The sequence below is a fragment of the Lycium barbarum genome, chromosome 1, assembly GCF_019175385.1.
Source record: "Lycium barbarum isolate Lr01 chromosome 1, ASM1917538v2, whole genome shotgun sequence".
NCBI lineage: Eukaryota > Viridiplantae > Streptophyta > Magnoliopsida > Solanales > Solanaceae > Lycium > Lycium barbarum.
In genome coordinates, this window is record NC_083337.1 from 10234649 (window position 1) to 10306737 (window position 72089).

At 38.6% G+C, this 72089-nt stretch overlaps 1 pseudogene; it reads right to left on the reverse strand.

The window, feature by feature from the left end:
- Nucleotides 1-26013: 26013 nt before the first annotated feature.
- LOC132627444 (equilibrative nucleotide transporter 3-like) lies at nucleotides 26014-32950 on the reverse strand (annotated as a pseudogene).
- Nucleotides 32951-72089: the final 39139 nt, after the last annotated feature.

Sequence of the window (72089 nt, forward strand, 5' to 3'; positions counted from 1 at the left end):
AATTTGAGATTGGAAATAGGGACATCGAGCAGAATACAAACAGATAATGGCACAAGTACACCCTTAAGAGGGGAAGCGGGTGTGAGAAATGCAAGTGTAAGATGGAAACAATTGACACTACAATATATTTGATATGGATGCTTACACTTTAAGTGAGATCCCTTGCTGAAATAAGTTAGCAAGATCTGAAAGCCAGCAATAAATGGATAGAAGTCAGAATGGTACTTGAAACAGTGCCGAGAATTATTTGTAAAGACCTTGAATGATAAGACATTAGGAAGTGGGTCTTATAGAAAGAAAGAGTAGGATAAGAGAATGGTAACGAGTAACTTAAGAGATGTTATAAAGGATAGCAATGCTATACTAGATTAGACGCTAAGATTTGGCAATAGAGCTGTGCGCTAATGATATTGCGACTTATAAGTAGCAAAGGGAAGGGATAGAAAATCCCCTATAGCAGGATACGAGAAAATCAAAGGGTGAAGAAAGGAGGGGAAAGAAGTGTGACAAGATAGGCTACGAGCGCGTTTTAGTACGGATGAATTAAGTATGACAAGATAGGCTACGAGCGCGTTTTAGGGGGGAAGAATGTTATCTCGCGTATTTTTGTATGTTTGATTATTCGTAAGCTAATCGACGTAAGTTCAAGGACAAGATTAATTTTGAGATATGAGGCAAGGACTTTTTAATCCCGATTTTAATAATGCTCGGCTTGCTAGCTAATTACTATTAGTATGGAAACATTAATGAAGATTAGGGATTAATTAACCATGATTAGATTATTAAGTGGGAATTAGTAATTAATTAAGATTAATTAAGCTAAATAGACCACTAAGTGGGCCCCACAGACATGGATGAATCTGATTGGTGTTGAATTAAGTAGGACACATGTCATAAGGGTTGGACACTTGTCAACATGGTAGCTTACATATAAATAGCCATAAAATGATTCATATTTCATATACTTCATTCATAAGTCTTCACCAAAGTAAATTAACAGAGAATGACTCCTAAGCTATAGAGAGAGAGTCACGGCCAGCCATGGCAGCCGCCTAGTGAAGCTCACGGCCAGCTCCTCCCCCCACCTTCTACACAATTGAGTTGATGAATTTCAAGTCCAATCAGAGGAAAAAAATAAAGATTACAACAGCCATGGCAACTCACGGCCATGGCTGATCTTGAGGGAGTCCAAGTTCTTGTTAATAAAAGCTTAATTTCTAAGGTGATTTAAACATTCCAAGGTGATTAGTAACGTGAATTAATCCATTGGGGGCAGCAAGAACGTTTGTTATTTGAAGCTACAAATTTCAGCAGCGTTAAGGAGCCAAGCTTGTTAAGGTAAGATTTAATTCTCTCTTGCATGTTTTAGTGATAATTTGGTCTTTGTATAATTTGGTGAATGTGGAATTGGATGTAAGGAATTATGTGTGTTGATGCTAAGATTCGGTTGGAGGGCTGTTTAAACTAGTAATGATGGATTAATTGTGATTATTGTTGTCGTTATTGTTGTCATGGGTTATATGATGAAAATGAAAGAATTTGATATTTAAAGTTATGGTTGTATTGTGTTGGTAATGATCGGGTTCTGGTTGTGTTGTTGTTCTTGTGAAATTGGAGGACTAAGTGTAGTTAAGGCTTGTATTGTGTTGTTATAATTGATGGGCTGCTTTAGGACTTATTAATGTTAAGATAATTTTCTTGCATATGGAAGTTGAGGCCGTTGTTGTGTTGTTGCTAATGCGAATCACTAATTTGATAAGAGAGAATCGTAGAAAATATCGTATGCGAAGCGTATGTGGCTTGTTGGGTGCATATTTTAGATATTTGAGGTGTATCGGGCATTCTTATGTTATGTGGGCTGTTTTGGAGTATCCTCGGATCTTGTTTCGACTAGTTCTTAATGCGATAACTTAGACGTGCTTTGGTTGTTGCTATGTTGGTTGTTGTATAGTTGGCGTAAATGTGAGAAAATTGAGCGATATAGGGGAAGTGCTGCCCAATTGTCTTGAAATAAGCTACTAACGTTGAAGTACGTTTTATGCCTTTTCGTAGCTTAACCATAGTCTTGACGTCTCAATATAGGTTGATATATTTTGGGCAATGTATACATATCGAGTCACGGATTAAGTGCCAAAGGTATGTAAAGCTAACCCTTGTTTCGTTTTGGCATGATTTACATGAAATGAACAAACGACGAATGTATAAGCTCCTATTCTTAGAGACACTAGGGTGGTTAATGTTCTTGATTTCCATAAGTTATTTCATATTGTCTCGATACGTGTCTATGATTCCTAAAGTTCCTTTCGACATAATTCATAATGACGTTCGAGGGATACTTGATATGACTGTCTCCGTTGATACTCAAGTGTTAGTTCATTCTACCTATTCTATCGAGTCTCAGATGATGATATGATTTGCATATGGTTACTCATTACTCTGCTCGTGCATACTGTTATTATATCTTTCACTGAGTCCCAGGTCGGGTATGTTCTCGTGCATAGTTTCACTGCATTATTCACCGAGCTCCTCACTAGAGGTCCGGGTACGGTATATATATATATATGTATATATGATGATATGATGATATGATGATGTGATTGTGGCGCCAAGGATGATATGTGATGACTTTATTCACCGAGTCCCGTAATGGGCCGGGTATGATATATGATATTGACATGCATGTTTTACGTTTCATAAGGCAAATGTATTGGTATTTTGGATGTCATACTTGTCTCCTATAATCTCTATTTCAGTCATGATCCTTTTTATTATATTTCATGCTTTTTATACTCAGTACATATCTCGTACTGGTCCCCTTTCTTCGGGGGGCTGTATTTCATGCCCGCAGGTACGGATAGTCGATTTGGAGATCCTCCAGCTTAGGACTTCTACTCAGCTGTCTTGGGGAGCTCCATTGTTCCGGAGCCTAGACTTTTGGTACAGATCTTTTTATGTGTATACATATATGTTTATGCAGGGGTATGGCGGGGCCCTGTCCAGTCATATTTCACTATCGATACTCTTAGAGGTCTGTAGACATATGTGTGGGTTGTGTATAAGTTTTGTTCAGCTGTGTCTATATGATGTGCTATGGATATGTTCGTCTGTAGTGGCAGCCTTATGGCCTGCGCATGGTATTGATATGTAGTGGTAGCCTTGTCGGCTTGCGTATCATATTGACATGTAATGGCAGCCTTGTCGGCTTGCGTATCATATTATATTTTGATTAGTTGTGACTCCTTAGGAGACAGGTTATCTGGATACCTATATATGATGACATTATGAACCTTTGAGGTTCTTTTGCAAGTTTCCATATTGCTCTTATGAATCAGTTTGTCTATATTTAATAGGTACGTATACGATTGTCCAGCTCGGGCACTAGTCGTCCACGGGGTTGGGTCGTGACATGTATATATGTCACGACCCGACCGGAGGGCCATGACGGGTGCCCGAAGCTAACCTACCGAGCACCTCTTATCATACTTCTCATAATAATATCTAGGTGGACCATAAACGATAACTCATAAATATCAGAATCTATATAATCGTCAACAACTGTGCCTATATGTATGAGCCGACAAGGCTGCTAAAAAAGATATACAAAAGTATGAACCGATGAGGTTACAGAATGTCTAACTATTTACATCTATCTACGAGCCTCTACAAGGAGTACAAAACATCATAAGGGCGGGACAGGACCCCGCCATGCCCATATATATATATATATATATAAGAATTGTACCGACTGAACTATAGGTCCAAAACAAATGGAGCGCTCCTGTGCAAACGCTGATGAAGCAACCTAGGGGTTTGTTCCGTCTCCCTACCTACCTGCGGGCATGAACGCAACTTCCATAATAAAAAGGACTTCAGTACGAATAATGTACTGAATATATAAGGCATGAATAACAACATAATAAAAGTATGAAAGAAGCATGAGATAGGAGAAACAACCTGTAGATCTGATTTCCCCTTAAGGCGGATATCGCATGCTTAGCCTTTTTAAAAAAACATTTTTCATACATATATAATATAACTGTTAGTGCTGCGGGACATGCAGCTGATCCATATATCATATCATCCCGCGTCCGGGGTAACATCATAACGTACTCACTGCAGTGGGGTGCACATCTACGCGTAGTACCCGACCGACTATAGTCAGAGGCGGATCCAAGATTTGGAGGCTCCGGGTGCTATTTTTGTTTTTGAATCCAAATAGAATAAAATTTTGGTCGATTATGTTGGGCTTCGAGTCGGGTTATTAGTCCTTTCCATTTATATTAGACAAAAAGATAGAACGAAAATACATAATAATTACAACAACTTGCCGCACAGATTAGGTCTTTCCAATTTGTTTAAATATAAAAGCAACTGATTTAGCAATATGTATTATTACCTTAAAATCAAGTCAAGAGGAATTAAGGAAATGTAAAAAGAAAATTCAAGAGGAATTAAGGAAATGAAAAAAGAAAAAAAAAGGAAAGAGGCAACTGATATAAAAGGGCTCCTAAATTTGTGGAGTCAATTTGTAGATTTACTATGCACGTGTGCTATGCTGTCTATTTACTGCAACATGCCAAAAAAAAAAAAAATTAAATGCTATTAGTGAGGCTCGATCCCTGGTCACCAAGGGGGCAACAATTGCCTTTTGCCACGGGCACTACTAAGCCATTTGTTACATAGGGTGGCAGTATATCAATTTATACAATCTGATACGTATGTATAGATCTATACATAGCGTTTTCACCGAAGCTTGCGTGTGGCGTGGCATCCCCACGAACATTAGTAGATCCTCCCCTAACTATAGTGTGGGTCGGTGTGAGAAAATACATACATATATACAGAGCATGTATGAGAGCCCAAATAAAAGCTATAAATCTATCGGAGTGACGTAAGATCGGTAAACTTACGATTATCATTATGAAACTATCATCATGAACATATATGATCTTGAAAGAACAAAAATCATAAGATGAGATCAACATCAATAAATAAAATCAATATCATATGAGAAAGATCAATAATCATAAGACAATTATCAACAATCTCGTAAGAACTTCGAAAAGTATATTCTTCTAGCATTTTTAGGAGTAAGGATATTATGGATATTGTGTGTAGGTTCATAACAAAGGAACCATGCCTTAAGAAAGAAATGGTTAGCCTTAACATAACTTTTCATCTCCTTAACTACTTAACGTTTCTCCTTCCAAGCTCACAAATCTATATTCAAGAAAATTCATACTAGAGTTAAGTCTTGAAAACACTCATAAGCTCAAACTAGAGTAATTAGTGAGCTAGCGGAATTTGGGCAGCAATTATATTATTTTATCTACTTCCACCAAATTCCAAATCAACTCCCAAACAACAATAACAACATCAACAATACCATAATCAAAAGATTTCACTCAAACTAAGCTCAATTTAATCCCAAAACTTCTTCTCATAATCAATTTTTAACAACAACTTCAACATAACCTCTTATACACGTATATACTACACCTCTTTAGCATCATTATTATCCCTCATAACAAGATTATGCTCAAAACATGCTAATAATTATAGCTCAAGTTGATTTACAACTCAAAATATCATTTAATTCATATTTGAACTTTTCCTCCAATTTCTCCTCCACAAATCTTAGCATAGTCACAAAATAAACTCATAAGCATGAAACTAAGATGAAATCTTATCTCAAAATTCAAGAACACTTCAACTTCCAAAGTCACTTCACCTTAAAATTACCTTTAAAGCTTTTACAAGAAGAAGGATCAAGTTTGAATCTAACTTTGTAACCCTAGATGCTTTGATCCTCACTTTGATCCTTTAATTTGGCTTGGAATTATGTTTGGATATGTTTAGAGAAGTTTCTAGAGCTCTCTTGAACATGGAAGTGCGTTTCAAGTGTCTAAAATAAAGAGGGGTCATCATACTTAAATTCTGAAAATTTCCACCGACTGGTATTATACGGTTCGTATAACTTGGCCGTATTATATGGATAATTTATTGGCCGGATAACATTATACGATCCGTATAAGTCGATCATATAACGCCACCATCATTTCTGCTTCTCTGTAAAATTTTGATCTCTCTGTATAATATTATACGGCCAACTTACTAGCCGTATAATATTATACGGTCTGTATAATATGGCCGTGTTATATCACCTGAAACTTCTACTTTTCTGCTAAATTTTTTGTATTCTTAAATATGGTCCATATCTTAATATACGGATCATATCCCAGATATACGACTCATACATCATGTTATCCAAAATAACTTTTGACGAACCTTCCTGCTTCGATCCACTTATAAGCACAAGTTAAGCATGTCCAGCCTAATATGTCCTTGAAACAAATCCCGGTATCCAAATCTAAGACACCAACGTACCACAAATCTCGATGCGCAAAACCACAAGGTGTAACATTCCTCCCCCCTTAAAAGCATTCGCCTTCGAATGTTAGCTTTCAAGAATTCTACCTAAATTTCGGCAGAGTCTCCCCTGTAACTATACCACTACCAACCTGACAAACAGCAACCCAAACTATACAATGCCACACAAGGCCACAACATCAACAACAAAGATGGCCTCACATGACCAATAAGAGTAGCTGATAAATAATACATACCTGAAGACGATCATGATGTAGTCTGGATCTGCTCTGGAGCTGAAAACTGATGAGGATATTTAGACTTCATATCTTTTCAGCTTCCGAATTCATTTTTCCTTATTCCTGTTCCTCCAAAGGACCTTCACTGAAGCTACAACTTTAGTCCTCAATCGTCGAACCTGCCTATCTAGAATAGCAATGGGAACTTCTTCGTAAGATAATTGCTCGGTAACCTGAACATCATCTATGGGTACAACTCTGGAATAATATCCAATGCACTTGCGAAGCATTGATACATGGAAAACTGGGTGGACTAACTCCAAGTCTAAAGGTAGATCCAACTCATAGGCTACTCGGCCTACTTTGCGTACAATCCTATAGGGTATAATGTATCGAGGGCTAAGCTTACCCTTCTTACCAAATCTCATAACGCCTTTCATCGGTGATACCTTCAAGAATACCCAGTCATTGATTTGGAATTCTGAATCTCGTTAGCGATTGTCCGCATAAGACTTTTGTCGACTTTGGGCTGTCAATAGTCAGTCCTGAATAAGCTTAAGTTTCTCCACTACTTGTTGGATCAATTCTGGCTATACTAATCTAGTCTCCTCTACTTCGAACCATACAACTGGTGATCTACACTTCCTCTCATATAGGGCTTCATACGGTACCATCTGGATACCGGAATAATAACTATTGTTGTATGCAAACTCAATATGTGGAAAATGATTGTCCCAGCTGCCGCCAAAGTCTAACACACATGCTCTTAACATATCTTCGAGGGTCTGAATAGTACGCTCAGCTTGTCCATCAGTCTGGGGGTGAATTGTTGTGCTAAGACTCACCTAAGTCCCCAAACCCTCTTGGAAAGACTTCCAAAAATTAGTTGTAAATTGTGTTCTTTTTTCGGGTATAATGGCTATCGAAACACTATGAAGGCTTACTATCTCCTTGATATAAAGCTTTGCACAATCTTCAACTGAGTATGTAGTTCTAACAGGTAGAAAATGAGCTGACTTTATGAGTCTATCTACGATCACCCATATAGAATCATACTTGCCATGAGAATAAGGTAAGACTGTAATAAAATTCATATTAATTACTTCCCATTTCTAAGATGGAATCTCCATAGCTTGCAACAATCCACCAGGCTTCTAGTGCTCGATCTTACCTGCCGACAGTTAGGACATTGAGCTACGAATTCTACTATGTCTCTCTTCATTCCATCCCACCAATAAATTGACTTAATATCATGATACATCTGTGTCACTCCCAGATGAACAGAATAACGGGAATAATGGGCTTCTTTCAATATCTGGCTGTGTAACCCTACAACATCAGGAACACACAGTCTACCTCGATACCTGATGTGTCGTGAAATTACGGCATATTTGATGTCTTTTTACTAGAAGTTTTACTTGTTTTTAAGTGTTTTTATATCGTTTCTTATGTTATTTTGATATTGTGTAGGGTTGGTTGACTAAGGAACGAAAATGTAGAAAATCGTTGAAAAACGAACAACTTTGGAGCTAAAGGACGGTCTGTAACTTGTGTTACAGACCATAACGTGATCTGAAACATGAGATTGAAGTGCTGAAGGATTGTAAACGTTACGGTTCAGAAGGATGATCCGTAACTCGCGTTACGGGTCGTAACGTGGATCGTAACCTGAAGGGATTTCCAGTAACATGCTGAAGGATTGTCAACGTTACGACCCAGAAGGACGGTTCGTAACGCATCGTTACGGGGCGTAGGTGTAATACATGTCAAGATGACATCCACTGAAGACTTGAGGCTGAGATCCACTGGGAGATACGGACCGTAACCTGTGTTACGGTTCGTCGAAGGAAGCCGTAACGGTTGACCTAATATCAAGCTGACAAAAGACGGAACAAAGGACAAACCGTAATACGTATTACGGTCCGAAACGATGCCGTGAAGGGTGTTTTTGTCCAGAAGTTTAGCACGATTTTGGGTCTTATAAATATTCTAGGTTTTTCAGCCATCATTCACTGATTGTAGAGCATTAAGTTTTATCATTAGATAATTGTGAAGTTGTTGGAGCATTTAAGGCCTCAACTTCATCCTTTGTTCATATTTATTACCATTGTAAGTACATTATGTCATCTTTTGAGCTTTCTTTGTTGAACAAAAGTATTATTAGCTAATTTTAATTCTAAGGTTGTGGACCTTATGATGGATATTATGTGAATGGGTTTCTAATATTGATGTATCCATAATGGTTGTTGGTGTTTACTCAATCTTGGTGTTTTAGTGTTGGGTAATGATTGCAAGCATTAGCCTAAGCCATTATTCTAACTTTTCTTGGGAAAGTGAGTTAGCGTTGATAAGATCGAATAACAATGAATCGGGGCGTTAACCCTCGTTTAATAGACGAACTTAGGGATAAGAACAAGTCTAATTGGCATTATTGATAATTCTTCGATATCAACTCTTTTGTATTTGGAAAAATCATAAAGAGGAAATACGGCCTAACTGTTGGGAAACATTAGGAGGTCTTTAAGAGATCAAGTGCAAATCCTTAGAACAACCATTAGAAGTATATCATACTGAAACCTGAAGCATAATATCTAATCAAAACAGGGAACACAACCTTAGTCTCTCTCTCGCATTTACAATTCAAGTCATAGTGCTAGTTTATATTACAAAACAATTACTCCAAACTATGCGGAATAGAATTAAATCCTTTAAAGACCAGTATCACATACAATTAGTATCCTTCTCTATCCATATTCCCTGTGGGATTTGACCCCAACCTTGTTTGGGTTACTATATTTGACAATGTCCGCTTTACGCCACTAATAGGTGTAATTTGACCTATCAGTACTTGAGAACTCCATCTCCTGAAATCTCATATGATGACTTCTTCTTCTGTGGGAATGTATCTCCATAATAAACTAACATGGGATCCTCATACTGGCGCTTTTTCACCTTAACCACCAAAGACGAGACAGCTCAATCCTGAATAGTGACCCCGGTATCGCCCGAATCCCATAATCAGACTCTTAGGCTAGCTATCTGCTGGAGCTTCGAGCTAGCTCCCTTTTCTCTGGTTGTACATCACATAAACTACCTATGGATTTGTGGCTAAGAGCATCAGCTACCACATTCACTTTTCCAGGATAATATAAGATACTAACATTATAATCTTTCAATAGCTCCAACCATCGCCTTTGCCGCAAATTCAACTCCTTCTGCTTGAAAATATACTGGAGGCTCTTATAGTCTGTATAGATGTCAGCATGGACACCATACAAATAGCGCCTCCATATCTTCAATGCATAAATTATCGCAACCAATTCTAGATCATGAGTTAGGTAGTTTTCTTGTGTTTACGCATCTACCTTGAAGCATAAGCAATAACTTTACCGTGTAGCATCAGTACATAACCTAGTCCAACACCCGAAGCATCACAATAGACAACATAGCCCTCCGATCCTTCTGGAAGTGTCAGAACCTAGGCCGAAGTAAATCTATTCTTAAACTCCTCAAAACTGCGCTCGTAAGCGTCCGTCCACTGAAACTTAGCTGCTTTCTGAGTCAGCTTCGTCAGTGGTACAGAAATGGAAGAAAAACCTTCTACGAATCTTCAGTAGTTACCTGCCAAGCCAAGAAAACTATGAACTTCAGTAGGTGTTGTAGGTCTTGTCCAAGTCTTCATTGTTTCAATCTTCTGAGTATCGACCCGAATATCATCAGTGAAATAATGTGCCCCAGAAAAGTCATAGAATTGAACCAAAACTCACATTTTGAGAACTTTGCATATAACTTCCGAGTCTGGAGAACTCTAAGGACGATACGTAAATGATCTGCATGCTCTACCTTAGATCGAGAATATACCAGGATATCATCGATAAACACAATCACAAACGAATCTAGGAAAGGACTGAATACACTGTTCATCAAATCCATAAATACCACAGGATCGTTCGTTAACCCGAACGACATCACACGAAATTCAAAGTGACCATATCTGGGTTCGAAGGTCATCTTCGGAATGTCTTTCTCCCTAACTCTCACCTAGTGATATCCGGATCTCAAATCTATCTTTAAGAACCATTTGGCACCTACAACTGATCAAATAAATCATCAATTGTTGGAAGTGGATATTTTTTCTTGATTGTCACCCTAATCAGTTGTCTGTAATCGATACACATTCGCAAGGAGCCATCTTTCTTTCTTATAAAAAACACCAGTGCTCCACACGGCGATGAACTAGGCCTGATAAAGCCTTTCTCGAGAAAATCCTTCAACTGCTCCTTCAACTCCCTCAATTTTTCAACAACCATTCTATAAGGATAGATAGATATTGGCTTAGTATCCGATAGCACATCAATGGCAAATCAATCTCCTGTTCTGGTAGAAGGCCTGGAAGCTCATCCGAAAACACATCTGGAAACTTATTAACTACTCGAGTAGATCAAGAGTTGACAGCTTTGTTTTTGTATCTTGAACCCAGACTAAATGATAAATACACCTCTTAGCAATCATCTTTCTTGCCTTGAGATAGGAAATAAACCAACCTCTCGGAGACGCTGTATTACCCTTCCATTCTAAAACTGGTTCTCCTGGAAATTGAAAAAAACAAAACATTTTCGTTCTATAATAAACATTGGCATTACAAGAGGCCAACCAATCCATACCCATAATAACATCAAAATATATTAGCTTAATCAAATCTGCCATGGTATGACGGTCACAAACTATAATCACACAATTTCTATATACTCATCTAGCTATCACTGGATCACTAATGGGTATAGACATTTTGAAAGGTTTAATCGACTCAGGTTTCACCCTAAACCGACCGGCAATATAAGGAGTAACATACGACAATGTAGAACCTGGATCAATCAATGCATATACATCATGATAAGATACTGATAATATACCTGTGACAACATCGGGTGAAGACTCAAGATCCTGTCATCCAGCCAGTGCATAAATGCAGTTCTGAGGACCGCTCGAACTAGATGCTCCCCCTCTGCCTCTACCACGGCCTGTCGGTTCTGTAAGCTCTGCCCCGAGGGAGCACCGATGATAAAAAACCAGCTGCTGATCCCGTGGGCTGAACCATACCTCTACCACCTTTCGATGGATAGTCGCGCATCATATAGCCTGGATGACCGCAGGTATAACAAGCATCCGTACCTAAAAAACACTATCCAGTATGCAACTTACCATACTGAGTACATCATGGTAAAGGTGGTCTCATCTGACTGAAATCACCCCTATACCGAGAACTCAGAGCTCTGGAACTCTGACCTGGTTCGGAATAAATAGGGCGATCAAATCTTTTGCCTACAAACTGTGGAGGTGCACTACCTGCTAAATGACCTGAGTGCCTCTGACCCTCTCTGAAGTTACTAACAGCACCTGAGGATCTGGCTCTCTTACCATAGCCCCTATCATACTCACGTTCACTTCTCCGGTATTGCTGTTGTTTTTATAAATTCTGGGCATGGTCCTGAATGCGAGAAATATTCATAACCTTCCTGAAGCGAGGCCGTCAAATAACCATCAATCAAATATGGCCCCAAACCATTCACAAACCTGTGGACACGATCTCCTATATCAGCTACCATAGACGGAGCATACCTGGCTAAAGAATTAAAACGAAGGTTATACTTCCGAGCACTCATGTTTCCCTGTCTGAGGTTTAGGAACTTGTCAGCTCTATCCTGTTGAACCTCTGCAGCAAATAATGTCAGAGAAAAGCATCTACAAATACTTGCCATACCCGTAGAGGTGACTCTAGAAGACACCCAGGTGTTATACCAATGTTCAACCACATCTCGCAATCTATAAGAGGATAACTCTACCGACTCAACATCAAAAGCATGCATTACCCGCAATGTTCTCAACTTTTAATCTATGAAATTCTGTGGGTCCTCGTCTGGTTTCGACCCAAAAAATTCTGGAGGGTCCAAACTAATGAAGTCACGAACTCTGGCACTAACAACTCTATCACTATGACCCGTACCTTGCCGCTGAGCCTGAGCGGCTACTAACTGGGTTAGCAACTGAATAGCCTCCCACATCTCCTAGCCTGAGGCATTTAGTGGAGGAATTGGGGGTGCTGGAGCTGGAACTGGAACTCCTCTTTGCTCCTCTGGAGCGGGCGGAGTGTAAGAGGTCTGAGATGAAACCTTATTCTAGGCCTCTACCTCTTCTATATCTATAAGCGGTACCCGCTCAGTATTCCTACCTATTGTTGACTTTCCCTTCGGGTCCACTGTAACTTTTCTCTTCACAGGCATTGCTGAAATCATAACTCATGGTTAGGAAAAAAGGAATCCTGATAACATGGCTCTATCGCACAATCTAAGATGAGAAAGAAAGGTCAATTATTCCTGAATGTCCTGCACCCTCCTGTTTATAAGGTGGCGCGCTTCACACTCATAAACAAGACTCTACTGGACACGACTCGTAGACACACCTTAGGACGAACTACTCTGATACCACTTTTGTCATGATCTAACCGAAGGGTCATGACGGGTACCCGGAGCTACCCTACCGAGCACATCTTAGCATACTTCTCATAATAGTATCTAGGTGGACCATAAATGATAACTTATAAATATCACAATCTATATAATCGTCAACAACTGTGCCATATGTACGAGCCGACAAGGCTGCCAAAAATGATATATAAAAGTATGAACCGATGAGGTTACAGAACGTCCGATGAGGTTACAGAAAGTCTAACAATATACACCTGTCTACGAGCCTCTATAAGGAGTACAAAACATCATAAGGACGGGACAGGACCCCGCCATACCCACATATATATATATATATATATATATATATATATATATATATATATATATACACACACACACACACACACAAAAGAATTGTACCTGCTGAACTGTAGCTCCAGAACAAATGGAGTGCTCCTGGGTAAACGCGGATGAAGCGACCTAGGGGTTTGGTCCGCCTCCCTGCCTACCTACGGGCATAAACGCAATGTCCATAACAAAAAGGACGTCAGTACGAATAATGTACTGAATATGTAACGCATGAATAACAACATAATAAAAGTATGAAAGAAGCATGAGATAGGACAAACAACTTGTACATGTGATTGCCCCTTAAGGAGGATATCATGTATGCTTAGCCTTTTAAAAAAACATTTTTATACATATATAATATAATTGTTAGTGATGTGAAACGTGCAGCCTGATCTATCTATCATATCATCCCACGTCCGGGGCATCCCGCATCTGGAGTAACAACAGAACGTACCCACTGCAGTGGTGTGCACATCTACGTGCCATGCCCAACCAACTATAGCGCAGCTCGGTTTGAGAAAATATATACATATATATAAAGCATGCATGAGAGCCCAAATAAAGGCTATAAATCTATCGGAGTGACGTAAGGTTGGTAAACTTTCGATTATCATTATGGAACTATCATGATAAACATATCTAACCTTGAAAGAATAAAAATCATAAGATGAGATCAACATCAATGAATAAAATCAATAACCATATGAGAAAGATCAATAATCAAAAGACAATTATCAACAATCTCGTAAGAACGTTGAAAATCATAAGCTTCTAGCATATTTAGGAATAAGGATATTATGGATATTGTTGACACCTAATTTTTGACCTCCCATAATTTGATTTAATTATCTAGAGTCCTTGAAATATTAAACAGGGGGAAATATGTTTTTAGAAGTCAAAATAATTTTCTAGAACGTATGAAGGCTATATTTTTGCCAATTTTGTTTGATAAGATAATTTTGGTAATATTATAAATTAATTTAAGTATTTTTTACTATTATTATACTTTTTTCTAAATTAGCCATGAAGAGAGGATAATTTTCCATCATTATTCACTTAATTGTCTAAATTGATTAAATAGCAATTCGCAAAGTATTTTACTCCATTTAATTCAAGGAATCTATTTAATTAAGTGAATTAGTCACTTTTATCCTTAAATTCTTATTTGATCAACTTATAGGATTTTTATCATAATTAATTGACTTATAATGGTAATTAATTTTGAAATTGCCATTAAGCGGCTAAAATTAAAATAATTAATTATTAGCCAATTATGACAATAATTTAAACTAGTCAAATTGAATTAAGGTCTTTTGACAAAGTTTATTTATTTCTCCTTATTCTATTGCTGCTATTACTTTCCTTTTTGAATTAGACCAATTAGCTTAATAGGGTCTTATTTTTAAATGTCCAATTAGTGGACATCGTTTTAAAATTGGGCTATTTATTGAATTTTGCATACTCACCCGCTATATATATATATATATATATATATATATATATATATATATATATATATATATATATATATAAGTATACATGTATATTCATATATATCATGTATATATATAAGTAGGCAGGCCCCTTTTTTATTTTCCTCTTAAATTGGCCGAGCCCGGCCAAATATAGGGCCAGACCCGGCCCAAACAACAAATACATGTACTTCTCTTCTCAGCCAAACGAACCCCTGAGGGGTCATTTGTGTTTTTGCTAAGTTTTCTTTGTGAAACCCTAGCTGCCATGGGGCGACACCCTTATCTCCTACGTTATCGTCGCCATTTATGGCAAGTTTTTAAGCAGGCCATGTTTTTTCCAGGCTTGGTGTGGCTAGAACGAGTAAAGCATTAGTTGCTTCAACTCGATTTCACCTAACAGCACCCAAACACGGTATTACCTCTCTATTTTCTTCACCTTTTACACTTTCAAGGATTATATCCTACAAATCCTTAATTGTTTTTAGTGGTTTGCGATTCAGATCTGACCCTTCATTTGTTTTTTTTTGGCTAATCTCGACCCTACAATGGGGGATATGAGGAGGAAATCCCATCTATGGGAAGTCATCTCGCATCGTGAAATCAAGGGTTTTGAAGTTTTGGGGATTCCTATTTAAAGAACCCTATTTTTCATTATTGAACAAGTGGGAGCATATTAAAATTCAAATATACTCACAAGACTCGAAATACTTAAAGTTTTCAAAGAAAATATTTGAGATTTTTAGATTTCTAAGTCAAGTAAAAAAACATTAAAAAAAGAAATTATTCTCACTTGTTTTGCTGGGTTTTGTGGCTGAGCCTTTGGGGCTTGAAGGAGCAAAAATCTCCAAAGTTCAATCTCGATATAAGGCTGCACTTGCAAACGGTAAACTTTTTTTTCATTTTTTAGTAATTTGCCTGTTTGTTATATGTGTGTTGAAACTATAGTTATGTTGTTATTTTTGGTCTGAATTAGGCTTGTATAGACTAAGTTAAGTCATATCCAGTTATGTTTTCCATTTGCTGGTTCAGTTATATATTTAATGTCTAATTAGCTTCAGTTTAATGTACATTTAGTCTAAATTTCACTTAGGCTGCACCTTCCATTATGCTTAATGATTTGATTCCTGTGGTATTGAGAGCATAGTAATGATGTCTCTCCTGTTAAACTTTGTTTAGTATTTTTGACTCATTAGTAAAGACTGATGCTTGTTCAATGGATAATAGTGGTAGTATACATGGTTAATAACTTATATAGGGTGGACTAAGGGATTATGATTCATTATGTGACTAGTTAAGGTTTTGTTTACTAATAGACGATTGGTTAATGAAATATATCATGTCTTTATCTAATTGGAGTTTCTTTTTAAATTGAAAATTTATCAACTGGTAGGATATATACCAGGGTAAACGCTAATAGGATCTTGTGTTCAATAGTTGAGTTTAGGAAAGATTTGAAACATCCAAATTGCGTTTAATAGCTCACTAAGTATTTTTTTTTTCCATAAAGTATTTAAGTGTAGAAGGCTTAGGTTTGATTATATGATAGAATGATAGGTGTGTTCTTTAAGCTTTAATTTGCCAGCTTGGGGGAGTTAAATGTATGTGTGTGAATTGTGCTAAAAGTGGTATAAGAAAATAAGCTCTTACATTTGAACATTATAACCCATTTTTGTACTTGTCAAATGTGCCTATTTACTAAGACAAACATCTCTGTTCGATGCTACTTGCTTTGGTTGAGCCTATATTGAATCTAGGAATAGTGATAATCCTAATGGGTCTAAATTAGTTGCTTACTTGGTTTGATATAATAGTTTGTGATAAGTCAAGCTTAATGTGATTGGTTCTACCTGGTTAACTTAAAATAATCGCTAGCTTATTTGGTTCAGTTTCTCTGGTAAAATTTAATAAGATAGTGTCATTATAAATTTGTGTTTACTCTGCACAGATTGATTTCGGATAGAGTTTGTGTGAGTTTATTCGGTGAGTCATGTCTATAAGATTAAGGGATGCGCTAGACAACTGTGATGAATTGCTAAGACTGCTAGGTATGGCTCTGTTAACAAGTTAATTAGCTATTTTGTGCAGCACGAATAGGTTCCACATTAAGTTGTTTGTTTCATATTAAAAAGGGAAAATTTGTGTCATATGGGGATATGTTTTGAACTTGATTAATGTGCCTAGAGTTCACTTAAGTCATGCCTGTTTTAAAGAAATATGTTATTGACAGTTGCTAAAACCTTAGGCGACAGTGCTTCTTAATTAAACATGTTCACATAAGATAACTTAGTTTTAGTTTGTTAAGCTTGGTTTAATCTATCTTGATTGAACTTGCTTATGTGTTAGTTCAACCTGTTTGATGTTGTTTTATACAATTAGTCTAGCTTAATTTTCCTAGTCAGAGGAAGGCAGTTCAACCTGTTTGATGTTGTTTTATACAATTAGTCTAGCTTAATTTGCCTAGTCAGATGTGCCTTCTGTGAGGTGTAGTTAAGTTGATCACTTTGTGATAACCTGCTCTAGGCATGATTAAGTTAAGAAGTTTGTTTATCGACATAGGCAGCCTAATTGTCTTTGCATATTTCCCTCTCAAACGTGCTTGGTATTTGTGTTCTTTTTGGTTCCCCCCCCCCCCCCCCCCCCCCCCCCCCCCCCCCCCCCCCCCCCCCCCCCACACACACCTCTTTTAGTTTTGGTAAGGAGTATGTTATAACTGCTTGCTTTATTCCTATGTGCTATCTAGTTTTCATGTTCTTGCTAAACTTGAGTCCCTGTGGAGCACTGTTAGAAAGGTGCATTTATCCCAATTTTTTATCCCCTTGGTTGTTTATACGTTTGTGTGATTTTAAAGACAAGAAAATAGGGTTCTTTGAAAGCTCTAAATTTGTCCTCATGAACTGCCTAATTATTTGAGCCCATAAAATAAGTTGGTTTCATTTTTTTTGTACAAGTCTAAGTGTTGGAACTGCTCATGAGTCTCATGTGACATTATTTGGTCACTAGTCTATCTGTTTAGAAGCTATTAAGGTAAACAAGTTCTATACATGAATCTCAGGCCATCATTTAATCATATTTTTCTTTGTGGTTTGTTGTTATGTTTAAAGTAAGTGTAAGTGAAGCCTGTTTTGAAGATTAATATTTGATTTATGGTAAAGGATAAAGTATGTCCCTTGATGACTTTTTTTTTTTTTTAGCAAATTGCACTAGGCTTGTGAGCCTAGGGCTGATTTTATAAAATTTTCAAAACAACAAATAAAAAGTCTTTACAAAGAGTGCCAAAATGACTAATAAAAATGCAAGAATTAAGCTAAAGACCAACCCAAGTCTTATATGATGACTTAAGTTGGCACTACAAATTGCTAAATTAAGAATATGATAAAAACTAGAACTTGAATAAATGAGCTGTTAATCCCATTTATTATGCATATGTGAAATGTTCTTCCTCCTCTTGTCAACCAACATATGTCCCAGGTTTGATCCCTTGATGCACAAGTTGGCCAATCCTCTATGTATATCAGTTGTATACGTAAAACTTGAGCAAGTGTGTCCCAAGTTTGATCCGATGCTGCACAAGTTGGCCAATACTCCATGTATATCAGATGTATATCCACGTATATCAGCAATGTACTTGTGTATATCAGTGTCTGCAATCCTGTAAAAACTCATGAATGCACATGTATATCCCAGGTAGTATACTGCAATATACATATGATTTTTTTTCCACATGCTCTATATTTGGCCCTCAATATGTACCAAGGCAGTACATTCTCTAACTAATGACCAGTTCTAGTAGGATGAGCATCCCGGGGTGCTAATACCACCAACTAAGAAATAACCACTAAATAGAAATTGTATGCCCATGTGTACACAAGAGGTCTGTAGTGTTTCCGTGTGCTAAATCATTAAATGCAGTTAGTTTCTGCACTAATTTCCTACTGCATCTTGTGCTAATCAGTAGCAGTTGATGCCTCTCAATTCAGCTTGCCAAGGCAATGCATGGGCCCACTGAACTGGGAGTTACTGAAAATCCTCCAAGAATCCTTGTATGAAATTTGATCTTGTGTATATCAGCCCTGACTGCAGATATATTGTAGAAACCAGTTCTGCATGTCATTTGCTGCAGTTGATCATGTGGATCTGCAATGCTTGTGTGTTCTCTGTGTAACCAATCTTCTAACTTTGTGTCCTCCTTTTGTTGTTGTGAGTACATGCTAAGCTTGCACTCTCCTTGCCAGTGTACCTGCAAAACAGAAACCAGTGTGAGAAAATAAAGTACCATCATGTTCTCTCCTTGAACATGATGGCAGTGATCCCCTTCTCTGCACCTCTCCTCCCTTGTGTCTCTATGTTCTATTACACCAGTAGCCTGTTGCACCGTACTCCTTATTTCCATTCTACTTTTAGTTAACACCTCTCCTCCCTTGATGACTTTATGTTATCTTCTAGGGAGGTAAAAAAACTGCGCCTTATTAAGGAAGTCTTGTTTGCCTAAATAGTAACTATAAGTTGGAAATGTGGGCTTTCTTCTTTTTCTGTGGGATGTTGGGTGTATGCTGGTTTGGTTTGTCGTATGAGAATTAAGTGACAACCCCTGAAAATCTCACCCCTACCTGCTATGTGCCATTTATACTTGTGCTTTGAGCTAGGGATATGCCCAGTATACCAGGTATACACAACTTAGTATGCCTCTAGTATACCAGGATATATATATATATATATATATATATATATATATATATATATATAAGGTGAGCCACATACTCAAAACACTAAACAATATTTAAAAAAAATGGACAAAAAGTGGACCTCACCATCTCCAAACTCATGAAAAAAAAGTGGACCCCAAGCAATATCAAAAAAAAAAAAGTGGACCCCATATTAAAAAAACAAGCAATGTCAAAATAAAAATAAAAATGTGCACCCCATATTAAAAAATCAAACAATATTCATGTAATTCCCAAAGTATCCCCACTAAGTCAATAATGGTGGATTCATTGCCACATATCAATCCATTAGTGGGAGCAAATGAAATTATTGTACAGCAAAAAATATGGACCCCATATTATTACTTTTCTTCAAAAAGTTAAGAAGCAAAACCATACAATTTTTTTTATTTTCTTATATTAGCCTGCGATCTAATCTAGATATTTAACTGTTGTATTTGTTATTCCGCCGTGTCCTTTATTTGTTATGTTTACTAAAATAAATATACTTAACATATTTATATTTTAAAATAAGATAGAATTTAATTAGTTTTTCATTTTTTCCTTACTCTAATAAATGTGAAAAGAGACTACTGTCGTAAAAGAAAAAATAATATTAAATGGAGATCAAATAATTAATAAGGTAAATTAGTCAAATTATAATTCTAATTGACGTTTCCTTAAAAATCCGTGCAAAAGACAACATGACAAGTAAAATGAGCTAAACCAAGAATATTTATCAAAAATTAAAAAATAGTAGTTCTTTGTTTAAATAGAAAATCAAATTTCTACTTTGTTTCGTTTTAAACATGTAAAATTAATTTAATAATTTGAATTATAATTATCCAAATCAAAATTTGATAAAAAAAAACAATAAGTATTGTTTAGGTCCAATGAACATACATTAACAATAGAATATTTTACACCTTTAAATTAATCGAATTAAAATTCAAAGTATCAACTGATGCTTAAATATTGCTATTGTTTTATCTCAAAGAGAGGAAAATAGTTTCCTTTTAAAAAGTATTAATAAATTTTTGCCAACTTTGTATTCGTAGCAATCACTAATATAATAAAGTTTTGAATATAGAGCACAAACTACAATGTGCATAAAATAGTGCAAACTTGTGCATGTTTATTATCAATATAATATATATATATATATATATATATATATATATATATATATATATATATATATATATATATATATATATATATATATTATCACTACCCAAACACAACTACATACACATAGATACACTGTAATCTAAAGTGTTGGGCTAGCAAAAATTAAATACCAGCCCATTTGAAGGGCAATTTGGTCAAGCGCTTGCCATTGAATAATTCCATTAGTTAAAAGTAAAATCTTACTGTAGCTTAGTATTAAATATATTCGTACTTTCCCTATTTTTCCCCTGCTCATAAAAATTTCATCAGAACAGATGATGTCATTTCAAGTAGCAGGTATTAATTATGTTTTCAGCCACGTATCACTTTTACACTCCTTTTACATTTCACTGTTTTATCATGGTCACATAATTCCACTTAATAAACAAATAACAGCAGTATAATATATATATATATATATATATATATATATATATATATATATATATATATATATATATATATATATATATATATATGTATATATGTATATACTATCGCTACCCAATACATAAATCTTTATAATTGTACACAACTACATACACATAGATACACTGTATAATTCAAAGAGTTGGGCCCGTGCACAGCACGGGCATACGCCGTTTAGTTTGGTATAAGGGAGGAATATCACCTATATGAATTAGGAATTTCTCTTTTGCTTTAATCAATGCTCGGTTGGGCTTGGTCTTTTACTGGTCTTAATATATTGGGCTTCCATTTTCTTACCTCTGCTACTCCATTTATGACTGCAATTTGGGCCTTCACTTTCTTCATCTCTTTTAAAGTCTAGTTGCGTTGGGCCACCTATGTTTGGGCCAGACCTTTATGCCATGTTAGCCTAATTAATTATATGATTGTGCACTATGTGTGTGGATAAGTATAACTAGTTTTTACTTGTAAGCCTTGTATACAAAAAATATTGAACATTTCCTTTCTTATATACCATGAGTTTAACACATAAATGGAGAGGCAAATTAGCACTTGGGGATTAAGCTTAAGCCTTCCCTGATGTCTACCATGCATGGGGATCCTGGTTCCTAGAAACCCCTTGGATCTTGTGTGGCATCAGGAACAAGAAGGTGAAAGATTTCCCTTTTGGGATATTTTAGTATCACCATGGGTGTGTATACCCATGGTATATTGGTTGGAAGTTGTGTATATTTATTTGTATGGCATTGCCTATTTTTGTTCAAGGAAAATGATCTTGTTGGATTTTCTATTTATTTTTAATGTTGGGTCAGTTTCTGTACTGTTTTAATGGGCTGTAGAATTGTAAGGCTATTAGTTATAGGCAAATTTGGGCTTATCTATTTGCTGTTTTCAGTCTACAGGGGTATATATGCCTAGTCGAATTTCTATCCATTGAATGATATATATTAGAGTTCCATGCCTTATATCTTTATTATATTAGTTTCCTTTATTTAAGCCACAATATAACTTCCTAATCTGTATTTCCCCTTTCTTTGCTTGCATGGAATACTATTCGTTGGGCGATTTCTACTTGCATAAACCCATTGGGCTAAGGGCCCAATAATCCTTTCTTGACCAAGTTCATGGGAAAAGTGGAAAGGGAAGCAAATATGATGAAGGCCCATCCATGGGTAAAAATATAGGCTAGCATGTTTGGTAGCCCCACATATTCTCTTGAGATTTAAATGGGGCTGTAATAAATCCTTTTGCAAAACTCAAAAGAGTCGTTTTGATCTAGACCTTATTTGCTGAGAAATAAGAGACTCGCATATTCTTAAGGCTGGAAATGGGTTCTGAACTAAGCAAAAACCTGATAAAAAATAGTGATTGATTTAGGCTCGGAAGCCCAAAACCAAATGGACAGAAAATTAGGGAAAAACACTTGGACCAAAATTGAGGTATGATGGACTTTGGGGTTGGGAATACGATTGGACCTTATGGGCTTCAAAAGTGATAAAATTTGGATTAATTAAAACTTTACTTTTTCTTATATATGTATAAAATATAGAGATAATACTCATATTTTCTTATAAAAATAAAAATCCGTAAGAACTAAACTCATCTTATTAGGACTAGAATAGTAGCAACTCTACTCGGGAGAAATTCCAAGTGTGTCCTAGTCCGGCAATAAAGTGAGTTGAACACTTACTTGGATTTTTAAAAAAACCCAAAAACCCCTTTTATAAAGAGGACTTTTTGCCAAAAGTTTTCCTTGAAGATTATGAATATGAATGGCATTTTTTGTGGAAAATTAAACACCAATAAACAAATAAATATATTAATCACACATTGGAGATCCTAGGTCAGCCGTATTCACCGGATCTTTAATACTAGGGTGCGTAAAACCTTCCCTACGGGATCACCAGAACCCTTACCTCGAACTTCGATACCAAAAGATTTCTCTCTTGCTTGAAAAAATCTTTTACTCGGTTTTTTTAATTTTCCTTTAATAGATTAGGTGGCGACTCTGAAGACACTAAAATCCAATTAGAACACCAATAATCTCGTAGTAACTTTTATGCCTTAACCCGCGTAAAAACGAACCGTAACAGATATTGTGTGTAGGTTCACAACAAAAGAATCATGCCTTAAGAAAGAAAGGGTTAGCCTTAGCATACCTTTTCGTCTCGTTAACTACTTAACGTTTCTCCTCCCAAGCTCACAAATCTACATTCAAGAAAATTCATAGTATAGTTAAGTCTTGAAAGCACTCATAAGCTCAAACTAGAGTAATTAGTGAGCTAGCGGTATTTGGGCAGCACTTCCCCTATTTTATCTACTTCCACCAAATTTCAAATCAACTCCCAAACAGCAATAAAAATATCAACAATACCATAATCAAAAGATTTCATGCAAACTAAGCTCAATCTAATCCCAAAACTTCTTCTCATAATCAATTTTTAACAACTTCAACACAACCTCTTATACACTTATATACTACACCTCTTTAGCATCATTATTATCCCTCATAACAATATTATGCTCAAAACATGCTAATAATTATAGCTCAAGTTGATTTACAACTCAAACTATCATTAAATTCATATTTGAACTTTTCCTCCAATTTCTCCTCCACAAATCTTAGCATAGTCACAAAATAAGCTCATAAGCATGAAACTAAGATGGAATCTTACCTCAAAATTCAAGAACACTTCAACTTCCAAAGTCACTTCACCTTAAAATTACCCTTTATAGCTTTTACAAGAAGAAGGATCAAGTTTGAATCTCACTTTGTAACCCTAGATGTTTTGATCCTCACTTTGATCCTTTAATTTGGCTTGGAATTATGTTTGGAGAAGTTTCTAGAGCTCTCTTGAACTTGGAAGTGTGTTTAAAGTGTCTAAAATGAAGAGGGGTCGTCATGCCTAAATTCTGGAAATTTCCACCGACTTGTATTATGCAGTTCGTATAACTTGGCCGTATAATATTATACGGCTAATTTACTGGCCGTATAACATTATACGGCCCGTATAAGTCGGTCGTATAATGCCACCATCATTTCTGCTTCTCTGTAAAATTTTGATCTCTCTGTATAATATTATACGGCCAACTTACTAGCCGTTTAATATTATACGGTCTGTATAATATGGCCGTGTAATATGACCTGAAACTTCTACTTTTCTGCTAAATTTTTGTATTCTTAAATACAGTCCATATCTTAAAATACGGATCATATCCCACTTATACGACTCATACACCATATTATCCAAAACAACTTTTGACGAACCTTCCCGCTTCGATTCACTTATAAGCACAAGTTAAGCATGTCCAACCTAATATGACCTTGAAACAAATACCGATCCAAATATAAGACACCAACGTACCACAAATCTCGATGCGCAAAACTACAAGGTGTAACAATATACCTTGAAGAACTACCACATATTTTAAGAGGACCCCTAAAACATATCTGTTGAAGTGGATCGGTTGGTTAGCATTCCCCTTAGCTCCTTGAGCGTAAGCGCATGACCCAAGTTCGAGTCTAGACTATAACATTTTTTTAGGAAACTTTACATGGCATAGCTAACCCTAAGAGGTATTTATGATTAATAACTACTATTTAAGTTAATTATATTTCGTAGCTACAATGTTTCATTTTGTAGTCTATATGCAGTTGTATATATGTATTTGAATGTATTTGGGTTACGTACTGCAAAAGCTGAATACAATAGTATGTGTATTCAAATACACTCAAATACACGTGGGCATAGCTAAAACCTAGTTACGAATACAACTAGAAAGTGTATTCAAATACATCTAAAAAGCATCTACGAAATGTAAATACACAAAATCTAGCTACCGATTGTTAACAAGTCTAATAATATAGTCATTTCTGTAAGTTACCCTTTTTTAAAGCTCGACAGTTAGAAAAGAATGAACAAAACGTATTGCTGGCAGGTTTCGAACAGGGAACCTAACGTGTATAACTTGACACCAAACCACCAGGCAAGCGAGTGAGCTCTAAACAATTGTGCCATTTCATATATATTTATTTACATCGATTTTATGGGTGTTTAACAAAATCTTTAAATGATGCGGTGTTACAGGACATTGTGATTAGATACGGACCCAGGATTTGAAGTCGATGCTTCGACTAACATGCATCTTCCTTTGATGGTGGCCCGTCCTCTTAAAATCCTGGGTCCGCCTTTGGTAAGACCTCTCTATAATAGTCATTCTCTCAACATTTCTCTATAATGATAGAGTTTTCTTTGGAATCGCGATTTTACATTTTATGTTATATTGTATGTTCTCTATAACAACATTTCGCTATAGTAGCCAAAAGATATCCAAAAGAATAACGTCGTTATAGAGAGATTTGTTGTACGACAAAGGCACAAACTAATATAGTTTCATAGCTTTCAATTGAGTGACATACCCAATGCAGTTCACAGATACGCCGGCGTTAGTAACATGTTTGACAATGTGATCATTATCTATATACAAGGGCATAGCTATTAAGCGATCAGTCGGACACCCTCACTGCATGTCCATATTACTTTGTATACATCTTTATTAAATGTTGAACACCGTTGAGAAAATTTCTCGTTTTCACCAGTGTTATGTACCAATATCTTTGTAGAAACTGAGACTTCAAAACCAGGTTATAAAAGAGAGCAACCTGCATATATCAAGCCACAATACTATGATCCCCACTCCATGATACAAATATATAGATGTTATATTCTGTCAATCTTAAAGAATTTGAGACTCAAAGAATTTAAGAACTAATTTGACCATGAAATGTTTTCACTTTTTCCCGGAATTGTTTTCCAACTTTATTTGAAAATCATTGTTTCGCCATGAAAATTGCAAATACAACTTTATTTGGAATTTGGAAAATACCCAAATTCCTGTTTTCACTATCAGTACATTGAAGCAACCAAATATTCTTTGCAAAACTATAACCAAACACAACTTCATCTTACTTCAACTTCAAAATTCCAAATAAAGTAAAAAATATTTGGTTTTCATGGCCAAACGCCTACTTACTCTCCTCAGAACTTCCCTTTACCAATAAGCCACAACCAATCCAGGGCAATGCCAGAACATATTCCAGCTTGTAGGCATAATACTAGCAAATTACCCAATGCATTTTGTTCAGGTTCCTACACAAACACAAGTACTTCATAATTTAATTTAAGCTAAAAACTAATAATGAATTACCCCTTTTGTTCTATTTAATGTGGCATACTTTCCTTTTTTGTCTGTCCCAAACTAATAGCTTTCTATATTTAAAACAATTTAAATTTCTCAGTTTACCTTAATTAATAACAAGATTTTCACAGAATTACCAACCTTGTATCCCTGAGGAGCAACTGTGAGGACACAAACAGTAAGATAACCATAGGTGAGTCCGAGGAAGGACACGAGCATTATCATCCAGCCCTGTTCACCATACTTCGCGGAGAAATAGAAACAAGGAATGAACAAGAAACGAGACAGTGTTGTGATCATTAGGCCCTTTCGCGATTTCAACTTCAATTGCCGAGGAATGCATCTTCCTAGAAAATCGCACATATTGAACATTGCTATCAGGACTAAAGCATACCTGAAACAGGGAAAACTCAGTTACTAACATAATTTACCTCAACGGATCAGTAGCACTGAGGAAGCATCTTCTTGTGGTGTCCTTTTGTTATTCAAATTGTAGTTAAACTAAATTTTATCTTGAAGTAACATGTATTGTCTACTACTATCCCCATTTTATTTTATGCATCTTACTTTGACCAAGAAGTTTTTTGAATCTTATCGTCCATACGAAAATACCTTTTTGAGTCTTGTGGTCTTAAACATGTCAAGTGATTCGAACTAAAAACTTGCTATATAGAAAGTGAGATTGTAATAGACAAAAAAGAAAGTAAGACACGTAAATTAAAACAGGGAAAATATATGACAGAAAAGAATTTTGATTATTGGTTGATAGTGTCTTGACTGCAAGTGCATTCACAATTCAATTCTATCCTAAATCCCGACAAATTTGAATTATGTACTTTTAAAGATAAAATCTGATATGAAAACGACTTTTATATCACCAAAAGATCGGAACCTTATTTTTAGGCCGATAATTTTTCTTGATAGGACAAACTATTGGAAGAAAGTAGTACATACCCAAAAGGCCAAGATCTTGATCATAAAATGCCGTGCCATTTAGAATTTCTAGTTCAAAGCATGAAGTTCAAGTAGACTTGCACTATTTTTTTATTTAAAAAAAAAAAAAACTAGTTCAGACTGTAAAATGTTGATGATTCCATTTTCCCCTTTTGCATACTTTCTATCCATTAGCTTAAAAGCCTATTGTTGATGACATATGGAAGCAGTTTGAGAGAGAAATTGAAGAGCTTCTCAAGATCTCGGCCCCCCTACCAATTTCAATTGGACCGGAAATAACATAATTGTTCATAAAACAAATTATTATTGTGTTTTCGATCGAAATCAAAATCTGGATAGAAAATTCATCGACGCTGACAAAAGGGCTATCAGAAAAAGTCTAATCCCGAGGAGAGGAGAGTTCATATGTGAAATTTCTTGTTGAATGCAAGCATTTGTAGATTAAAGGCATAATACATAGATAGACACCTGCTCACACCTAACTTGACCTCAATTGACAACTAAACACTGTAACTTTGAGAATGCACATCTAGGACATCTCAACTTGTCCCCATTGCGTGTTGTGGGCACCCAACACTGAAGTGACACATAAATTTTGGAGGTGTCTAGATGATCATTTTGTTAGTTGAAGTGTTCAACAGACACAATAGAGACGAGTTGAGGTGTCTAGATGATCATTTTGTAAGTTGGAGGGTTCAATTGAGAGTAATAGACAAATTAAATTGTCTATCTATGTATTGGAATAAAAGTTTCATTCATGACAAAACAAATTAGTCTCTGCAAAAACAAAAAACGTACCAGGATCCTAAGTTGTGGGAACCAGTATTCTCAAAGAGGAATCCAGGGACGATTGAGAAAGTTGTAACAAAAACCAAGAACAAGTCCAACACGTAGTCAATGTTCTGAAAGAACAATTGTTTGTTGCTTAGACGCTCCAATTGTTTAGCACTATTGTCAGCCTGTTCAGTTCATAGGAGCATAACAAAGGTTAACGTCCAAAATATCATTAACACAGTTTTCAGTCAGAGTTTGACCACAAGTTTCAAACTTCATTGCCCAGTCAAATAGGTTCACATAAATAAAAATGAAGGGAGTAGGTAAACCATTCATATTAAGCCTAATATGGTAACTTAAAAAAGAGTTATGATATTTGGCACAAATATCGATATTTAGCGTCACTTTACCTCTCATTCTTAGTACTTTAATCGCTTTTATCTATGGTTGAATTGTTGTATTCAAGCTTATGTTGGTATGTTTTGGGTGTTTAGGTACAACGACGACAAATGATGGAAAACCGAGCAATTTTGGTAGATTTTGGAGGCGATTTTATTTGCACGAGGTGACGAGAGGATCGCGCGACACTTAGAGAATTTTGGGCAACTGAAGGACTTTGTGTGTCAAACCCGCGTCGCGGCAGGTGTACAACTCGCGTTGGTTACGCGTCGCGGATATATTGCGACTAGACACACTCTCTGAACTATTGCACTCAGAAATCACAGACAGTGCCCGCGTTGACCCGCGACGCGGGTGTCATCCAGTTTTTCTCGTTTTGAACGGGATTAGGTCTACTTATTTTAGTTTTAACCCTAGACTATAAATAGACGTTTTTAATGTTAGGAACGACGTGCTGGGATATTTTTCAAGACTTGTATGTCGTCGTCTCTCGTCTCTTGTCGTTTTTACTTTATTTTCTCCATAGAACCATAGTTTACTAATCAATTCTTTTGTCTCGTCTCGAATCATGAGTAGCTAAACTTCTTTATTCTAGGGTTGTGGCAAATACATGATAGTTGGTTTGACGACAATTTTTATCTATTAAATTTTCATATTTTGGGTTGCTTATTTATTCTTGTGCTTAATTGTTTAATTACTTTGAACACTAATTCGACACTATCCGTGGTGTGTGAATTGAGCTAGGGATAGGGAATTTGCATGCGTAATAAGAATAAATAGGGCTTGTTCGTTATAATCGTTTTGCTAATGAGGATAGGAATATACCCTTTAGCCTTGCTTAGTTGAATACGGAGAAGTAAATGTATTCTTGTTATTTTCTGGCGACCATAGAAATATAGGCGTTAGAGTAGCATCTATAGGCTTGTGAGCAATTTGGACGATACTCATAAAGTTATAATTAACCCGTCAACTAGTAACCCAGGAAATAAGATAGGTAGAATTGTCAGAAGACTTAATTGGATTGTCGAAAGCCATGACCCTGGAACTCTTTCTCATCTGATAAACCTTATAGTCTTATTCCTAGTCATCTAAATTCTAAATCACAAAGTGTTCGTTTAATAATTTTGTCTTCAACCAATAGTTTAGTTACAACAAAAACACCTTGATTTTTACTCTCTTGAATAATTACAATAGAATTTGAATTAGTTGAACACTATAGCATCTAAGTCTCTGTGGGTACGATATCTGGACTTTGAATCCTATATTACTTGTACGACCATGTATACTTGCGTGTGTGTTTGGGAACAACAAGTTACTCCCCTGTTTCAATCCGTTTGTCCTAGTTTGGCTCGGTAGGGAGTTTAAAGAACACATTTTGAATCTTGTGGACGTAAACTAAAGATGTGTTTGATGTACTAAGATATCCTATTGAATCTTGTGGTTTTAAATATATAATGTAGAATATTGGATGTAAAAAGTGACGTTAAAAAGAAAAGTAGGACAAACAAATAGAAACGAAGGAAGTATAACATAAATAGCGAGTTGGTTTCCTCGTTATAACTAGTTACTTATATTATATTGCACTGATGGTATAAAAAATCTTTACCGTATCAGCTGCTTCCTTCTGGATGCCAGCTGCTGCTAAGTCTGCTGCAACTGTTTTTGATCCTTCTGCTGCTGCTTTTGTGCGGTAGTACTTAACGATTGGTAGCTTAGGGAAGATGAATGCATAAAGAACAACGCATAAAAATTCCAACCATGTTGAAATAGCCAGGAATAACACTGCAAAATCAACAATATTATGACTTTGAGTTTTTGAGTAAGGAGTTGATCAATTTTATCAATGAAAACTAGGAGTACAATTTTTGGGTACGTTTGGTAGCTGGTTAGGAGGCAAATTATTCATGTCTTAAATTATGCATAAGCAATATCACATTTGATAGCTGGTTAGGAGGTAAGTTATTCATGCATAAAATTAATAACGTGGGTGGTTTGCAATTTAGAGCATAACTTATAGATGTATAACTTATGAGGGATTCCATGTATTATTTTATGCAGGGTAGAAGATGGAATAACTAAATCCCACGTGACTAATGCCTGCATAAAATAATATACATAAATTCCCTCATAACTAATTTATGTACCACTAATACTTGCATAACTCTAACCAGCTACCTAACTACTAATGTGTCCCTTTTTCTTTATCTAATAACAATAGGATTACAAAGAACGTACTCACTCCTTTGCGAAGGCCGTTATTAGTCCTTTCAAAGGCCGCTTTTGTAATTAGCCTTAAAGCTGAAGTAAGAGCTCCAGAAGCAGCCAGCCCAGATAAAAATGACTGAAAATTTGTAACATTTTCACAAAATTTATTCAAAAACCATAGTAAAAGCAAATTAGTGAAATTATGAATAACTTTCTGCGTGTATTTGGTATACAGGAAAAAAAAATTCTGAAATTAGTGGTTCTCTTACTTATGTTCTGGTGTTTGATAAGTAAACAAAATATACTGCCCCCAATATCATTTAAATATAATTTAGACAAATATTATGAAGTCGAAGGTAGAGGTGGGGGAAGACAATCAAAATGAAATGCCCGTTTATAGAATTTGTTTCCCCTATTCTATTAAAAAAAATTATTGTCCTGATAGAATTTGGGGGTTGGGAAGACAATCAGAAATTCAAAAATAATTTTGAAAAAAATATTTTTGCCGGACCAAACACAACCTCAATCTTACTTGGACGAATTCTGGACACATGAAAGATAAATCTCCCACCATGCCACCTTTAACTAAGCCATCTGCAACTCCACAAGCACCAATTATAGCACAAATACCAACGTAATTTCCAAGACCACCCTTTCCTGATGTGGCCAAATCCAACTGGCAAGTAAGAGAAAAATCAAGTGAAAATGAAAAAGAAATAGGCAATTAAAGAAAGTGAGGAATGCACAATTCCTCTTTTCTCTGTTTCAATTAATGTGATACAATTCTTTTTAGTCCGCCAAAAAAAATGACTTCTTTTTATATTTAATGATATTTGAATTTTAAAGCTCTCATTTTACTTTTAGGTGTGTTTGGTACGAAGGTAAATGTTTTACTGAAAAATAAGTGGTGTTTGGTAGCTACGCAGAAAATATTATTCTAAAAGCATTTATATACAGAGCCTGTTTGGATGAGCTTATTTTAAGCAGCTTATAAGCTGCTTTAGACAAGCTAAGTTAAACGGACCCAATTATTATTTTTTTGAGCTTATTTTAAGCACAAAATGACTTTAAGCTGGTCAGTCAAACACTCAAAAAAACTGAAAACAACTTATAAGCAACTTATAAGCCAATCCAAACGGGCTCATAATCTAGGGGTGTGGGCCAGCTATGGGGGGTTGCGTAGAATGTGGTGTGTTGTAGGATGGGAAGGAGTAAGCTAGTTATGAAACTTATTTTTCCTACTTCTACGTTATTTTTCTCATTTAAAAGAGCCTATTTTTCTAAAGACCGAATTTTAAAAATTTTGACCAATCAAACATGAAAAATTGAATAACATTTTCTGAAAAATATTTTCCTCAAGACCAAACACACCCTTAATGAGATAATTTATAGCAATACGAATGTTATGACATATTTTAGATCATATAAATTTAAAAACTTTTCTTTCTTTTTCAAATTTTGTATCAATTCAGACTATATCACATAAAATGGATGGAGTATAACATACCACTAGGAGCGCAAATGCGCCTGAGAAGAAAATAGTATATCCGGTTAAGTTGCGCCTTCTTGTATCAATCTTTGCTTCATTATATGCAAGAATTGCAATTGTTGCAAGTGCAAATGGTTGATAAATGAGTGTAAGCACCCTTGAAGGATGGTATTTCTTCATTACAATTTACATGACAAAAGTTAATTGACCATGCTTGAAATTAACCCGTATAATAGAATATAGATATAAGAAAAAGATGATTAAAAGGAAACTCACCGGAAACAACTCATAATAGTAATCTCCAATAGTGAGCATATTATTCCAAGAAACAAGCGATCCAAGTCCAAGAATCCAACATACCACATTCCACTATATTTCCCCTGGATTTCAGCATGAATAAACTTGTATGGTAAGAGTTTCTGGATGCATTTCTATCTGAGTAATAATAGTAAACATATTAGGGTAAAAATTTAAGGATCTATGTACTAATCGTGTAAATAATATTTGCACGATCAGATTACTTGTAGGGTAGTTATAGGTAAACTTAAAAATTGGCAACCTGATAAATATAACAACAAACTCACTAGCACGTGTTAAAAATCACTGATAATGTAAAAAAAAAAAAACTACGTTATGAGTGTATATAACTTAAATTCTAACCGTAATAAGATCTAAAACAAACCTTAAGCCTTGTTGGACTTGAACTTCTGGTTGAATCCGCAACACTCATGACTCGGCTTCACCGATTAATACTTAAGATGATTGCAACCTAAATAAGAGATTAGGACTAACAAGCCAACTTTGCGGTGAAGAATAAATCATAGCATAGATGAACAAAAATGTGAAGAGAAATTAATGGTCACCTTTGCAAATTGTCAAGAGAAGGGAAACTTGCTTTTGTTAGGAGGGTGTGGAGACTCATATGAACTGCATAAAATAGTATTAAAGCAAGTGAAGTCAACATATTTGGTCTTTAGATAATCTTCTGTGTATTTTGTCATCTCTTCGATCTATCTTTGTTAATTAAAAGCAATTAAATATGAGGAGAAAATAAAACAACCCTTATAAAGCGGTCAACAAGGTTTGTTAATATGAGCCTTCCAAAAATATGACTTTACAGAGACCATAATTTTATATTATAGGCAAATTGTTTAGAGTTGATGTTGTATAAAGTTGATCTAGTGAGAAAGATAATCTGGTCCATTGGATATAATAAATGTCATGTGTCAATAATCAGATGGAAGAAGATGTAATGGAGATGCGTTAGATCCAAATATTTGTGTTCCATAAGACACATGACGGAAAAAAGAAAAAAAAAAAAAAGGCCACAAGGGATGTAAATTGTAATACACTTCTTCCATCTTTTTTACTTGTCAAATATGTTTAAAATATATATTTTTTACTTATCCACTTTAGTAAGTTAAAAGATAACTAATTATATTTTTTAAACTTTATCTTTGTTATTAAGTAATAATTTTTCAGGTTTATTGAGAAATTACTATTTATAGGGATAATTTAGTAATGAACACTTAATTAATATTTTTTTAAGAAGAGTGCAAAATGTATGTATTAGTAAAGAAATCAAAGGAGTATATACCAAGATTATTAATAGAAACTTTACTGGAATGCAACACCATCAATAGTATGGCGGAACGGACGAATTTTTTTTACTTTTTAAGTAGAATGTGTCGAGTTCGATTGGAAATGAGGAAATTTGACAAAGCTATTTTTCCTTTTACGAGACAAGGTGATGTGAACCAGAATAAAATACTACTAAACTATATGAGTTGGATTAAAGATCATACTCATTGGCTTAAAGCTTTTGGAAGAGGCCGAGAGAGAAGATACAAATGAGACAACTTTGGTTAACTTCAAAGTGTTATTTAATTAGATACATATGGACCAATTTATGTTTGGTCCCTCAGTAATGCATATTAGGAGTATTAAATTAAATATGAATAGGCAAAGAGTTGATTTATTATTTGTTGGACAAGTACTTTGATTTGAGAGTCTTTTGAATTATACTACTATTTTCACATTTTAATTTCTATGTTGAAGAGTACAGACAAATCTTTTCTTTTTCTCGGATCCCTAGCTTGTTTAATTGCTCTCGGTCTCTTTCTTTTTCTCTCTTGGTTGTTAATTATCTATGAATTTACTACTTCACTAACTTCAATACTAGGAGCCAAAAAAAAAAAAATGCACCAAACATTGCGAAAGTACCGGTAGAAATGATATAAAAAGCATCTAAAAAGATTCCTTTGTACTTTCTTTCCATTCAAAACTATGAATACTAAGTGTCAGACAAGCTGTCTTAGCCTCTTAGGTCTCTAGTATTAATTTTAATTATTTAGATCTCTGTCATTATATTTGTTTGTTTTTCATGTTTGAATTTTAATCTTTCATATCGTAATTATTATGTGTGTTTTTTAATTTTATTTTACAATCATTTAATTGGTTTGAATAGATCTGAATGATTAAGATCTATAACAAAATTTCAATATCATTAAGATTTCTATTCAATAATTTCTACAAAGATGACATCACTCATCTATCCACTTTCACTGCTTACTGTTGTCGCCCCACCATTATCACTTATCGTCTCCGCCGCCCACCATTATCAACTACTATCACCCACAACCATTATCGTCGACAATCACTACAGTCATTAGTCACACCACTAGCTATCATTAACAATCATCACCACCAACCACCATTACCATAACAATCACTATTGGCGTTATCTAGACTGATGAATGACAAAGGCCCATGATAAACAAAAGGCAAACAATGATTGATACCATGAAGAAGACAAACCAGGTCTAGATACATGTGAGAGTGCACAAGAATGAATTGAATAAAGCTAGACATTTGGTTGAATATAGTAGAAGTTCCAAACAAAGAATGAGCAAGAATGCAATGCACATGGAACTAGTCCAACGAACTGATCTATTGCAAAGAGACCGTTGCAAGCAATGCCCATGAATCTGGTCTACAAACATGTTCCATCAGATACAGACAAGCAGACAAGCACAGTACAAAAAGAGAGAAGAGATGACCTAGCCACAGAGCAGTTCAGTGTTCAAATGGAGAGAAGAGATAAGAGAACAAGTATGAGAACATGTTCTATATCAAAGAATGGGGAATGATTAAAGGGGAAGACATCGAGCAAAAGAGGTGGAGGGATCAGTGGTAAGAAGACCAGTTGACGGTTGCAGACACAGAGCTATACATATATATATGAAACAGGTCTGACAACATGTTCCAACCAATATCTCAGAACCATTTCAAAGGCAGATGCAGAATGAAAGAGATTGGTGGAACAGGTAAATGAACATGTTCCATCTCAACAATGCATATATTCAGAGATGGACGAACCATGTGGATGAAATAGGTTCGTGAACATGTTCCAGACAAATCCTGCAGCAACAAGGATTTGTAGAAGAATTATGGTAAAGACTTGGCGGTCAAGTATGAAAGATTCCTTGCTATATTTGTCGAGATTAGTAAGCCTTCTACAAGGAAAAGAAGCCGACTCAGCAAGGAAAGAATCCAAGTACAACACAAAACCTTATTGCGTGTTAAGATCCAACAAGGAGACGGCTTTGTCACTTACCTGTGGAGCCACACTGTTATAAATACCCAAGTCTTACCAAGAAGAAGTTTGCGCACCCACTGTTATATCCCGTATTTTTGAACCTCGGAGCATCTGCTGGGGTGGGGCCCACATACCGAGATTTTTTTTGGAACATCTGAAAAGTCATATGAATCACATATGTAAAGTTAAACACAACTCATGAAGTACCTTTGGACCAAATCAAAGTGGAAACCCTCCAAACGAATATTTTTAAGAAAACGTTTTCGGGTGACCTGACTTTGGGGGGCAAAAACTGTATTGTAAGTTTGGAATTTCGAAAATACCTTGAAATAGAAGTTGTAGATAATTGAATTAGCTTTCAATCCATAGGTCGTGGGTTCCCAGGTGACGTCGGTACAAGGAGTTATGAACATTTTAAGGTCGAAAGGTCAGTGGGCTAGGCCCAACTCGGGACCAACCGAGTTGGCCCAAACAAAATAAAATAAAAATTTAGGCCCAATGTTTAAGGGGTGGCCGGCCAAGTGAGGCCCAACCCATGGCTTTAATGAATATTTCCATGTGCTAATTAATTATAAAGGGATCACTATCCCTTAGAAGGTTCAAGAGACTTAGAAGAGAAAGAAGAGCAAAACAAGAGCAAAAGAAAGAAGGCATTTCGGGTTTGGTGTGGAAAATTCACCACCAAAAATCTTGTGTTAAAAATTTGTATTTTGTGGTTTCCTTACTAAGTTGAGTCCCCTCTTCAACTTGGTGTAGTTGGTTTGGAGAAAGGAGGCCTTGGTTCACCAAAGTGATCACAAATTCAAGTAAAGAAGACTAGAGGAAAAGGTAAGAATTTATCCTTTATTCTTGTGTTATGGAGTTTTGTTTGGGTTGTAGTATATAGAAATGTGTTGATTGTATGGAGAAATGGAAGTTTGCAAAGTGGATGTGTGGTATATATGTGTAGCCATGTGTATTTGTATATTGTATAGCCAAAAATGTATAGAATTCATGTTGTATTCTAGTTGTGAATGTGATGAAATTTATGTTGAGAATGAAAGTGGAATAAATTTGATTGAATGGAGAAAAATAGCATATGGCCGTGTGGTATATTTGACTTGGGAATGAAATGGATTAAGTTTGTTTAGAGTATTGGAGTGTTGTTGTAATGCTTGATATGTAAATGAAGTTAGAATGATATAAGTTTGTATTGAATTGGAATGTAGAAACTTATGTCGTTTTAGTATGGTTTTTCCGACATTAAGGAAATGAAGTTGTTTGGTTGTTAGTTGTGATGACCATTGATGAATTTGGAAGTTGAAAACTTGTTATGAAGTTGTATGCCAAAGATTTGATGTTTTGCATAAGTTATGATTTTGGCGGAAGATTGTATATCATGTATATCAAGTGTATATCTTAAGGAAAACGATATGAAATGTTTCTAGAACTATATGGTGATGATCATGATGGTTGTTGAATATGAAATTATTGATCTTAGTTGAAAGTTGGGTTGAATTGAAGATTATGTCAACTTGTGAGAAAAATGACTAGTTGAAGGATATTTGTGTTTTTAATGTTCATTGTTGATATTGTTGTTGTCGTTTGGGTTGTTGTTGATGATTTATAGCCGAGTTGAATTCTCGGGGTGTCATATGTATAGGGGAAGTGCTGCCGAAATTTCGGTAGCCAAATATGCTTAAAGTTGAAATAATGGCATTAATAATTCACAATTGGTAAACTTGACCAATTGCAGTTTTTCGACGAAACGGGAAGTGAGTTTGGAAAGGCTTAAGGAGCGCGAAAGGTATGTAAAGCAACCCCAATTCTTCCCTTGGCATGCCCCTAGTGTGTTAGGGTCGGATCCGGGCCTCGAAGGACCTCTTGGCCCTCAGAATCCGCAAGACAAAATTTCAGTTTTTCCTTCAGTAGAATAGAACCATTTTGATACGCTTTTTTTTCTGAAATTATGAAATTTTGCTCTAAATTATTCAGAAAGTCATAGAATGTTTGTATAACCTTTTTAGGTGATACTATATGCTTAGAGGGCACAATTTGAGCCCGCCGCCTTGTTTGTCCCAAGGCGGGCCCGCTATTTACGGTTTTGCCCCTAATGTGTTAAAGCTTCCTTTTTAAGCGATTTTTGAAAGAAATGTTTTAATTACCCTACTAATCGCTTAACGAATATTATTTTAAATATTCTGTTAAATATTATAAATTATTTTGACACTCGGAATGACTTCGGGAAAGTTATACTTCTGTAATTTATTATGATATCCGAAATACATTTATTATGATTTCGTCCGACCTCATTGGATTTGTTGGTCTTTGATACGCTTCATCGAGTCTTTGAAAACATTTATTATATTTTTAAATTGCATTAGTCTCTCACTACTCCATTCGTGGATGTCCCAATGTTTCCCACACTGAGCCCGGGCCAGGATATGTTGTCAAGCGTAATTCTCTGCATTGTTCGCCGCGTCCCGATGTGAGGGTCAGGTATACGCGTACATGGGTCTGTGGAGTATGATGTGCCATGTCCGCCTATTCTGATCTGATCTGTATGGACATTTTGATATGACATTATATGATACGGGGCCACGCCCCTTTTTCTGATTCCTCTGTATAGTGGCACCAGCGTCGGGAGGGTGGCCACATTCTGTCTGCCGAGTCCCGTGTCAGGGACCGGATATGATATGATATGACATATGTTTCTGTACGCATTCTGTCTGTTTTGGAAATATGCATTTGACACTCTGGATTCTGTACTCATTTTCTGTAACCATTATGATTTGACTTCTGTGATTCCGCTTTACATATTCAGTACATATTTCGTACTGACCCCCTTTCTTCGGGGGCTGCGTTTTCATGCCGCGCAGGTACTGACGACAGGTTCGCTGATCCACACGTTTAGGATCCTATTTCTGCTATTTGGGGCGCTCTCTTCTACAGAGCCCATCTTTTGGTACAGTCTGTCACTGCTATCTGGATATGTACTTTGTTCAGGGTATGACGGGGCCCTGTCCCGTCTTATGATTATGATATGTTCTGTAGAGGTCTGTGGATACATCTGTGTGGGTTCTGTACATATGTTTGGGATGTTTTGTTTTATGATAGCCTTATCGGCTTCTGTGTGCCAAGTCTGCTCTTCTGCTAAATTCTGTAGCATCCACTAATGTTATTATTATATTATTATTCTGATAATATGCTAATTTGGGTATCGGGTACGTATAGGTGCCCAGCTAGGGCACTGGCCGCGGCCCACGGGGTTGGGTCGTGACAAAAGTGGTATCAGAGCGGTTCGTCCTCGGAATGTCCACAGACCGTGTCTAGTAGAGTCTTGTTTATTGGTGTGTTGTGCACCACACCTATAAATAGGAGGCTACAGGGCATTTAGGATACTACCCTTCTTTCTGTCTTAGATCGTGCGATAGAGCTGTGTTATCAGGATGACCCCTTCCTAACGAGTGGCTATATTTGCAGATATGCCTCCAAAAAAAGCGACAGCGGCCCAAAAGGCCAAGTCAGTTGCCGTAGGAGAGACTAGCCGGGTCCAGAGGACTACCAGGGCCCAGGTATATATTGCTCCGGAGACTTTGCCCCAGACAGAGGGTTCTTCTACACCGCCACTCGTGGAGGAGATTGGGGCAGCCGTAGCTGCAGATCGGGGGACGGCTCCACTGCCAGCTCCCGCAGTTCCAGTACCTGAGCCTCCAGCTCCACGGCCAGGCACTGAGGATCAGTCTATGAGGGAGGCAGTCCAGTTGCTGACTAGACTTGTGGCAGGGCAGGTTCAGGGGCATGGACTGGGAGGTGACCGGGCAGTCAGGCGTGATAGTTCGAGAGCCCGTGAGTTTTTGACTTGTAACCCTCCAGAGTTCTTCGGGACAAAGCCCGAGGAGGATCCTGAGGAGTTTATTAGGAAGATGCGACGCACTCTAGATTTGATTAATGCTTCCGAGACAGAGTCAGTCGCGTTAGCTTCGTACCGGTTATATGATGTGGCGGCAAACTGGTACGAGTCATGGGGGCTATCCAGGGGGGACGGCGCTCCTCCAGCAGTTTGGGGCGATTTTTCTCAGGCATTTCTTGGACACTTTCTGCCCCCAGAGTTGCGACGAGCCAGATCTGATAGATTCTTATTATTGAGGCAGAAGGGCTGCAGTATTCGGGACTATAGTTTGGAGTTTGATTCCTTGGCCCGATATGCACCTACTGTGGTGGCTACTATGGCGGACTGGATGCATAGATATATTATGGGGCTGGATCGGTATTTTGTTGATAGCTGCTTAGTATTGGCTGCTCAGCCCGGTATGGACATTGCCCGTATCCAGGCCCATGCCCAGGGCATGGAGGATCGGGGCAGAGGAGGACACCAGCCTGACAGGGGCCAGGATCGGAGACAGCCCAAGAGGGCCAGGTCATCTTGAGACTTTCGGGGCAGACAGCCCCAACAGCCGCATCAGCCTAGCAGATTTTCATCTCAGCCGGCGCAGAGCGCGCCTCCCCAGCCTGCAGGTCGCAGATTCGATAGCCCAGGGTATTCAGGAGCAGGCCAGAGCTCCAGGGCTTCAGGTTCGCGGACAGATAGGGGTTCTGGTCAGATGAGGCCACCCAGGGTTCAGTGTTCTTTTTGCGGCAGATACCATACGGGAGAGTGCTACAGAGCCACCGGTGCATGCTTTTCTTGTGGCCGTCAGGGCCATTCTGTGAGAGATTGCCCGTATAAGGGTAGTTCGGGTGGTGCAGCGCAGCCTACCGGATCAGCCGCTGGGTCTTCATCTTCGTCAGTGGCTATGCGCCCAACGGGGCAGGGTTTTCCAGCACCAGCGGGTCGCGGTAGAGGCCGTGGTGGAGCTTCTGGTATTAGCGGTCCTTCGAACCGCATTTATGCTTTGGCCAGCCGCCAGGATCAGGAGGCATCTCCTAATGTCGTCACAGGTACTTTATTGGTCTTCTCTCGATCTGTGTATGCACTAATTGATCCAGGTTCGACTTTATCATATATTTCACCCCTTGTTGCCGGTAAAATTGGTATTATGTCTGAACCTATAGAGCCATTTGAGGTAGCCACACCGATAGGGGATTTTGTTGTAGCGAAACAGGTTTATAAAGACTGTTCTGTGATCGTTTGTGACCGTGACACTAAGGCAGATCTGGTAGAGTTAGATATGACTGAATTTGATGTTATTATGGGTATGGATTGGCTAGCTTCCTGTTACGCTAATGTTGACTGCCAGAATAAGGTAGTTCGCTTCCAGTTTCCCGGGGAGCCAGCTATAGAATGGGCTGGTAATACAGCATCGCCGAAAGGTAAGTTTATTTCATACCTTAAGGCAAAGAAAATGATTAGAAAGGGTTATATCTATCATCTGGTACGGGTACAAGACTTGGACGCAGAGACGCCGACACTTCAGTCAGTCCCCGTGATTAATGAGTTTCCAGATGTTTTCCCCGACGAGCTTCCAGGTCTTCCTCCAGAGCGGGAGATAGACTTCTCTATTGATTTACTCCCAGACACTCAGCCTATCTCTATTCCTCCGTATAGAATGGCGCCTGCAGAATTAAAGGAGTTGAAAGAGCAGCTGAAGGATTTGTTAGATAAGGGCTTCATCAGACCCAGTACTTCGCCTTGGGGAGCCTTGGTATTATTTGTGCGTAAGAAGGACGGGTCGCTGCGTATGTGTATTGATTATCGGCAGCTGAATAAGGTAACTATAAAGAATAAATACCCCCTCCCCAGGATTGATGATGTGTTTGATCAGCTGCAGGGCGCTAAGTGTTTTTCGAAGATAGATCTTCGATCCGGTTACCACCAGGTGCGAGTACGAGAGGCCGATATCCCTAAGACAGCTTTCCGGACCCGATATGGGCATTACGAGTTCAGGGTTATGTCTTTTGGGCTTACTAATGCCCCCGCAGTATTCATGGATTTGATGAACCGGGTATTCAGGCCATTCTTGGATATGTTTGTAATTGTATTCATTGATGATATCTTGGTTTATTCTCGGTCTGAGGCGGAGCACGCAGATCATCTGAGATCGGTATTAGGGGTACTCCGGCATCAGAAATTATATGCGAAATTTTCTAAGTGTGAATTCTGGCTGTCTTCAGTGGCCTTCTTGGGGCATATTATTGCAGCTGATGGTGTCCGGGTGGACACACAGAAGATTGAGGCCGTGAAGAATTGGCCCAGACCTACGACGCCCACAGAGGTACGCAGTTTCCTGGGGTTAGCAGGCTATTACAGGGGATTTGTGGAGAAGTTTGCTTCGATTTCAGCGCCTTTGACAAGGCTGACTCAGAAGGGAGCTAAGTTCCTGTGGTCTGACGCTTGTGAACGGAGCTTCCAGTTGCTGAAGGAGAAGCTGACTACAGCCCCAGTTCTGACTCTTCCAGAGGGACCGGACGGGTATGTTATTTATTGTGACGCTTCTGGCATGGGGTTGGGCTGTGTATTGATGCAGCATGGCAGAGTTATAGCGTATGCTTCCCGGCAGCTCAAGAAGCATGAGAAGAATTATCCTACCCACGATCTGGAGCTCGCAGCGGTAATTCATGCTCTGAAGATATGGAGACACTATTTATATGGCGTTCATGTGGATATCTATACTGATGATAAGAGTCTCCTGTATATTTTCAGGCAGAGAGAGCTTAATTTGCGACAGCGGAGGTGGCTGGAGCTTCTGAAAGATTATGACGTGGATATTCTGTATCATCCGGGTAAGGCTAATGTTGTTGCCGATGCGCTCAGTCGGAAGTCTATGGGCAGTTTGGCCGATTTACAGCCAGACAGGAGAGAGATAGCCCGTGATATTCAGCAGTTGGCTAGTCTCGGGGTTCGTCTGGCCGATTCTGGAGATACACGGATTTCTGTTCGAGAGGTTTCTGAGTCATCCCTCAGGGACGATATTAAGCGGCGTCAATACGAAGATCCTGTCTTAGCTCAGTACAGGGACACAACCTATGATAAGGAGAGGACTCTGTTCGAGTTTTCACCGGACGGTACTTTGTTATACAGAGGCAGGTTGTGTGTACCTGATATTGCAGGCCTTCGGCAGCAGGTTATGAGCGAGGCACATTATGCTCGCTATTCGGTCCATCCTGGGTCTACGAAGATGTACCATGATCTCCGATGCTTATACTGGTGGGACGGCATGAAGCGGGATATTGCAGAGTTCGTCGCCCAGTGCCCTAATTGTCAGCAGGTCAAGATTGAGCATCAGAAGCCGGGTGGACTGTTGCAGGAGATGGAAATCCCGACTTGGAAGTGGGAGGTTATTAATATGGACTTCATTACAGGTTTGCCTCGCACTCCACGGAAGTATGATTCCATCTGGGTCGTTGTTGATAGGCTGACGAAATCAGCCCATTTTCTTCCCTTCAGGACTACTTATTCCGCCGAGGATTATGCCAGGCTCTATATTAGAGAGATTGTGAAGCTTCACGGAGTTCCTATATCTATTATTTCTGACAGAGGCGCCCAGTTTACGGCGCGTTTCTGGAGGTCGTTTCAGGAGGGTCTAGGGACTCAGGTGAGTCTGAGCACAACCTTTCATCCTCAGAGCGACGGACAGGCCGAGCGCACTATACAGACGCTGGGGGATATGTTGCGGGCCTGCGTTATTGATTTCAGAGGCAGCTGGGATGATCACTTGCCATTGATTGAGTTTGCATATAATAACAGTTACCATTCCAGCATCCAGATGGCTCCGTACGAGGCTCTATATGGCAGGAAATGCAGATCGCCGATTGGCTGGTTTGATATTGGCGAGTCAGAGTTGATTGGCCCAGATATGGTCCAGCAGGTCGTGGACAAGGTAAAACTTATTCGGGAGCGACTGTTGGCAACCCAGAGTCGACAGAAGTCATACGCGGATAAACGGCGTCGACCGTTGGAGTTTCAGGTAGGCGATTGGGTATTCCTGAAGGTATCGCCTATGAAAGGCGTGATGCGGTTCGGCAGAAAGGGTAAGCTCAGTCCGCGTTATATTGGGCCTTATCAGATTGTTCGAAAAACTAGAAATGTCGCCTATGAGCTAGATTTGCCATCTGATTTGGAAGCGGTACATCCGGTATTTCATGTCTCTATGCTTCGTAAATGCGTCGGTGACCCTTCTAGAATATTTCCTGCTGATGATATTCAGGTGACGGAGCAACTATCGTACGAGGAGCAGCCCGTATCTATTTTGGATCGTCAGGTAAGGAGGCTTCGGAATAAAGATGTAGCCTCTGTTAAGGTACTGTGGCGGAACGATAATAGGGAGGAAATGACATGGGAGGCCGAAGAGGAAATGAAGAAGAAATATCCTCATTTGTTCTCTATACCCACAGGTAACCTTAAATCCCTGCTTTAATTTATTCCAATATCAATCGTGTGTCATATGTGATGTCTGTAAACATGAACTCCCCCAAAGTATTTTCAAACCCTATGAGATTAATTTAACATTCGAGGACGAATGTTCTAAAGGGGGGGAGGATGTTATATCCCGTATTTTTTAACCTCGGAGCATCTGCTGGGGTGGGGCCCACATACCGAGATTTTTTTTGGAACATCTGAAAAGTCATATGAATCACATATGTAAAGTTAAACACAACTCATGAAGTACCTTTGGACCAAATCAAAGTGGAAACCCTCCAAACGAATATTTTTAAGAAAACGTTTTCGGGTGACCTGACTTTGGGGGGCAAAAACTGTATTGTAAGTTTGGAATTTCGAAAATACCTTGAAATAGAAGTTGTAGATAATTGAATTAGCTTTCAATCCATAGGTCGTGGGTTCCCAGGTGACGTCGGTACAAGGAGTTATGAACATTTTAAGGTCGAAAGGTCAGTGGGCTAGGCCCAACTCGGGACCAACCGAGTTGGCCCAAACAAAATAAAATAAAAATTTAGGCCCAATGTTTAAGGGGTGGCCGGCCAAGTGAGGCCCAACCCATGGCTTTAATGAATATTTCCATGTGCTAATTAATTATAAAGGGATCACTATCCCTTAGAAGGTTCAAGAGACTTAGAAGAGAAAGAAGAGCAAAACAAGAGCAAAAGAAAGAAGGCATTTCGGGTTTGGTGTGGAAAATTCACCACCAAAAATCTTGTGTTAAAAATTTGTATTTTGTGGTTTCCTTACTAAGTTGAGTCCCCTCTTCAACTTGGTGTAGTTGGTTTGGAGAAAGGAGGCCTTGGTTCACCAAAGTGATCACAAATTCAAGTAAAGAAGACTAGAGGAAAAGGTAAGAATTTATCCTTTATTCTTGTGTTATGGAGTTTTGTTTGGGTTGTAGTATATAGAAATGTGTTGATTGTATGGAGAAATGGAAGTTTGCAAAGTGGATGTGTGGTATATATGTGTAGCCATGTGTATTTGTATATTGTATAGCCAAAAATGTATAGAATTCATGTTGTATTCTAGTTGTGAATGTGATGAAATTTATGTTGAGAATGAAAGTGGAATAAATTTGATTGAATGGAGAAAAATAGCATATGGCCGTGTGGTATATTTGACTTGGGAATGAAATGGATTAAGTTTGTTTAGAGTATTGGAGTGTTGTTGTAATGCTTGATATGTAAATGAAGTTAGAATGATATAAGTTTGTATTGAATTGGAATGTAGAAACTTATGTCGTTTTAGTATGGTTTTTCCGACATTAAGGAAATGAAGTTGTTTGGTTGTTAGTTGTGATGACCATTGATGAATTTGGAAGTTGGAAACTTGTTATGAAGTTGTATGCCAAAGATTTGATGTTTTGCATAAGTTATGATTTTGGCGGAAGATTGTATATCATGTATATCAAGTGTATATCTTAAGGAAAACGATATGAAATGTTTCTAGAACTATATGGTGATGATCATGATGGTTGTTGAATATGAAATTATTGATCTTAGTTGAAAGTTGGGTTGAATTGAAGATTATGTCAACTTGTGAGAAAAATGACTAGTTGAAGGATATTTGTGTTTTTAATGTTCATTGTTGATATTGTTGTTGTCGTTTGGGTTGTTGTTGATGATTTATAGCCGAGTTGAATTCTCGGGGTGTCATATGTATAGGGGAAGTGCTGCCGAAATTTCGGTAGCCAAATATGCTTAAAGTTGAAATAATGGCATTAATAATTCACAATTGGTAAACTTGACCAATTGCAGTTTTTCGACGAAACGGGAAGTGAGTTTGGAAAGGCTTAAGGAGCGCGAAAGGTATGTAAAGCAACCCCAATTCTTCCCTTGGCATGCCCCTAGTGTGTTAGGGTCGGATCCGGGCCTCGAAGGACCTCTTGGCCCTCAGAATCCGCAAGACGAAATTTCAGTTTTTCCTTCAGTAGAATAGAACCATTTTGATACGCTTTTTTTTTCTGAAATTATGAAATTTTGCTCTAAATTATTCAGAAAGTCATAGAATGTTTGTATAACCTTTTTAGGGGATACTATATGCTTAGAGGGCACAATTTGAGCCCGCCGCCTTGTTTGTCCCAAGGCGGGCCCGCTATTTACGGTTTTGCCCCTAATGTGTTAAAGCTTCCTTTTTAAGCGATTTTTGAAAGAAATGTTTTAATTACCCTACTAATCGCTTAACGAATATTATTTTAAATATTCTGTTAAATATTATAAATTATTTTGACACTCGGAATGACTTCGGGAAAGTTATACTTCTGTAATTTATTATGATATCCGAAATACATTTATTATGATTCCGTCCGACCTCATTGGATTTGTTGGTCTTTGATACGCTTCATCGAGTCTTTGAAAACATTTATTATATTTTTAAATTGCATTAGTCTCTCATTACTCCATTCGTGGATGTCCCAATGTTTCCCACACTGAGCCCGGGCCAGGATATGTTGTCAAGCGTAATTCTCTGCATTGTTCGCCGCGTCCCGATGTGAGGGTCAGGTATACGCGTACATGGGTCTGTGGAGTATGATGTGCCATGTCCGCCTATTCTGATCTGATCTGTATGGACATTTTGATATGACATTATATGATACGGGGCCACGCCCCTTTTTCTGATTCCTCTGTATAGTGGCACCAGCGTCGGGAGGGTGGCCACATTCTGTCTGCCGAGTCCCGTGTCAGGGACCGGATATGATATGATATGACATATGTTTCTGTACGCATTCTGTCTGTTTTGGAAATATGCATTTGACACTCTGGATTCTGTACTCATTTTCTGTAACCATTATGATTTGACTTCTGTGATTCCGCTTTACATATTCAGTACATATTTCGTACTGACCCCCTTTCTTCGGGGGCTGCGTTTTCATGCCGCGCAGGTACTGACGACAGGTTCGCTGATCCACACGTTTAGGATCCTATTTCTGCTATTTGGGGCGCTCTCTTCTACTGAGCCCATCTTTTGGTACAGTCTGTCACTGCTATCTGGATATGTACTTTGTTCAGGGTATGACGGGGCCCTGTCCCGTCTTATGATTATGATATGTTCTGTAGAGGTCTGTGGATACATCTGTGTGGGTTCTGTACATATGTTTGGGATGTTTTGTTTTATGATAGCCTTATCGGCTTCTGTGTGCCAAGTCTGCTCTTCTGCTAAATTCTGTAGCACCCACTAATGTTATTATTATATTATTATTCTGATAATATGCTAATTTGGGTATCGGGTACGTATAGGTGCCCAGCTAGGGCACTGGCCGCGGCCCACGGGGTTGGGTCGTGACACCCACAAAGAGAGAATTCATAATATTGAGCGATCAAAAGACACATCCAACATATTCAAGAATCCGGGGTTGCGTCCCTAATGCAAGAAGAAGGATTGAAGGAACTATTTTACTGTATAATGTTCTCTAGTTCACAAGTTAAGAAATCTTGTATAAGGTTTGTTCTATTGAGTTGTATCTTTATCAACTTATTAAGAAGTATAAAAGTAGATACAAACCATTGTAACTTCAAGTAGGGGTTTACTGCTTGATGATAGCTTGCTAGTCAGAGTTTGGGTAGCAAGGCTAATGTTAGGAATTAGGTTCTAGAGTTTGTAACTTAATTTGTTGTTGACTCACAGTTGTAGTGGAGTTTGGGGTAAATCCTGCAGGAAGGTCGTGATTTTTATCGCCCTTGTGAGCCTGGTGGTTTCCACATAAATATCGTGTGTCTTTTACCTTCCTGTTTATTTTTATTCCGCAAACACGTTTGTAGAACAGGTTAGGAAACGTGTTCTGTCCATAGGGAGAAGTAGGTATACATTGGACAGACACCTAGGTCGTGCAAAGCTAACAACCGCCAATCACCACCATCAGCTACCAATATATATCGTCAACCACCTTCACCATTTGCTATAGCTATCATCTACCAAAGTTATTAGTCTCATGCACCACTATCATCAACCACTAATGTCAATCACTATTACCATTAGCTATTACCCATAATCATCACCATCAACCCACATCATTCTCAATCACCACTGCTAGTCATCACCACCGATCACTATATAATTTTCTTACAAATATTTTGATATAGTATTAAACTAATTTAGTAAAATGGAGAGTCCGGAACCAAAATGCCCCCAAAAAAACCATTTTGAACCAAAATACCCCAACAAAAAAAATGTTACAAAAGTACCTTTAGCGCAGTAAAATACTGCGCTATACAAATGTTTCTCTCACCTATAACGCAGTAAAATACTGCGCTATAGGACTCCGCCACTTTCCAAAACATTACATTTTCACTCCTTTTTACGTAGTTTATCTTTTTTACGTAGTTTAGCCGTATATTAATCATGCTTTGAGATTCCGGAACTTCAATATTTTATATAGAACTCTAGTTATATTTGTACAATTAATAAAATAGGCTCAAAACATCAAGAATGCGTGTTGCTCCCAAACGCACACGCAAGTATACGTGATCGTACAAGTAATATAGACTGTTAAGTCCAGATATCGATCCCACAGGGACTTAGATTATACTGTTAAACTAATTCAAATTCGAATAAAACTATTCAAGAGAGTAAAAACCAAGTTGTTTGTTGTACTAAACTAAAACTGAAAAGTAAACAATTTATGATGGGTGATTTTGTGACTGGGACTACCTTGACAAAGATTGTAAGAATTATCAGATGAGAGAAAGATCTAGGGTTATGGCTTTCGACAATCCAGTTGATCTTCACACAATTCCACCTATTTTATTTCCAGGGTTACTAGTTGACGGGTTAATTATGCTTTATGATATTCTCTCGAACTACTCACAAGCCTGTAGATGTTACTTTAATGCGTATATCTCTATGGTCATTAGATATAACAAGAACGCCTTTATTTTACCGTATTCAACTAAGTAAGGCTAAAGGGTATATCTCTATCCTCATTAGCGAAACGATTAAATCGAACAAACTCTATTTATTCTTATTACGTACGTGAATTCCCTTTCTCAAGTTCAATCCACGCACCACAGATAGTGTCTAACTATTGGCCAGATAATCAAACAATTCAAACCAAGAATAAATAAGCAACCCACAATATGGAAAATCAATAGATAGAAATTATCATCACATCAACTTTCAAGTCTTTCGCCACAACCCTAGAATTAGGAGATTAGCTACTCATGGTTCGATCATAGCCAAGAGAAGCCATGAATAAACTAGGGTTGAAAAAGATGAAAAATAAACTAAAGAGATAAAGAGGAGAATGGTGGCTTACAAAATCCTTGAATAATCCAAGAATACCGTTCTCAGCTCTAAAAACGTCTATATATAGGCTAGGGTAAAATTAATACATAAAGAATCCAAATCCTAGTCTAATTGGGAAAAAGATCCGCAGACTTCCGCTTTCCTTCCGCATCGCGGAAGGATCGCGCAAGGTTCTGCAGCTTCTCGCTTTTTCCCCGCGATGCGGGTCGATCGCGGAGTCTGATGACTGAGTTTGGTTGTTCCGCTTTCTTCACGCGATGCGGATCGATGGCCTGAAGTTCTGAAGCTTCTCGCGATCCTTCCGCGATGCGGAAGGAAAGCGGAAGTCTGTAAGTGATTACTCTTCCGTTAGTTCATCCTTTGCGGTAATCGACTTGTCGCCTCAGCCAATCGACATCTGCTACGACTTTCAATCAATTTTAAGCACATTTTCCATCGTTTGTTGTCATCGTACCTATAGACATGAAATGCAACGACATAAGTTCAAATACGACGGTTACCTCATGAATTAAGCGATAAAAGTCATAAGAAGAAGTTGTAATACGACACAAAACATGATATTTGTGCCAAATATCACCACCCCCCACTTAGACTTTGCTCGCCCTCGGGCAAACACAAACCAACATCAGACTACACTTCTAGCTTACTCATTCAAACAGGTCTGCAACGGGATTCAGCTAGTATGGCTAACTCTTGAAGTGAGATTTTCAAAACAAACCAGTGACCCAGAATTACGAAAGCCATGCCAAGGGTTCAAAAACAAAACTCATTTTCAGCACCAAGTACTTCTTTTCAACGAAAACATTTCGAATTTCAAAACCAGTTGACTCAACGACACCACTTTAACGCATATAGGTAACCTTATGATCGAGAAACTAACACTTCACCATTCTATTGCTAATTATGAGCCCTCACCTCAACAAAGTAGTCCATATCTCATCAAGAAATATATGTTTAAATCAATGGACATAAAATCATTAAGTACGCTCACTCTCACAAAGAATATCACATGTAAAGTACAACATACCATAGGCTTGCCCGTAGTGTAACCACTCCACTAATACCCGTAAGACGAACCTAGAATCAAGTAGGACTTCGAGGGTTGTAGTGTAGGCTGAGGGACGGGTAGGAATTATTTGGATAATAGTGACTAACCTCCCTAAGCACTTTAATACATATACTTCTATCGCTCTTGCACAACTTCTTCATTAGGCCCTTATTCAATATCAACTAACTTTTAAATTTCTCCCAATTCGCCCTGTTTCTTTGTTTAAGCACCACTCTTTTTCAAGATCACACAAGTTAGAAGGGACACTTTTTCGCTACATTTTTTTTTTGTCTTTTTCAGATTTCTTTCTTTTTCTTTTTTTTTTTTTTCAATTCCCAACTAACACGTGAATTAGTTCTTTTCATTCGGTGCCCCCATTGTCTTCCTAGATTACAGTTAACAACCATTTCTCCTCTTTTTGTTTTCGCCTCCCAACTCCCATTATGCATGTAATGTGCTTAAAGTGCTTCTGGAGTGTTTTGGATCAAAAATCAAGTTTTATAGAACGAAAGGGTAACGGCTAATTAACTGCTATCAAAGAAAAGGATAAAGGCTCAAAAGGGCTAACTAAGGTGCTATTTGCAAGTTGGTGGGATAACTTTTCAGGATTTTTAGTGACTAATCAAAGAAATGCCTCTATCATTTGCTAGGCTCAACCGAACTTCATTTCGCTTTGTGCACACACAGGGCAAGTTCTAGACGTCAATACCAAACATGGATACGAACGAAACCTTACTCACACATGGCACATAATCAACGCAAGAAGGATCCGGTTGTCCCTCGAAACAATCAAACACAATGGAAATCATCAATGCCAAGTGGGTCATACGAGTCAACACAAAAACCATTTTCAAGTGTTTCCAAGAAAAGTAATACACTTTCACGGCATGCTTTCACAAAACATTTCAAGGTCGTTCATATGCCAAAACTTTACCTATCCCGTGCACCTAGCATTTGAATGTTCCTAGCCTACTGACTGATTTTCCCTCAAGCAGGTTGTCATCCACCCGTCATCAGGAACAGCCCTTCCTGTGACTAAAAAAAAAATCTACCTACGCCCGGTTCAAAGGCCCCCCCTCGGGAAAGAACCGAGGCCATAAGAAAACCAAAGGGGGTGGATGATGAATGCCTACTAATGAGGGGCTTAAGAAGTTAACAAAGAAAAATAAAGAAAATAAAATCTTTTTGAAAATTTTCCAACTTTTTTTTTTTTTTTTTTCATTTTTCACACTAAGATACAAAACTAAAAAGAAATCCTATAAAACAAAAACATCCTACGACATTCTAGTCATCATCCGCAACCTCAAAACATGTTGTTACAAACTAGGGACGTATTTCCCCACCCCACACTTAAAGGTATGCACTGCCCTCAATGCATGTAAATTTGAAAACAAATAAAGCACAAGCGAGGCAAGAAATACTCCCTGGGGCCCACTAGGGCCTAGTCGTCCTCATCAAGGAAGTCCTCATCATCGGCCGCGCCCTCATCTGGCTCGGCATCCTCTTCATCCTCTTCGTCGTCGCCTTGCATCAGCGACTCTGCCTCCTCCTCCTCTTCACATGGGACCATCACTCTATCAGCTGAGTTCTCATCCTCATCCGCGGGTAACTGAGATAGCTCACCTACCAACGCCCGAGAGTGTGGAGTGTGTGGGTTATCAATAAAGACCCTGGTGAGATCAATATTAAAGTGGTCACTCGCAACCATCATTCCTGAGTACAGCTGAGCTAGTATGGTTGACTGGGCAGACCTCTCCTCCGCCGGGGTCAAGTGATGTCCGGATATGCTTGCTGGGGCCATGACATTGGAGATATCGAGTGGTTCATTGGGTGCCTCAAGTACTCTATCAGTAGAGTACGCTAACTCACTATCGAGCCGCATTAGGTAGGAAGTGAGAGTATTCCCATAACTTAGCCTTTTCGACTTCCCAGCCCGCACTCGGCGGATTTCCTGTAGCATCCAATACTCTATGTTTACCGGCTGCCCTGTCATTAGGAAGTACACAATGCACACTCTCTCCCGTTGTACCTCCGAGAAGTGATCAAGTGGCATTATTCTCGCATTCAGGAGGCGCAGCCACACTCGGGCCTCTCTACAAAAGTTGCTCATGCTCATACTTCGGTGTTTCCGCATAGGTCCTGAGTATCTGGCCCATTGAGCTTTTGAGCGGGCTCCACACAGTGTCTCTCGGATAGCCCGATAGTCCGGCCTTTTGATGAATTCAAGTAAGGGCTCGACAGGCTCATCCGGGACTCCGATTGCCCCGCACAAGGTTGATGCCGTTAATGGCACCCAATTTCTTCGAAAGTGCACAGATTCTCGAGGCAGACGGGTTGGGACGCTCGCATAGAGTTCCAAAACCAGATCGATGTTCACAGGCCCCGGTTGTTCGAATACCGATGTCCATCCCATGGTAACTATACGGTCATGGATATCCCGAAAGTTCCTCTTCAAAGGGGCTCTACTGATTGCCCGCTCATGGTAGTACCCTTTCGAGGTGTCAAACCCCGCATACCACTCCGCTCATTCCCCCGAGAGGTGGGGGTTTGTTGTCCTTTTAGTTGCTGGGGGAATAACCACCGCGGGATGCTTGCCTTTACCGGACGTTTGCCCCTTTTTCTCTTTGGGCGGGTTCTGTGCTCGCCCTCGTTTTGTACCTTGGGAGGAGGAGGCGACAGCTTTGCCCTTGGATTTGCTGTGAACCATGTTGCCTGCAAAACAATGCATTACCAAACAAGAGGTTTCGGTTAGGCATGACGGGGTCGGGAAACAACCCCACACTTACTTCAAACTATACAGTGGAAAGAAAAATCAAAAGAAGTTACTACTCCTACAAGACCTAGCAAGTAAAAACAAGGTATACGATCGTCATGTTGATTAGGAGGAAACAGGAATTGCTTTTCCTCACAATTCGAATTTGGTGGTGAGGTGCCGTACACAAGGGTTCCTAGGCTCGGTTAATGTTCCATTGTTACTCAAGACTTCACAAATTCACAAAAACCTGGTTTGGGACTTTCATCGAGCACTTTGTGGGCGTAAATTCGTCCCTTTACTTTGAGTAACAATGGGGGTTGAAGAACCCTCCCTTATGCAATGGGACTCACATTCTATCCACATTCACACCTATTACACAAGCAATACCAATCCCCGCCCTCAATTCGCCCATACCCATATCCCTACTCTACACATAACCAACATAATGACAAGGAGAGAGAAAAATAGAGAAGGTGAACACTTACCTTGTGGTGTTGCTGTGGGATGGATTACAATCGGAAGTTGTTTGTGTGAGAGAGGGAATGGGGGGATGGGCAAATTTTTTTTTTTTTCGTATTCAAGGAGAATGGGAATGGTTGAGGAATGCTGTGTAATGAAAAATGAGAGGGGGGTCCGTGTATACCCTATATTAGTGAAAAGAAATATACAACGGGTCGACCCGCGCGATCGGTCCGCATCGCGGGTCAATCGCTCGAAGCTGCAGATCTCCATGCGATCTGACCGCGTCGCGGGTATATCGCGCAAATCACTGGGCATTTCTGAGTTTGTGATGCGCGATTTGACCGCATCGCGGGTATATTGCGCGAATCACTGGGCACTTTGTCTGTTTTCTTCGTTTCCGCTCGATTCCTGCAACATGAACAAACGTGACTTATATCTTACAAATTGTTGGGTTGCCTCCCATCAAGCGCCTTAGTTAGGGTTGTGGCACGACACACTTTTTTTTTTTTTTTTTACACATACGGGTTGCCTCCCGAGCAGCGCCTGATTTAACGTCGCGGCACGACGCAGGCGCCCTTCAAGCCTCTTCCAGATTGATGGTGGTCTTTGCACGGTCAGTGGCCTCCCCGTAGTAATGCTTCACTCTCTGTCCGTTCACCAAGAATGTCTCATCCGAGTGGGGTCTTTTAAGCTCGACAGCACCATGTGCAGTCACTCGAACTACCTCGAATGGTCCGGACCATTTGCTCTTTATCTTTCCACCGAAAATCTTCAGCCTGGAGTTATACAGCAGTACTAACTGCCCAGGCTCAAAGTCACAAGATTGGATGTGCCTGTCATGAATCCTTTTGATGCGCTCCTTATACATTTTCGCGCTTTCATAAGCATGATAGCGAAATTCCTCCAACTCGTGCAGCTGCAACAGTCTCTTCTCTCCAGCTTGAACCATGTCGAGATTCAGCTTCTTGATCGCCCAATATGCTCTATGCTCAAGCTTGACTGGTAGATGACATGTCTTACCAAAAACGAGCTTATAAGGGGACGTACCGATCGGAGTTTTGTAAGCTGTTCTGTATGCCCACAGAGCGTCATCAAGCTTCAATGACCAATCTTTCCTACTTACACTCACAGTCTTTTCCAAAATCCTCTTGATCTCCCTGTTCGATACCTCCACTTGACCACTTGTCTGAGGGTGATAAGCAGTCGCTATCTTATGTTTCACCCCATACTTGAGCAACAGTTTATCAAAGAGCCGATTGCAGAAGTGTGTACCTTGATCACTGATGATGGCCCGCGGGGTCCCAAACCTCGTAAAAATGTTCTTTTTCAGAAATCGCGCCACCACACTAGCATCATTGGTGGGAAGTGCAATGGCCTCCACCCACTTCGAAACATAGTCTACAGCCACCAATATGTATTTATTTCCCTTGGATGGTATAAAGGGACCCATGAAGTCAATACCCCACACATCAAACAACTCGATTTTCAAGATGCCCTTCAAAGGCATTTCATGACGCTTGGAAATATTTCCGGTTCTCTGGCAGCTATCACAGGCACGCACAAATTCATGAGCGTCTTTGAACAGAGTTGGCCAGTAGAACCCGGACTGAAGTACCTTGGCTGATGTTCTGTCCCCAGCATGATGTCCTCCATAGGGTGATGAATGACACTTCTCAAGAATTGCTGGGACCTCGTCCTCTGGAACACATCTTCTGATTAACTGATCTGTGCCAACCCGGTAAAGATATGGCTCATCCCACACATAGAAACGACTGTCATGCAGAATCCGCTTCTTCTTCTCGTGATTAGCACCAGGAGGGTAAATCTCACTCACTATAAAGTTCACCATGTCTGCATACCATGGCACCTCAGCTGATTTAAGAGCAAAAAGTTGTTCGTCCGGAAACGTCTCGTTAATCCCCACTGCTTCATCAACATGTTCTCGATCCTTTAACCTCGATAAGTGATCTGCCACCTGATTTTCTGTACCCTTTCGATCTAAAATCTCGATGTCGAACTCTTGAAGAAGCAGCACCCAACGGATAAGCCTTGGCTTTGCATCCTTCTTTGCAAACAAGTAACGGACTGCCGTGTGATCAGTGTAGACAATCGCCTTCGTGCCCACTAGGTATGATCAGAATTTGTCAAAGGCGTAGACAACCGCCAATAACTCCTTTTCTGTGACAGTATAGTTCATCTGGGCTGCATCAAGTGTTTTGCTGGCATAATAAATGGGGTGAAAGATTCTCTCCCTTTTCTGACCAAGGACAGCGCCCACAGCAAAATCACTTGCATCACACATTAGGATAAATGGTAAAGACCAATCGGGTGCTACGATAATAGGAGCAGATACCAGCCTTCGTTTCAGCTCCTCAAAAGCCGTCAGACAAGCTTCATTGAACACAAACTTCACATCCTTCTCTAAAAGCCTGCACAGTGGATTGGCAACCTTAGAGAAGTCTTTGATGAACCGTCGGTAGAAGCCAGCATGCCCAAGAAAGCTGCGCACTCCCCGAACTGAAACGGGTGGTGGCAATCTTTCAATTGCTTCAATCTTTGCCTTGTCGACTTCTATTCCCTTGCCTGATATCTTGTGCCCAAGAACAATTCCTTCTCGGACCATGAAATGGCATTTTTCCCAGTTGAGTACCAAGTTTGTTTCTTCACAGCGTGCTAACACGGCATCCAGATGGTTCAAACAGTCATCAAAGGAATCTCCAAAGATAGAAAAGTCATCCATAAATACCTCTACATAATTTTCCACCATGTCGGTGAAGATAACCATCATGCATCGCTGAAAGGTAGCTGGTGCATTGCACAAACCGAAAGACATCCTCCGGAATGCGAACGTGCCATATGGACAAGTGAATGTGGTCTTTTCCTGATCCTCGGGCGCGATCATGATCTGGTTGTAACCCAAATAACCATCCAGAAAGCAATAATAATCATGCCCTGCCAATCTGTCGAGCATCTGATCCATGAAGGGTAAAGGGAAATGATCTTTTCTGGTGGCGTTGTTCAACTTTCGATAGTCGATGCATATCCTCCAGCCCGTGACAGTTCGTTGAGGCACCAATTCGTTCTTCTCGGTTTCCACCACAGTTATGCCCCCTTTCTTCGGGACACATTGTATAGGACTCACCCAATTGCTGTCCGATATGGGGTAAATAATGTAGCTGTCAAGCCACTTGATTACCTCTTTCTTCACCACCTCCTTCATGATCGGGTTCAGTCGCCGCTGACACTCAATACTGGATTTGCTGTCTTCCTCCAATAAAATTTTGTGCATGAAAAACGAGCTACTAATACCCCGAATATCAGCTATCGACCACCCAAGGGCTCGGATCCGATCTCTTAGCACGCGCAATACTCGTTCCACCTGTACCTCATTCAGATAAGCAGAGAGGATTATGGGCAGTGTGTCTCCACTACCCAAGAAAGCATAGCGAAGGTGAGGAGGCAATGGCTTCAATTCAAGAACGGGCGCCTCTTCGATAGATGGTTTCGGCTTCTTCCATGATTCTGGTCTGTCCAGCTCCTCAAACGGTGTATGTGCTCGTAGATAAGCACATGAAGTGTCAAGAATGCTAAGACACTCCTCCACTTCTGCATCGATCATCAGCTCTTCCCCATATACCAAAGCTGTCTCCAAAGGGTCTCGCGAGGCTAAGAAGTGATCCAACTCGGCATTTGTGAGCTCAGGTTCCACCACAGAAATCATTTTCAATTCCTCATAATGGGCTGGAAGTCTGGTGGCTTTAAACACATCAAAAGTCGTTTCTTGCCCATTAACCGTCATGGACATTTTTCCATCCCTCACTCGGATCACAGCATCAACAGTAGCCAAGAAGCCTCTCCCCATGATGAGAGGAACACTCTTATCTGCCTCATAGTCAAGTATCACAAAGTCAACTAGCAGAATAAATGGGCCTACCTTCACAAGAACGTCCTCAATAATACCATCAGGGTACGCAAGAGAGCGATCAGCCAACTGCAAAGTAATAGTGGTTGGCCTTGGCTCCCCCAAACCCAATGTCCGGAACACAGAGGTGGGCATCAGATTAATACTAGCACCCAAATCACACAATGCTATCCCAACCTCAATGTTGCCAATCGTAATTGAAATTGTGAAGCTGCCCAGATCTTTCAACTTTGGCGGGATTTTACTCCTCACTCTAGAACTGCACTCCTCAGTAAGTGCAACTGTCTCAAACTCTGTCCAACGACGTTTGTTTGCGACCACATCTTTAATATATTTTGCATATTTTGGGACTTCTTGTAGAAGCTCCACCAGAGGTATGTTGATGTGTACCTGTTTTAAGAGTTCAAGAAATTTCCTGCAAGCCGAATCCGCTTTCTGTTTCTGTAGTCGCTGTGGAAAGGGAGGGGGTGGTCGCACCACTTCTTCTACCTGATGCTCTGCGGCTGTTTGCTTTGGTTCTGCTCGCTTAGCAGGAATAAGTTCTGCCTCTGCTATGTTCTTCTTTTTCGGTGGCACTTCCTCTAGCTCTCTACCATTCCTCAAGGTGACTGCTTTGCATTCTTTTGGATTATTTTCATTATCACTCGGAAGCGTACCCGGAGGTCTGACATTCTGCATAAGAGCCATCTGCCCCATCTGACGCTCAAGCTCGTGAATCGATTTCTGCATCTCACTCTGAATTTTCTGATTCTGTTGCTGCTTCGCCTGGTTTTGAGCTATGAGCTGCTTCATCATTTCCTCTAAATTGCTGGATGGCTGTGCTTGAGGTTGTTGATAATTGTTCGGTTTGTGGAAATCCTGCTTTCCAAATGGAGTGTTGAAGTTATTCCCATAATAGTTCCCCCGATTTCCAATACCGCGATTCTGCTGCCCCACAAAATAGACAGACTCTGGATTCAATGGACAATTGTTGTAATCATGAGGTTCACCACAACCTACACATGCTGCCTGCTGAATGTGCTGAACTGGCTGAATCTGCTGAGCTTGAGGAAACACCCTCAACATCACATTAGTAAGAGTACCTATATCAGCCCGAATGGCTGCAACATCATCAACTTTAAGAACTCCAGCAGCCTTTTGTGGTAATGCCCTGCTAGTCTCATTATACTCATGATGAACCTCAGACATCATCTCAAGGAGATCCTCCATTTCTTCATATGTTTTGTTTAATATCTGACCTTGAGCCGAAGCATTCAGCAGGGCCCTTGATTCGTGGTTGAGACCCTCTACGAAATAGTTGCCAATGATCTCTTTTGGCTGCATGTGATGGGGGCAATCTCGCAGATAGCCCTTATATCTCTCCCAAGCGTGTGGTAGAGATTCAGAGTCTCTTTGGGTGAAATTGACAATTCTTCCTCGCAGCTCCTTTGTCTTCTTGGGTGAGAAGAACCTGTCGATAAACTTATTTGATAATATTTCCCAAGAAGTAATAGAACCTGCAGGTAGATTTGTCAACCATTCTCTCGCTTCGCCAATAAGTGAGAACGGAAATAAGGACAGCTTCACATAATCGTCGGGGACATCTCTATATTGGAAATTCTCGCTCAATTCCACGAACTGCATTAAGTGCTTATGCGGGTCTTCACTAGATTTACCCATATACTGGCACGTATGTTGCACCAGTCGCACTGTTCCTTCTTTTAGTTCGAAATTTCCAGCAATGTCAAGCCTAACAATAGCTTTAGCAATGGTAGCCAGACTTGGCCTGGCATAACTGGATAACAGAATTCGTTGTTCTTGTGCCCTCGCAGCTGCTTGGTTTCCCTGTTCATCTGCGTTTCTTGCTCTATCCCTTTCTGCCTGTTCAAGAGCAAGTCTCGCTGCTTCGTTAGCCATTTGTCTCTATCGTCGAAGGGTTCTTTCAATTTCTGGATCAAGATCAACTAACGGTTGTCCTGAACTTCTAGTGCTTGCCATAAACCAGAGAAGCCTAAAGAATCACAAGTAGAACAACGAAGAGGAGTAAAGACTTGAATAGAAAAAAAAACAAACTCAAACTAGAGAAACAGTAAATTTTTCTAAGTCCCCGGCAGCGGCGCCAAAAACTTGTTGCTCCCAAACGCACACGCAAGTATACGTGGTCGTACAAGTAATATAGACTGTTAAGTACAGATATCGATCCCACAGGGACTTAGATTATACTGTTAAACTAATTCAAATTCGAATAAAACTATTCAAGAGAGTAAAAACCAAGTTGTTTGTTGTACTAAACTAAAACTGAAAAGTAAACAATTTATGATGGGTGATTTTGTGACTGGGACTACCTTGACAAAGATTGTAAGAATTATCAGATGAGAGAAAGATCTAGGGTTATGGCTTTCGACAATCCAGTTGATCTTCAGACAATTCCACCTATTTTATTTCCAGGGTTACTAGTTGACGGGTTAATTATGCTTTATGATATTCTCTCGAACTACTCACAAGCCTGTAGATGTTACTTTAATGCCTATATCTCTATGGTCATTAGATATAACAAGAACGCCTTTATTTTACCGTATTCAACTAAGTAGGGCTAAAGGGTATATCTCTATCCTCATTAGCGAAACGATTAAATCGAACAAACTCTATTTATTCTTATTACGTACGTGAATTCCCTTTCTCAAGTTCAATCCACGCACCACAGATAGTGTCTAACTATTGGCCAGATAATCAAACAATTCAAACCAAGAATAAATAAGCAACCCACAATATGGAAAATCAATAGATAGAAATTATCATCACATCAACCTTCAAGTCTTTCGCCACAACCCTAGAATTAGGAGATTAGCTACTCATGGTTCGATCATAGCCAAGAGAAGCCATGAATAAACTAGGGTTGAAAAAGATGAAAAATAAACTAAAGAGATAAAGAGGAGAATGGTGGCTTACAAAATCCTTGAATAATCCAAGAATACCGTTCTCAGCTCTAAAAACGTCTATATATAGGCTAGGGTAAAATTAATACATAAAGAATCCAAATCCTAGTCTAATTGGGAAAAAGATCCGCAGACTTCCGCTTTCCTTCCGCATCGCGGAAGGATCGCGCAAGGTTCTGCAGCTTCTCGCTTTTTCCCCGCGATGCGGGTCGATCGCGGAGTCTGATGACTGAGTTTGGTCATTCCGCTTTCTTCACGCGATGCGGATCGATGGCCTGAAGTTCTGAAGCTTCTCGCGATCCTTCCGCGATGCGGAAGGAAAGCGAAAGTCTGTAGGTGATTACTCTTCCGTTAGTTCATCCTTTGCGGTAATCGACTTGTCGCCTCAGCCAATCGACATCTACTACGACTTTCAATCAATTTTAAGCACATTTTCCATCGTTTGTTGTCATCGTACCTATAGACATGAAATGCAACGACATAAGTTCAAATACGACGGTTACCTCATGAATTAAGCGATAAAAGTCATAAGAAGAAGTTGTAATACGACACAAAACATGATATTTGTGCCAAATATCAATACGCAATACTTTGGATTGTCGTTTTAGTGGTTGAAAAGTGCTCGAAGTTCTTTTTTGTTTGAAGACTTGTAGTCATTAGCTTTAAGTTATTTATCTTTTAGGGTTTCGTCTTATTTTTAAATTAATTCTTAACTTTATTTCGAATGTGTCACGTTTTTTTTATTATCAATTTAGGATGTGAAACTATAAACAATAATAAAGACTAAGATAATATTTATAAATCTGCAAAAAATAGATAATATTTACGATAAATTGTACAACACTAATGTATATACACTATCGAGGATGGGTCCCACATGTAGTATGCCGGAGACTATCCCTAGGCCTAAGGCTCATACCATCCCCACCGCCCTCGCCATCGTCTCCATTGCCCTTTTTCCTCTTAATAACCGGGCGCTCCAAGTCATGATCATCTCCTCTTCCCCTAGCCCTTGCGCCCTTAACTAGAACATGTTTCTTCTTGGGATCTAGTCCCGCTGGCACGCTCAGAACCTCAGGCTGAGCTAGGTCTGGAAACTCGACCTCTTCCTCGTCAGGAGTTGTCACCGCGGGCGCCGAAGGATGAACCTAAAAATATATAATAATTAGTACCATTTCTTATTTATATTGAAAACATTAACGTTATTTATTTAATCAAACTTGTGTGTCAACGGGCGCCTGAGTAGGCTCCTGAGATGGGTCTGTAGGCTCCTGAGATGGGTGTGGTGGTGAATATGAGGTAGTCTCCTGGACGAGATGCTGTTCGAAGTCCAAGTAAAAGTTATAAAAATTAAATAAATATTTACCTTATATTGAATAAAATTAGTTTTAAGTAAAAAACTTACATGCGCCTCGATAGTCTCATGAGAAGACACCTCTGCCTCGGCAGGCTGATGAGAATGCTCCTGAATGGGTAGCTCCTGTGGACCCACTGGCGCCGAATCCTAAAATATGAAGAAAAAAAAAACGAAATAATAAGTAACGTACATATTTAAAATAAGTACTTTAAATAATCAAATATGTATATTAAATATTGACCTTATATTGAATAACACAAATTTTAATAAAAAGCTTACCTGTGGCTCGACAGTCACATAGGAAGACACCGCTAGCTCGGCAGATCCATGAGAAAATGCCTGAGTGGGTGGCTCTGGTGGACCCGCTGGCGCCGAATCCTAAAATATAAAATATTACTAAATAATGAGTAACATATATATATTTAAAATAAATAATTTTAAAGGAACAAATAAGTATTTTAAATACTAACCGAGATCAAAAACTCATCGAAGTCAAGAATCCTGGCTCCCTCTAAATTCGTCACAGGCCGCTTATCAGCTAATGAAGCGCGTAACGCCGCCCAATCAACGTTATCACGCTCCTCCATGTATGCATTCTGGCTCGGCTATGATGAAGACCCAGGTATCTCAGCAAGTAAGAGCGCCAGCGTAAACGTAGGTGAGTCCCCAGGTGAGCTGCCACCTGCCTGGAACGGCTGCGGATGGGCTAGACCGTGAACGCCCTCTGGAATGGGATCGGCCTCATCCACCTCATCTACCAGATGGTGTCCTCCACCACCAGGTCCTCTAGCAGCAGCACCGCATCCTCTACGCGCACGGCGTCCTCTGCCAGCACGACCTCCTTCTCTGGGAGCACCCGGTCCTCCTCCTGGCGCTGCCTGATACTCAGCCTCCGAAACAGGCTCCTCCCTGCCCCTAATCTCGCCTGCCTGCCGGATACCATCCTCGGATATCCGTACCATCTCCGCGGCAAGCCCCGCAAGCCCAGGGTAAGGCATATGCTCTAACCCCAAGATGCGTAAACGTTGTACGGCCACCAGCTGCATTTGTGTTTAATAGAAAAAAAAAGTTTATTTTTAAAACGTAACAATTAATGCAATTAAATAAATCTAAATACGATAAACTTACCAATGCCTCGTACTGCCCCGCGAGTGCTGAGTATCCTACATCCCTAAGGGGATGCAAAGATGGGTTGCCGATCAATCGGCGTGTGATCGGATGATACTAGCGCATGTAATGCTCAATGGGAGTCAAATGGCCGACCACCGCTAAAGTGCCCAACCTGTTCTCCCAACGGTAGAGCTGGACATCCATGAAAGCCAGAAATCATCATCAATGGCAGCCCGATCGTCTCGCTGGTAGTGTCGGAGCTCATGACGGACATTAGGGGGTATACTCTGTGTATGCCCAAACTGTCGTAAGACACACTCGGGCATGTGATCCTCTACGATGTCCAGGTGTATCAATGGACACCGCGCCCTCCAAACCCTCTGATCTGCCCTACAGAAAGGGCGGCAAACCATCTAATATAGCAGCGTACGACGTCCATATAAATAGCTGCATAACATATAAATACAAATCAGTGATCACCAAGTAGAAAAGACGTTTAATTAAATTATTAATGTAAATTTAAATAGTTTTACCGCATCATCCGTCATGTGATCAAGCTGGTCCCGGAATGGAAGAATATTGTGGTGCGTATCCATATCCCGGTCAAAACCCGTTGTCCACCTACTCGCATAAGGCATGTCAATCTCGAGGTGATGCCTAGGAACGGGCTGAAAAGTCAGCATCCTCTCCCACGCCCATAACTGTAAGCGATATTAGAAAATACGATTTTTAAGTCGTCATTTCAAGAGGTTTGTCTACATTAAAGGAAGGCACACTTAATATATTACCTAGAGAAGAGGAAAAAATCCACACACATCTCTGACAACACCAACAGACGCTCGGCACAGGCATCTGTAAAGATACGCCAAAACAGCACCACCCCAGCTGTAGTCTCCCAGGCGGTCCAGATGCTCCAAGAAAACCAAATAACGTAAGCTGACAAAAGCACCCGATGAGTTCGGGAACAAGATGCCCCCGAATATAATAAGCAGGTACAAACGGGCATGACGATCAACATCATCCTGCGGGGTGCCGTCGTCAACCGGATCCAGACCCTCCAAATAAGTGCAGAGTGCACTAATCTTAACCCGACTCTGTCCCGAAATCTGGACCTCGGCATCAGGTACGAAGTGGGTGAGCCTAGTCAACTCTGTCGCTCACGTCTGACCAGGAGGAGGCTCGTACCGAGTGTGTAGTGGCTCTCCATCTACCCGCAATCCAAAGAGAACCTCCACATCCTGAAGTGTAATCGTGGCCTCACCAGTGCGAAGATGGAAGGTATGTGTCTCTGGCCTCCACCGCTCAACCATGGCCGTGATGAGCGCCCAATCATGCTGTACCCGACCAACGGACACGCAACGGTAGATGCCGCCCCAAAACAATATCTCCAACACCCGAGGGTGTGGGGGTTGCTCACGTAAAAGAGCCCACGCTCTCTGCAGCCTACGGGGACGGAGCCTAGTAGATATCCCTACAGTACCGGCCCATAATAACTCTGACCTATGATTGTCTTGCAAAGACAATACTGATCTATGTTGACACCCAATTTTTCCCCTCCTTTATTCCAATTTATTTCCTTGGGTTTCTGAATTTATTAACAATCTAAATATTTTATTTTCACTACTATTTTTATTTTACTACTATTAATATCATTACTTTCATTTTCACTATTCTACTATCAACATTACTAGTATTACTTCATCACAAATTTTAAATGGTTCGTCGTTATTTCATTTTAGGATTTGTACTCATTAAATTAATTTTACTTTATTAAATCCTTTACTTTCTACATACTAATTATTAATTGTCTTCACATAGTATACATTGTACTAGTTATTAAATTAGAAGCCCAAAAAATAATTAAATAGAGGACGAAGAATCAAAACTTTCAGCCAATTTATGGCCCAAACGGAGCAGCCCATTACCCTAAACTACCCGACCAGCCCATTACAATAAACTACCTGACTAGCCCATCACCCATTACCCGACCCGCCGGCCCACTTCTTCTTAAAACTAATTCAACGTCTAACCCTAAACTCTTTTCATCAAAACAAACGCAGCCGCTCCCTTCTTTCCTTTCCCTTTCCTCACTCGCTCATCCCTTTCTTATTTTGAACAAAGGTTCACTTGCTTTCAGCCATGGCAGATGCCAACAACACCATTTTCGTGCAAGTTTCCCCACATATCAAAACTAGAGCAGAGCAGACCCGACCTCAAACAAAATCTCACCACTTTGAGTATGAATCTGAAATCACGTGAACAGGACAGGTTCGTCCAAAAGCTCCTCAAACGTTCGAATTTCAAACAAGTTTGAGGAGATTTCAAACTTTTAAGTTTCAAATCCCGCCCAATTTCGAACCTCAAAAACCCTAACAATCCCCTATAAATAATCGTTTTTCGGAAGTAGAAGAGAGGGTGCTGGAATAGCCAAAATTCCCTATAAATAGAGTTCTTTTTTTAGCCGGCTTGAAATTTCTATTTTTTTCATCACTATATCTCGGATATGCATTTGAAATATCGAGGGGCTTACAAAATATAACTAGGTTTCAACAAAAATCCAATTTTCAGTTGCGACTTCCGTTAAGTCTACATTTAGTTGCATTTATTTTTTGTTGAGTTCAAGTTTGTCGTGATCGAGTGAAGATCCGCGACCCTGCACCCCGTTCATTGCACACAAAAAAGGTAAACCCTGATACACTTATTACTTTTAGTCTTTAGTTTCTGATTTAGTTAAAATTCTAGTTTACTTCTGCTATTCTTTTTGTAGTAGTTGTGTAGTTTCTTCGTTGTCCTATTATTCGTTTGATGTTTGGGAGCTGTTAGGATAGGTTATTAACTGCTAAATGAATTTGAAAGATGTCTATTGTAGTTTGGATGCTTAGACCGAATTTCCAGGACTTAGAATCTATTTAAAGCCGAATATACATAGGATATATAGTGGGTTATCAAGGAAAGAAGAAGGTATACATTCGATAGACATCTGATATACACATCGTGATGGGTATATCTTAGGTATATTGTGTATATGATTAAAACAGGTAGTAACACATAAGGCCTATATGTTAAACGAGTAAAGGAATGGGTTTAGCTCTAGCTCAACCTTGCTGCTGCAAATTTTTAGCAAGCGGCTCTAATTTTTTGAGGATCTCATATAAACTCAGCATTATTAAGCTTTTCTAGTTTAGTCATTTATCTTCTATCAAATATGAGTGAAAAGCACGAATTTGTTTTCTTTTCTGTTACATTTTGGTCTGTGTTCAGCCCTCTGAAAATGCCTGCCTGATCAAACCTTATCATCGGCTTTACAAGTCACAAGCATGATTAAGGATGTTATGCCTAATTACCTCTATTCTTATAAGTGTGATAATATAAAAATGAGTCTGCCCACCTGTTTTACAAATCAGTAGGTGTTTTACTTATGGATTTTGGGGTAAATATGGGTCTGATTTAGGTTATGGTATCTGTTACGCTATGTGTTTAAGGACTGTAACTCACTTAGGTCCCATTGCTTGTCTCGTTGAGCTTAAGTTGGATACTGAAATTGCCCAGAACCCCTTTTATGTACTAACAAACGAGGAGAAATCTGGTATATCATGCATGCGGCCTGGTTTCCCCTTGTATATCACCCTTCTCTTTACTTCTGTTCGACTGAATCCAAGTGGAGTTATAAATGATAAAGGCCTTTAAATGCTTTCCTTGGTCTGTTGAATTGTGGAGATATTGATGTGTTCAGCCATTGGTGTTTGTCCTCTTTGTGTTGTCTACTCTTGAAGAGAATAGCCGAGTTTGGTCTCAAAACAAAATCATCTCAAGTCTCAACCTTCTCCTGTTTCTAATTAAATGTTTTAATAATCGACTGTTATTTCTAAAATAGTAATAATGTAGTTGAGGTAATTTTTGTATTTTTTTTCGTTACTGCTTTTCCAGTCTAAACGTGAACAAATCTGGCATTTTGATTCTTTTTTTAGTCTCCATCATGATCTGAAATACTTAATTTAATAATATTCTGTTTTGTCGCATGGTCGAGTACTTCTTGGTTTGCCTATGTTTGAGTGTTGCCCTGTTTTTCTATGTTATAAGTGTATAGTGGCTGAATTGTGTATGTATGCGTGCATTGCCAGCTTTCCAATATTGACCTTCTACACATCCTTATGGGTGTGTATATATAAGGTATACTTAAGATATACATAGAATATACACAATCCGCTGGTTTGTTTGAGTTTATATTTCATATGTTTAATATAATTCATTGATCGTATACTAATCTTTTTCTTTCATTTTTTTTATGCATGACTTCCGCGTACGAGTCCGGGGGACTCGTCATCTCCTGCATTCGGTGTTGGGCCAAGGCCCAACGAAATTTTCCTCTCGAGTCAGCCCACCCGCGACAAAAAAAAAAGAGACTTTCCTGGCCAAAGCCCAATAACAAAATAGGCTGCAGCAGTAGTCCTAAAAATGGACTGATCCATTTGCACTTCTTTCCTTCTATCTTATTTTTATTGTGTATTTTTTATTTACCTTGTATGACTAACACTTTATTTTCGCCTTTTAGCCTATATGAATTATAGGGAAATTAATATGGGTAGTTTTCGAAACAGTGGATATTTATTTTAAGGAGAACTAATAGTTAATTCCATGAGCTTCATTTTCACGCTAAAATCATAATATTTATCTTAAGATTATTTACGTTATCTATAATATCTATTTTAAAAGTATTTACGTTATTTTATAATATTTACTAGAATCATTGATTTTCAATAACGAGAACACGTGCTTTGAATTAGAGAATTACTTTTGTTTCCTTATCACCTTAAAGATTTGAAATACCGTGGATATGCAAAATACATATTTAAGTATTGCAAATTTGATTTAATCACGCTTCTTTTTTAAATTAAACATAGTTAATAAAAGATAATGAAAGGAGAAAGAAAACTCACCTCCTCTTGCATCCTATTTGTAAAATAAGTCTAGATTTTTCTACATCACCATATTCATATAATATAATTTTATTGCAAGTTTAAATTTGCTAAGTCTTCTCTTAAAAGTTTCTACTTATATGCAAATCATTATATTTTGCAAATCTTATTTTAAATAGCATTTTTATTTAAAGCCTTAGCAATATTTATAAGTCTATTTTTAATAGCATTATTACATTTTCCTTTAAAACCTTAGCGACATTTACAAGCCCTTTTTCTTAAAAGTAAATGCTATATTTGCATCTTTAGCCTTAAATTAATTAACATAAGTCCGGTCGGTTAACCATTATTAATGGATCTTAGAGGATGCCTAATACCTTCCCTCTAGATTAGTTGAACCCTTACCTAGATCTTTAAGTTTCGTAGACCTTAAACGGAGTTAACTTTAGAAATAACTTTAATAAACTTTAGTTGTCCTAATTTACCGTAAATAATTAGGTGGCGACTCCCTAAACTTTAATTAACCTCGGAATTACCGGATGTTGTAAACTATTTTGACTTCGGTTATAATAAGGTATAACAGCTTGGCGACTCCACTGGGGAGTACTTAGGTTCTAACCCTAACGGACTTAGTTTTAATTAGGCTTTGTGTGCTTGTTTTAATTACTTTATTTGTTATTAACTGTTTTTACATGCTATTAATTGTTTGTTTGATATAAACTGTTTACGTGTTACTTCTTTGATAAACTGTCATCCCGTATAACAATCTATCAGCGGGCCCCGGGTGAACAGCGGGCCCTGGGTGATCATCGGGCCCCGGGTGAGCATCGGGCGCCGGGGAACATCAGGCCCAGGGGGAACATTCGGATCCATGAAAGAGTCCGGTCTATACAATATGTGATATGCAGTAAATTTAATATGTGATAGTAAGGACACATATGTGATGGCAAAGATTTTTAAGTTAATTACTTTTGAATTATGTGATGGCAAAGACTTGTTAAGTTAATTAGTTTGGGAATCGAAATTCAGCAGTAATATTTGTTTGGAACTCTATTTTGAATATGTGATATATTTTTAGTTGACCAAATAGCCAACACAACTACGATAAAATTAAACTAAAAGAGTATATTCGTCGACCACATATTTTCCTACAAACTTTACATTTTTTTCGTTAGCTTATGTATTTATGAAAAGAAGAACTTTAACTATTCTTTTTAGGATAATCTTTTTTTATTTAACATATATATTCACGCTTTTAAAATTATATAGTTTAACATTTCATAATCATTTACAACTTGTTTGGATGGTTGTTACCTATTGTATTATATTATGTTGTTAGTTTAAATAAAATGTTTGCTTTGATTGTTACTTTAATTTTATTGTTATGTAACGACGAAAGGTCCTATTTTATGTAACCGCTGATTTGGTCCTATACAATACAACACAATACGATAAATGTCAAAACAATACATAACAATCATCCAAACAAAGTGTTAACAACATAATAATTCATTACCAATCAACTTCTTTCAATTCATAAATAATATTTAACAACTAATAAATTCATAATCAATATTTAACAAATAATCAATTAACAAAATAATAATTCATTAACAATTCATAAATAATTAACAAATTAACAACTCATAAACATATAACAAATTAACAATTCATAAACATTTAACAAATTAACAATTCATAAACATTTAACAAATAATGAATTAAACAAAAAACAAAAATCGGAACAGTGGCAAAAGCCACTACCCAGTCCGAACAAGAACAAAAAAAAATTGATTTTTTTTTTTTTGGAAAATAGCAAGGATTAAATGTTAAGCATGCTTAGAATATAATGTATATAACAAAATAATAACAAAAGTTCATAGTAGAAAACCTTAATCGAAGATTTTTTGTAAAGTTATTTTAATAGAGTTGTACGCCGTTTTTTTCCCAAAATTCAAACTTAAAATCTTGCTCCTTGACTTGAATATACCGAGAATCTAAACTTTCCGGACGAAATTTAATAGAAAATGACATTTTTTGATGATGGGACCACCTCGGTTTCCCCTCCAATGGCGTTTCAACTTTTGTTTTTTAACCACTAGAGGGACCGGTGGTGGAACCCGATGTGTTTTAAGGCGGAGTCTTATAGCGCAGTATTTTACTGCGTTATAGGTGAGAGAAACATTTATATAGCGCAGTAAAATACTGCACTATAGCACTTAACGGCTTCGTCTCCGTGAAGTGCTATAGCCCAGTATTTTACTGCGCTAAAGGTACTTTTGTAACTTTTTTTGTTGGGTTATTTTGGTTCAAAATGGATTTTTTGGGGGCATTTTGGTTCCGGACCCTAAAATGGATCGCTTCTTCCTTACCTAGGTCTTACGCGCGACGAATTTCAATTAATCGGGGCCCCATGTGAATATCGCACACAGGATAAAGAATTTAAAAAAATATATAATACTGTGCACGAAATATCTCGCGTTCACGTAGGTTCGAAAAAAGATCACATCATAGGGAGGTATGATGTAATCAATATAACTTGACGCAAGTATAACTAATTGATTTCATGAATTGGACCCCAGAGATAACCTTATTGTTTCTCCAAAGCTCCCATTTAAATTATGGTAATCTATAATAATACTTATGAACTAATCATGAAATTTCTAGCAAGCATAATATATGGTAATCCTCAAAAAAAGAAGGTAAATGACATGTTATGCTAGAGGTGTGAAAATGAGTTGGGCCCACCCCAACGGGCCAGAAAAAGTTATCTGGGTTAGGATGGGTTGGTCCTTTTTACTAAAGGGTCTTTAAGATGGCACCTCAACCTAGCCTTAAGCGGGCCGCAACTAGGACGGGTTATCCCTTTAATCTTTTTCTCTTCCAAAATAGCAATTTCTAAGTGATATTCCGTACAATTTGAAATGGAAATTTTTGCAATCTGCAATAGAATCCTCTACCACGCATTACAAACTCGTATCACAGAAACAAAATCTGTTCAAAAGACCAAGTTTAAATTACTATCTTTATCACTAATCCAAATCACAATTCAACATAATATGATTTTTATGACTAAAAAGTAAAATTCTAATTTCTAATTTACTACTTAGCAGTTAGTACATTCTTTTTTCGTTAATCTATGTCTTTTTTATTTAATTTAGTTATGATTTTCTATTAAAAATAGATCAATTTATTATTTTTTCTGACCTCAGCCCAAGCCTTGAGGTTGGCGAGCCAAGAGGGGCTGAACTATTGAGCCTCACATCTAAATTGGCTAAAGAAATCTTAGCCCAACCATGATTACTTAAAGGGCTGGGTTGGGATGGCCTCGAGGACCTAACTCATTTTGCCAGCTCTAGTTATGGCTGGAAATAGTAGATTGATCAGATAATGTTTTATTATTGTCTGACTGTCAGGGTATACAAGCTAAATAAATTATTTACAAATGAGTAACTCATAAGTAAATAGGAGTACTTATTATTCATGCATCCTTACTGTCTGAGAGTGGCAATTTGAGACTATATTTATTTCAATCTGTTCAAGCTGTCAATTATTTTTAACCTATACATCACTGAGTAAACTCATAAGTAAATATCTATTCAAGTTGTCAATTATTTACAACTGAGTAACTCGTAAGAAAGCAGATAACGTCGGTTTCCAACCAAGACACTACTAAAAAAGTGGCATTTTCGACCTAAAAATTTTGACCACACTTTTGGTCGGAAAAAAACCCACCACAGGCGGTCGAAATTTGAAGAATTTAATTTTTATTTAAATTTTTATAGAATTTCGACCACAAGGTCGATTTTTTAACAGAAAAGGTGAATTTCGACCACGTGTGGTCGAAATTTATTTTTATAAAAATAATAAAAGGGAAAAAAACATTTTATACATAATTAAATTATATACATATAAAATAATTAATTAAAAAATAAAAAAAATCTAATTTCGACTACATGTGGTCGAAATAATTAAGTCAAATTCGGTCAAATCGGACTTAATTATTTTTGACCGCATGTGGTCGAAAATTTCAAAAGATTTAGACCCCATCGGGTCTCTTTTCTTTTTATTTTCTCCTTCTCTTTCTCTCTCTTTCCTCTCTCTACGCGTCCCACCACCCGACTGCCCCACCTCCTTAGACGCTTATCGTCGCAGCCACCACCTTTTCCGACCAGCAAGCGTTGCC